Source organism: Bidens hawaiensis, unplaced genomic scaffold (assembly GCF_021521415.1).
Source record: "Bidens hawaiensis isolate Kalapana, Puna unplaced genomic scaffold, B.hawaiensis_p1.1 tig00012786_1, whole genome shotgun sequence".
Taxonomy (NCBI): Eukaryota; Viridiplantae; Streptophyta; class Magnoliopsida; order Asterales; family Asteraceae; genus Bidens; species Bidens hawaiensis.
Window position 1 is genome coordinate 245418 of NW_027492062.1, and position 72089 is coordinate 317506.

Consider the following 72089-nt stretch of genomic DNA (forward strand, 5'->3'; position numbering starts at 1 on the left):
TTCTCCTGTTTAATCTAGCCGTTGTGTTGTCTTATCTTCTGTGCTGTTGACCTAATCTGCTTTATGTCTGAAAAGCCACTTTTGGCGCAGCATGCGCACCAACCCCATTGGTTGGCAGAAAAAGTGACTGACATTATCTTTTGAGATCTGCTTTTTCCATGCTTGACCTGTACCTTTATCTGATCTGCCCATGCCTTTTACTGTTCCCTGACAGCTTTATCTTGCCTCTACAGCTGCCATATCTTTCCATATCTTTTGCTTTTGGATTCTTATGCTTTTTGATATCTTTTGCTTGATCCTGTTAAAGATCTTTTCCCCTTTTCTAGGGATTATGTCTCCTAGGGTTTCTCTATAAATAATAATGTATTTTCCTAACACATCACACACAAAGCACTTAAACTCTCCTGTTCTCTCTTGCTCCTTGCTCTCTCTGCCGTCTTCCTCTCTGCCTCCGTCTTCCTTCCTGTTCTGCCCTGCTTTTCTGGTAATATATATTATATATAATAATTTACTTATTAATTATGCTAACTTATAATCAAGACTTAAAACAAATCATTAAAACGATAATCTTGTTTTTAGGTTAACTTGTGCTTGTTTAAAGTTGGTTCTTGCTTTATCTTACACCGCATCGATTATCAAGTGAGTAATCTCGTACCTAATCCCTTTTTATTTTTAATGTTTTGGGATGTTCATGTGTTCATACAAACTTAGAGTCTTAAACTGTTTATGAACTTTAGTCGCGCAGTATCCCATGTGTTGAGGACGTAGACTTGGCTGTTTATTTGTATGTGTGGATCATTAACCGTCTTGTCGGTCTATTCCGCAGTTCTCATGGTACCATTAGATGAACACGGGAGAACTATCGTTTATGATTTTCTCTTTTGTTTGCACATGCACAGTTTGTCTTGTTTGTGAGCTCAATTGTGAGCACTGGCAGTCTATGAATCTTAGAGTTGGTCCCGATCAGATTACACCCTTGTTGAAAACCAGACATACACATGTTGCGCGCAGATTTATTGTTATCTATGTATTGTATTAAACTTGATTTCTCACCAACACGCAAGTGTTTGACGTTTATTTTAACACATGTTCAGGTTTGCAGTAGCTGTTTTGGAGCTTGTGGACACATAGGAAGTTTCTTTATTTTGGACCTAGATTAAAATGTATCAAGACAAGTTTTTGCTGTTCGAATATTATGATTTATAATATATTGATTTATGATGTTTTATGTTATCTTGTTTACCTTGCGCGTGCGCGAATGAATGTATTTATTAAATATTGACACCCAATAGTGTCACGAGTAATGAAACAATATGTGGCGCCCCGATGTATAATCCACCTTTGGTCAGGGTGTTACAGATTGGTATCAGAGCTCGTTGACTTTAGGATAGGTGGTTAGACGTAACGGCCTAGAATACCTAAGAGTCCCCTCTCGCGCATGAGAGAAATCTCATGTTTGCGCGCTTATTGTTAATTACTCGTTATTTATAAATATGCTTGCGCAGACGCAGTATATGATTTTATGCTTAATTTCGCGATATTTCGATTTTTGTTGAATTTCGATTTTTATTGATTTTTCTTACATATTCGTTTGTTGGATTTGGAAATCCGAAAAGTCATGGTGATACATGAATAGTTGATTTTCAATTTCCATTTACGATTATGTTCTGAGGTTTGAGACTTGAAAAGTCATGGTGATACATGAATTGTCAACCTCCAATACTCATTTTCTTGTATATTTTATATTGAAGATTGAAAAGTCATGGTGATACATGAATCGTCAATCTCCAATACTCGTTTGCTCGTATATTTTAAATTGGGAATTCGGAAAGTCATGGTGATACATGAATTGTCGATTCTTGATTCGAATTTGTTACCTTTATTAAGTCTGCATTTAGGGTCATTTATTTTACTTTTAACTTTTGATAGTATCTAACTCTGCGAAACCAAGCTTTATAAGGTTATACTTTGCGATAAAACCAAGATATTAACTAAAATTAAAACTTTTATAGAATGCCTCCACTATCAGCTCGCCATCTCAAGAAGAAAGAAGCCGCGCGCAGACGTTCGCAGCAACGTTCCCAGGAAATGGCCGCCGCAATAGCCCAAGCCTTAAACCAAAACAATGCTAACACCTCTGGTTACAACATTAAATCCTTCAACGCGGGTAACCCTCCAAAGTTCACAGGTCTTGAAGGAGCCACCGTGATGCTCCAGTGGCTTGAGAAAATAGAAAACACTTTCCTCCACACCCAATGCCCCTCAGACAGACGAACCCTATATGCTTCCAGTGTCCTGGAATCTAGAGCGCTTACATGGTGGAATGGAGTAGCTCATGCGCGTGGCGCAGAAGCTGCTTCCAGCATGCTCTGGGAGGAATTTAAGGATCTCTTGACGCGAGAATTCTGCCCTCCCAACGAAGTTAAGCGCCTGGAGGAAGAATTTTGGAACCTGAAGCAATACATTGGCGAAGCGCACGAGTACGCGACGCGCTTCCACGAGCTAAGCTTACTTGTCCCTCACCTTGTTACCCCTTCCCGCCGAGCCATAGAGAAATTCCTTGGGGGTCTCCCCATGGAAATTCAAGATTCTGTATGGGCCAGAAACCCAGTAACCCTTTCTGACGCCATCGAGTTGGCCGCTGTGCTCAGCGACAACCATGTCAGAGCAGGAACCCTGTTCCTGCGAGGAACAGAGAAGACCAAACCCACCAAAACTGTCTCTGAACCCGCAGAAACCCCCGCCAGCTAAGAAACCTTACACAGGAAACCATCCCTTTTGCCCAACCTGTAGATTTCACCACCCAACCCAAACCCCGTGTCGACTTTGTAACCGATGTGGCCGTACTGGTCACACTGCTGAGAACTGTAGAGTCCTTCCCGCCAATCCAATTGCGCCAACACCCCCAGTCTACCCGCAAAACCCTCAACCAACCTACCAAAACCCACGACCCAGATCGTGCTTTAACTGCGGTGATCCCAGTCATTTCCGGAACGCGTGCCCGAGACTACAAGTGCAAATCACGCAAGCGAATCCGGTGAACCAGATTTCGAACCAGGCGACACGTGGACGAGCTTTTAACATAACCGCGCACCAAGCGCAAGCGAATAATGACGTAGTTAATGGTACATTTTTACTTAACGGAAATTATGCTTCTATACTTTTTGATACTGGCGCCGATCGAAGTTTTATCTCTCGCGCCTTTGAGCAGAAGCTTGCGCGACCGCGCGATAACTTAAAAGAAAATTTTTCAGTTGAATTGGCTAACGGCGAAACTGTTTTAATTAACTCGGTGATTAAGGATTGTACGCTTAACCTTAACGAAAACGATTTTCTGATCGACCTCATCCCCATGCCTCTTGGGAGCTTTGATGTTATTATTGGTATGGACTGGCTCTCGAAGAATCGCGCCGAAGTTATTTGCGCCAAGAAGTTGATTCGCATTCCTCGAGAAAATGGTGATCTTCATATCTACGGCGAGAAACCCTCCCGCGGTCTTAAGCTTATGTCTTGCGCCGAAGCCCAAAGGCTCATGCGGAAAAGGTGTATTGCATTCTTAGCCCATGTGGTTAAACCTGCTGAAGAAAAGAAGCTTCGCGATATCCCTGTTGTGCGTGATTTCCCCGAAGTTTTTCCTGATGATCTTCCTGGTATCCCTCCCGCTCGTGAAGTCGAGTTCCGTATTGATCTTGTCCCTGGTGCTTCCCCCGTAGCTAAATCTCCTTACCGTCTTGCGCCCGCTGAGATGCAAGAATTGGCAAGCCAACTTCAAGAGTTGACAGCTAAAGGATTCATTCGCCCTAGCTCTTCGCCCTGGGGTGCTCCGGTGTTGTTCGTTAAAAAGAAAGATGGATCGTTTCGCATGTGTATTGATTACCGCGAGTTGAACAAACTCACCATTAAAAACTGGTATCCCTTACCGCGTATTGACGACCTCTTTGATCAACTCCAAGGTGCCTCTTGTTTCTCGAAGATTGATCTCCGCTCTGGCTATCACCAGTTGCGCATCCGCGATGAAGATGTTCCGAAGACTGCTTTTCGAACTCGTTATGGCCATTTTGAATTCTTGGTCATGTCCTTCGGTTTAACCAACGCACCCGCCGTTTTCATGGATCTAATGAATCGGGTGTGTAGACCTTTCTTGGATAAATTCGTGATTGTGTTTATCGATGATGTTCTGGTGTATTCTAAGACCAAGGCCGAGCATGAGCAACATCTTCGGTTGGTATTGCAAAAGCTTAGAGCTGAGCAACTCTATGCTAAGCTCTCCAAGTGTGAATTCTGGTCTGATGAAGTACAGTTTCTTGGCCATGTTGTAAACAAGATGGGTATTCATGTCGACCCATCCAAGATTGAAGCAATCAAGAACTGGATTACGCCATCCACTCCTTCTGAAATCCGTTCCTTTCTGGGCTTAGCTGGTTATTACCGACGCTTCATTTCGAACTTCTCGAAGATCGCTTTGCCTTTAACAGCTCTAACGCACAAAGGTAAACCGTATATTTGGGGCTCGAAGCAAGAAGAAGCCTTTCTGACGCTCAAGCGTTTGTTGTGTGAAGCTCCTGTTCTTGCGCTACCTGAGGGTAATGATGATTTTGTCGTGTACTGCGATGCCTCCAACCAAGGTCTCGGTTGTGTTCTTATGCAACGAGGCAAGGTTATCGCTTACGCATCAAGGCAACTTAAGGTTCATGAAAAGAATTATACAACTCACGACCTCGAACTAGGTGCAGTTGTTTTTGCCTTGAAGATCTGGAGACACTACCTTTATGGTACTAAGTGCATCCTCTACACTGACCATAAAAGCCTTCAGCATATTTTTGATCAGAAGGAACTCAACATGAGGCAACGCCGATGGAACGAACTCATCAGCGATTACGATTGTGAGATCCGGTATCATCTTGGTAAGGCTAACGTGGTAGCCGATGCGCTCAGCCGAAAACCCTGCCAGCTTAACTGTATCTTGCCGCGCACGCAGCTTCACTTTGCGCCGATCCAAAGCAACCTTGAATCGCGCATTCGTGACGCGCAGCGCGCTTCCATTAGTAATGGTAACCTTCGCGCCGAGTTAGCGTGTGGCGCGGAAGCGCACTTTGTCCCTAATCTGTGTGGAATTCTCTGCTATCTTAATCGCATCTGGATTCCCTTTGATGAGAATCTTCGCGCTGATATCCTGAGTGAAGCGCACAAATCTCGGTATTCTATTCATCCTGGCGCTGATAAGATGTACAAGGATTTGCGCATTACTTATTGGTGGCCCGGTATGAAAAAGGATATTGCTGTGTTCGTAGCTAAATGTCTGACTTGTTCTAAAGTGAAAGCTGAACACCAACGCCCATCTGGTTTGCTCGAACAACCTGAAATTCCTACGTGGAAATGGGAATGTGTAGCGATGGACTTTATTACCAAGTTACCTTTGACAGCAAGCAAACATGATAGCATTTGGGTAATAGTGGATCGTTTGACTAAGTCTGCTCACTTTCTGCCCATTCGTGAAAACTACCGTGTTGAGCAACTCGCGCAGCTTTATGTCAAGGAAATTGTCTGCCGCCATGGTACTCCTTTGGGCATCATATCCGATCGCGATGGCCGTTTTATATCTCGCTTTTGGAAATCTCTCCAATCTGCGCTAGGAACTCGCTTGGACATGAGTACGGCATATCATCCTCAGACTGACGGTCAGTCTGAGCGAACTATTCAAACTCTTGAGGATATGCTCCGATCTTGTGTTCTTGATTTTGGAGGTAATTGGGATTCACACCTGCCTTTGATTGAGTTCTCTTATAATAACAGCTATCATTCCAGTATCGGTATGGCCCCATTTGAAGCACTTTACGGTCGTAAGTGCCGCTCCCCGATTTGTTGGAGCGAAGTGGGAGAAGCTCAAATCACAGGACCCGAACTTGTTCAAGAGACAACCGATAAAATCGCCAAGATCCGTGATCATCTGCTGACTGCCCGAAGCCGACAGAAGAGTTACGCAGATCGTAGGCGGAAGCCTCTCGAATTTCAAGTTGGTGATCTTGTTCTCCTCAAAGTGTCGCCTTGGAAAGGTGTTGTCCGCTTTGGGAAGAAAGGTAAGCTTGCTCCTCGTTATGTTGGACCATTTAAGATTCTCGCGCGTGTAGGAAAAGTTGCCTACAGACTTGACCTGCCGCCCGCGCTCAGTAATGTGCATCCAACGTTCCATGTATCCAATCTCAAGAAGTGTTTAGCTGACGAGAACCTTCACATTCCACTTGATGAAGTTCAAGTTGATGAATCTATGCATTTCGTTGAGAAGCCTGTTGAGATTGTGGATCGCGAGGTTAAGCAAACCAAGCGCAGTCGTATCCCTATTGTTAAAATTCGCTGGGAGTCCAAGCGCGGAGCCGAGTTTACATGGGAAAGGGAAGATCAAATGAAGATCAAGTACCCGCACCTGTTCTCTGCGCAACCTACTTCGAGATAAATTTCGGGACGAAATTTCTTAAAGTAGGGGAGACTGTGACATCTGACCCGATCCGACCCGACCCAGGTACCCGTTTCTCTGATCCGATCTCTTTCTTTTATGATTTAATATTTATACTTATACTTTACTTTTAATAATAATATATATTTTCCTTCCCGCCTCTTTCTCTTTCTTTCCGCCGTCCCGTCCCTCTTCTTCTCTCTTTCCGCCTCCTTCCCTCTTGTCGCCGTCCCGCCCTTAAGCCTTGTTTCCCTCTTTTTCTTCTAACTCTTTGCTTGTCCTTTGTTCCTTCCCGCCTAAGGTTGTCTGCGCAGCTCCACGCGCCAGACTCCTTACAAGGAAGCCTGCGTGAAGACCACCTGTTACTGCGATACGCGAGACGAACTGTCCCCGCAGCGCGCTAAGGATTTTAGTTCTTCCCGCGGCGCGCTAGGGATACCGTTCTTCCCGCGACGCGCTAAGGAATATAGTTCTTCTCGCGACGCGCTTAGAATTGAAGTTCTTCCCGCGGCGCGCTTAGAAATGTAATTCTTCCCGCGACGCGTTAAGGTTGGTTCTGTCTGCCTTCGCGCTCGCGCACTTTTGCCTTCTCGCGCTAAACTCCTTTGAGTCTTTTCTCCTGTTTAATCTAGCCGTTGTGTTGTCTTATCTTCTGTGCTGTTGACCTAATCTGCTTTATGTCTGAAAAGCCACTTTTGGCGCAGCATGCGCACCAACCCCATTGGTTGGCAGAAAAAGTGACTGACATTATCTTTTGAGATCTGCTTTTTCCATGCTTGACCTGTACCTTTATCTGATCTGCCCATGCCTTTTACTGTTCCCTGACAGCTTTATCTTGCCTCTGCAGCTGCCATATCTTTCCATATCTTTTGCTTTTGGATTCTTATGCTTTTTGATATCTTTTGCTTGATCCTGTTAAAGATCTTTTCCCCTTTTCTAGGGATTATGTCTCCTAGGGTTTCTCTATAAATAATAATGTATTTTCCTAACACATCACACACAAAGCACTTAAACTCTCCTGTTCTCTCTTGCTCCTTGCTCTCTCTGCCGTCTTCCTCTCTGCCTCCGTCTTCCTTCCTGTTCTGCCCTGCTTTTCTGGTAATATATATTATATATAATAATTTACTTATTAATTATGCTAACTTATAATCAAGACTTAAAACAAATCATTAAAACGATAATCTTGTTTTTAGGTTAACTTGTGCTTGTTTAAAGTTGGTTCTTGCTTTATCTTACACCGCATCGATTATCAAGTGAGTAATCTCGTACCTAATCCCTTTTTATTTTTAATGTTTTGGGATGTTCATGTGTTCATACAAACTTAGAGTCTTAAACTGTTTATGAACTTTAGTCGCGCAGTATCCCATGTGTTGAGGACGTAGACTTGGCTGTTTATTTGTATGTGTGGATCATTAACCGTCTTGTCGGTCTATTCCGCAGTTCTCATGGTACCATTAGATGAACACGGGAGAACTATCGTTTATGATTTTCTCTTTTGTTTGCACATGCACAGTTTGTCTTGTTTGTGAGCTCAATTGTGAGCACTGGCAGTCTATGAATCTTAGAGTTGGTCCCGATCAGATTACACCCTTGTTGAAAACCAGACATACACATGTTGCGCGCAGATTTATTGTTATCTATGTATTGTATTAAACTTGATTTCTCACCAACACGCAAGTGTTTGACGTTTATTTTAACACATGTTCAGGTTTGCAGTAGCTGTTTTGGAGCTTGTGGACACATAGGAAGTTTCTTTATTTTGGACCTAGATTAAAATGTATCAAGACAAGTTTTTGCTGTTCGAATATTATGATTTATAATATATTGATTTATGATGTTTTATGTTATCTTGTTTACCTTGCGCGTGCGCGAATGAATGTATTTATTAAATATTGACACCCAATAGTGTCACGAGTAATGAAACAATATGTGGCGCCCCGATGTATAATCCGCCTTTGGTCGGGGTGTTACAAACGTCCACGACAAGGGGAGACTCAGAAAGCAAGGAAGCATGCATAATCGGAGGTGCCATGATGGGATGCTTAGACAACAAAGCGTTCAAAGTATCCTTACCGAAAGGTGCAACCCCTGAAGAGCATAATACCTTGACCGCAGCAGTGAAATGCCCGTCCGCAACTTTTCGCAAACATTGTTTAACATTGGCGCCCAACCCGGCGTTGTCAGACTCGGGTACAAACGCATCACCACCGGGGCATCTCCTAGGGGTTGGTTAAAAAGCGATATAAGGAGCTCAAAGAAACCGTCACGGTCACCCCAAGCGGATAGCGACCGTTGAATAATTCGGCATTGCTCAGACTTTCTATTGCCAGACCTGCGTTGCTGAAGATTATAAGGTCTGAAAACTCGTAAGGTGCAACGTGGTAACAACAACAGTTTCACCCACGCCTCAACAGACTCTGGCATAGCCGCCACCTTACCCAGAGCACCCACTAAGGCTTGGGAAAAAGCCATACGACAACTATGAGGAATGTTTTTAACAGTCGTAATAGGAAGAGTGAAGACACGCTCAAGGAGAGCTACATCCACCTCCACCCTTCCCACCGCGACAACTTCCCTCCCAACATGTGGCTTCGCAATCCCCACTATATATTCCTCCACATCTCCCGTGACACACTTGTACCAGACCGACCCGTCATCATGATGGCACCCCCGACGGAGAGCATGTGACTCCATACACGCTCCACACATCCACCTACGCGAGACCTTTAAAGCCTCACCAACCGAAATAAACAAATCCAAATTTGTCGAGATCGCCTCCCGTAAGGTCTCTTTCTTGTCATCCGATGACAAATGAAGCCGCTTAATATGTGCGGCCAATCGAACCTCCTTGGACCCCGGTAATCCATCCGGGCAACAGTGGAAGCCTCTAAACGGACACGGCCAAACAACCTCCTTAATAGCCCCGGTCATACCACCCCCGACCCACAAAACACCCCGGTAGCCAAGTACCACACCAAGAAAAATAATAATAAAACAAAACTCGAGTTGAGTTTGAGGAATGAACACCCGGACCAAAGAAGAAGGAGGAGAGCAACCACCCGTTGCCCTCCCCTCCTCAAAACACTAAAAACAAAGATTATTTCATTGAGGCGTTTTGTCAAACACCTGGCGGGCAAACTATTTTCTTTAAAATTTTAGTTGATGATGATTCCTTTTTAAATGTACAAAGTGAAAATGGGATTTGGGTTATTTTAGTTGAATAAACTCTTCCTGTTAAAGATTTAACAGTCAAAAGCTCAAGAGCTCTGTATATCATATAACATTTACGCACACAAGTTTCGCATGGATGCGATTGATGATCTAGGGTTCGAATTTGGGGCAAATTCAGGAGAGAAATGATTGGGGGTGAAATGGAGAAGGATGTTGAATCAAAGGCAAATAATATTCAGGATGATGATAACAATAATAATAAAGCTAAGAGCTTCAAATTTAGGGCTCCACAGGAGAATTTTACCATTCAGGATTTGTATTTGATCCAACCGCTTGCCGTTCGTAAACCGATCGTATTCACGAAGCTAAAAACACAGAGTCGTTACACTACACGACAAAACCAACGCATCTAATTGAAGCAATAAGTTCAGTCCGATTGATGAATTAGCGTTCCGAACTCAAACCCTAGGTGAGCAGTTATATTATACCATGTACATAGTATAAGTTATAAACTGAGATTTTGGTATTTCAGTTAGAATAAAATGTATAAATTATTTATGTGCTCTTTAATAGTTGGAAAATTGGATTTTAATAATCCCAACTTTCTGTTATTAACCGATAATAATCTCAACTTTGTTTATTCCTACCAGTGGTCCTAAATTTAAAAAAGTTGGCTCTCAATGGTCCCCGGTTAAAAAAAACCTAACGACGTTAAGTTTTTTCCGAATTTCACATTGATTTTTTGGGGCTTTTGATCGGAAGAAAGATACGAGTCGATTGATGTAAAACTTAGCTTGAAACGATGCTCCAAACAACTTAATTTTGTTAATTTTAAATTCAAACACCCGATTTGAAGCACTAATGAAGCCATTTGAAGCATTATTTCGAGTTAAGTTTTACGCTAATCAACTCGTATCCTCCTTCCGATCAAAAGCCCTAATAAATCAGTTTGAAATTTGGAAAAAAAAACTTAACACCGTTAGGTTTTTTTTAACGGGAGACTATTGAGAGTGAACTTTTTTAAATTAGGAACCACTGGTGGGAATAAACAAATTTGAGATTATTATTGGCCAATAACAGAAAGTTTGGATTATTAAATTCCAATTTGCCTTAATAATTTTATGTTTAAATTTGAGCTTATACCGAGCCACCCGCGTTAGATCGATAAAAATTCAAAATGAGCCGAGCTTTTTCGAGCTCGAGTTCAATGCAAGCTTGGGCCTCATATAGAGTTTGTTTTAGTTATTTGCCGAACTTGAACTTTGTATGGGAAGCTCGTTTGGGCTCGCTGAGCCTCTATATGTTCAAGCTTTTACATATCTTGGACTTCTATATATAATGCATTATTTATGTGATTTTTAATAGTTTTATTTAAAAAACTGAACTTATACCAAGCCGCTCGCGTTAGATAGATAAAAAATTTAAAACAAGCTGATCTTTTTCAAGCTCGAGCTCAAGCCGAGTCTGGCCTTATATAAAGTTCGTCTTAGTTATTAGGCTAAGCTTGAACTTTGTATGAGAAGCTCGTTTGGGCTCGCCGAGCCTTAACGAGCCATCTGTACTTTCAAGTTTTTACATGAGCTTGAGTCAAGCTTTAGCTCATTTAAGGTACTGCACGAGCTCGAGCTGTGCTTAGACTCGTTTAAGGCTTTTATTAAAATATATAAAAGCAATTAAAAGCATGTATAAATTAATTAATAAACAATTGACGATTAGAATCCAAGTTTGAGAAAAACAACTCACGGATCAAACTCGAGCTTTAGAAAAAAAAATATAAAACGAACTTATCTTACGCTTTTATTATTCAAAACGAACTGAGTTCAAGCCTAATAAAACTCGTGCAATCTCGTTTACACCCTACTTATGAGATAATAGTATTCTCACAATCTCACCAATAAACCAGTAAGAATATAAATGATATTTAAATAAAAGTAAATGATTAATTAAAAATAGCAGGTCCAACGGAAAAACAAATAAATAAATAAACAAATATTAATAACAATTTAAAAAATATTTAAATAGAGATAATTAAATAGAAGTGTCTCTCAGTCCATCAGAAAACCTCTCGATAACGTAAACGTTTTCATGCTCACATTAAACTCTCACCTTTCACTGTGTTTGCTAACACGCGCACCATTTTCACGCTCACGTTAACCACTCACCTTTCACTTTGCTAGCATACGCACTGTTTAAACCGTCAACAACCACCACAACCTGTCATGAACCCGACAAGTCCTTGCTAACATGAGCACCATTTTCACGCTCACGTTAACCACTCACCTTTCACTTTGCTAACATGCGCACTGTTTTAACCGTCCACAGCTACCACCACCTGTCATGAATCCAGCCACCGAGCCACCACCGCCACCGGCGGTCCAGCCACCGCGTTCGTCGTTCAGCTGCGACCGCCATCCCGACGAAACCTTCACCGGATTCTGTCCGTCGTGTCTCTGCGAACGTCTCACTGTTTTGGATCATCAATCAGCCAATGCCGCCGTTGCTTCGTCGTCTTCCCGCCGGAACTCCACGTCATCATCCGCCGCCACCGCGGCCGCCGCAATCAGGTCAATTTTCAAAGCTCCGGCCGCCGCGTCGAGAAACTCAAACTCGTTCTTACCGGAGCTACGCCGTACGAAGTCGTTCTCCGCCGGAAAACACGACGGATTCGAGATCTCCGCCGGCGGTTACGAGCCGCAACGGAAGTCATTTGACGTCAGAGGACGTAACACTCTCTCGACGCTGTTTTCAATTCACGACGAGAATATGACGGTCAAACTTTCGGTCAACGGCAGTGGCGTCGTTCTCGAAACGAACAGAGAAGATGAAGAAGATGAGGATGAAGAAGAATGCCACGTGGCACCTCAATTTGATGAAATTAGGGTTTCAGAAGAACCAGAGCTTCAAATTGTGAATGATTTAAATGAAATTAATAATAATAATAATAATAATAATAATAATAATAATAATAAGCTTTCAGATGAATTGAATTTGAAGACAATGAAGGATCATATAGATCTGGATTCACAGTCCAAAAAGTCAACACGGTCAAACTTCTGGTCAGCGGCTTCTGTGTTGACCAAAAAATGGCACAAATTGAGGACAAAGCAGAAGCCTCATGTCACCGGAACTAACGGCGTTATCTTACCGTCAAAGTTACCGGTCGAGAAGCCGATTTCCCGTCAGTTCCGAGAAACGCAGTCGGAAATCGCGGACTACGGTTTCGGCCGGCGGTCGTGCGATACGGACCCGAGGTTTTCGTTAGATGTCGGCCGGGTTTCGTTTGATGGCCCGAGGTATTCGTTTGATGAGCCTCGGGCTTCGTGGGATGGGTACCTGATCGGGAGGACGTTCCCGCGGCTTCCACCGATGGTGGAAGACGTCCCCATTGTCCCGCGGTGCGATTCGCAAATCCCCGTGGAAGATAATAATAATAATAATAATAATAATAATAATAATAATAATAATAATAATAATAATAATAATAATAATATCCCGGGTGGGTCGGTTCAAACCCGAGAATATTATCTGGATTCGTCATCTAAGAGGAGGAGAAGCCTTGACAGATCGAATTCGGTTAAACGAATGGCTGCGGAATTCGATGAAACCAAGGCTGCAAACCCGAACCCAAACCCGAATCCAAACCTGAACCTAGTCGATCCGCCTAGGGTATCGAATTCGTCGTTAAGAGATGATAGTTCGGAAACGTTTGAATTAGGTTTTAAAGATAGGGATAATGTGGTTCCGAGTAGGGGAGACACGAAAGAATCGAAGAAGCCGAGGAAATGGAGATGGAAGATTTGGGGGTTCGGGTTTATTCATCGACGGAGTAAAGACGATGATGAAGATGTTGGAAGATGTTACTCGGAGTCATGGCGAGAGTGCGGCAGCGAGGTTAATAATAATAATAATATTAACGGAGTTAACCCGAAAGTGTTTAGGAGTAATAGCAGTGTAAGCTGGAGGAGTTCTTCAATGAGGAAATCAAACCCTGGTAATAACATGAACAGGAAGAACAGAAGAACAGGTGATGAGTCTGTTCTTGAACGGAACCGAAGTGCACGATACTCGCCTAATCATGTCGATAACGGGCTGTTACGGTTCTATTTAGGCCCGTTGAGTGGTAGTCGAAGGTCGGGAGTCGGGGTTTCGACAACTAAAGCCCGACCAGCGAGTAACGCGCATTCGATTACTCGAAGCATGCTCGGGCTCTATTGATGCAGAAACAGGTTAATCTTTTGTTGCATTTTGTTGTGTAATAATAACTTATGCTTTGTGTTTTGTTATGTTAGCTTGAAATTGGTTATTTGGTTGGTTAATTGGTTTCAAATTTTCAATCTTTTAATCTTTCATATTGTGTGTCATTTGGATTTCATAAAATGGCAGTAAACTGAAGATAATATGATTAAAAAATGATATTGTAAAAGCAAAATGATGAACGATGAAAAAATAGTAAGTGATCTAATCTTGATCACAATAAAGTCAAAAAGTGAGAGTGAAAACACACAAAGAAAAAGAAAAAGGAAAAGGTAAAGTTGAAAGAAAGAAAGAAAGAAAGAGGCACAAAACCCTATGAAGTGTTTTAAGCTTTGCCTTTGTAATTTTCTTGGTCCATTTTTGTCTTATGATTCAAGCTCCTTTGTTGGTCCAAATGTTTTTTATTTTCAGAAACATTTTCTGAACCTTATTCTATTTGCTTTTTTTAGTATTTTTAGATAATATAAAGAACCACCTTCATCTGTGTAAATAGTTGATCATGTTGGGTTGGTGGTTAAGTTCCTATCAATACACAAATGGTCAATTTGGTTTTACTCAGTAATATAGATGAATCAATGAGTTATTTTGTTAAAAAAAAAAACTTGCTAGGTTAAAAAGTGTCAATTTGGCAAGCATCACCCACGTCTTTGTCGCATACATCACCTTCACGCCGACGTCTCATCCAAACTCCGTCACCAAATTAACGAGCTTGTTTTTAAATTTCAATTCTTATATTATAAACTCTACACTTAGGTATTCTTATCCCCATGACATAATAACATTGCAAATAGACAAGTTTAAAATCTCTACACATATTACCTTATTGCTCACCTCCAACTCACATAATTTTTGTTGGTCAAGTCTCGGATCCAAAACCCCCCTTACAAAAATCAACAGATCACAAGATTCAAGTTTAGGTTACCGCTCGATACTCAAATCCCTCTAACTTGTGCTCTCACACTCTAACTTTGAGAACTTCTTATCATAAGAAAATACAAGAAAAACTGAAAAATATTCCGTTTAAAGCTTTCAACAAAACTGTATAATGCTCAAGTTTGAATGAAGGTTCAACCCAAAATGATTGTGGTACTAACTTTTAGCTATATTTTCATAACCGGCCAGAGATCAAAATGGTCGCCTTACTGGTCTGTTGGTCAGATTGGTTGATCCGGATGGCGTCAAAAAAACTAAATTTGAATATACTTAATATTTTATGCTTTTTCAGTCAAAGATTTATTGGATTTTACATAGATACTCTGCACTCCCCAGTCAAAAGGCGAAGGCTTTTCAAGCAATTTGCCTTACTACGATGTGGTATCGATGGATGGTTAGGAACTCTGTGGTGTTCGAGAGGAAGCCTGCTAATTTAGTTGACATAATTGGCGAGATCAAGTCATTAAGCTACTTGTGGGTGAAAAACCGGAGTAAAAGCCCAAACCTAACATGAGAAAGGTGGTGAGGATTTTCGTTTAATATGTAACTGTCGGGTGCGAGGGGGGTCGGTTTCTTTGATATATTTATGCTTGGTGGTTGGTTGTTTGTAATTAGGTGGTCTTGGGTTTTGCTTGTCATCATGAGTTGAAGTAGTTTTGTTGGTCGTTCAAAAAAAAGAATAAACAAAATCCCGTCTAACCAGTCTATAGGTAACCGGCCCGTTCAGTTAAACGGGCCGAACCATGCAAACTATTGGGCTATTTAAGCACTCAGCCCACTAAACAACAATATCTAACTTACACCACATCCAAGCCAACTTACAATTTCCAATCCATGAGGTACAACTAGGTAAAGCCTACAACTTCAGGCAAATAACTTGACAGAAAACAAGATAATGCAGCAGTGATAAGAGGTTCAAAAACCTTCCTCTGTTTCCTACCCAAACAGCAGCAGAGCATCATCAATTCATCATGATTTCATTACAAATCATACAAACACCTTTCACCACCACAAAACATGAATTCTTTCTTCACAAAACTGACTTCTTCACCATCAAGAACTATCATTCAAGATTCTTCATATGCAAATCAAAAGATTCTGACGCAAGCACCCCTTCACCGGATGCATCATCCCCTGATGGTGATGCAAGAAAACAAGAAATCTTGGCAAGAATAGCAATGCTTCAAGCCCAAAAGGTTCGTCTCACGGATTACTTAGACGAACGGTCTGAGTATTTGACCAAGTTCGCAGAAGAAGCCAATGTGGAGTTTGACCAAGTTGGCGAAAACGCACTCAAGGAACTTGAAGAAGCCAGTGCCCGGGTTAGTTTCATCTTTAATACAGCGTAACGGGTTAAATTGCATTTTTAGTATTGAGTCATAACAGGACGGGTCGGGTACGGTTGTGCTGCATCATGGGTCCTGTGCAGAACATAATTCCACATATTAAATGAGCGAACTTTTAGACATTCCACCAACACCTATGATATTTAAACATAAGTCATGACAGTAGATGTAATTTTAATTTGGGGCAAAAAAACTCCTACTTTATGATTTATATTATTCATAGATTATAAGCCGTTTTGCTTGCGGCTCAATTAAAACCTAAAAATTAATATATTTAAGAAAAAATTACAAATTTTGTCCTTTTGAATTACTAAAATTATGGAATGGGTCCTTTTTGAAAATGAGTTTCATCCTTTATCCTTTATTTGCATGTTTGCTGCTGTTTTAGTCCTTTACACTAACGTCCATCCATTATTTCAGTTAAGTATTGGCATGTGCTAGAGGGCATTGCGGTAATTTTACCTCTAAATATTAATTATTAAGAAAGCTAAAATAATAAAGTATAATGGGACCCATCACTAAACCCCATCTTTTTCTTCATTTTAATCAAGTCCTCCCAACCCTAGCCACCACCACTAAAGGGCCGCCGACCACCACCATTAAAGGGTCGTCGGAGACCACCATCAAGAGAAACGCCGACCACCACCCATCGCCACCTTCTCCGGCCACCACCATCTCTCACTGGTCACTACCATCACCACCTTCTCCGGCCGACATCTCTCTCCCTACTCGTTTTCTTCTTCAGCCACACCATCTCGACTCCTCGACGGAATATGGTATGCCAACTCCACCGGTCATCTTCTGCGGTGAAAATCGAGTCCGACATACTCGCCAGAAAATCGGATATAACGTCACCTACCGGCCAACCTCGAACTCGCCGGAAATCCGGCTAGTTTAAACAAGGTGGTTTTGATCTCTGCCGGAAATCGACGTTAGCTCAAACCCATTTTCATCGTTGGTTCAGATCTGCATATAGCGAAGAGAAGTCGGTCTAGATCTATAGAACGAGGTGGCCGAAGATGTCCAAATCTGAAAAACGAACCAACGATGAAGTTAGCGTCAATTTTCGGCGGCGATCTGAACCACCTCATTTAAACAGATCCTAATCCGATGAGTTCTAGGTTGACCGGTATGATGCAGTGGAGGTGGTGATATATAAACCGGTCAGAGCTCCGGCGAGTTCAAGCTAGGTCAGTGTGGTGTAGTAGTGGTGACGGTATGTTCCTGGCGAGGGGTCGAGATGGTGTGTGGCTGAAGAAGAAAACGAGTAGGGAGAGAGATGTCGGCCGGAGATGGTGGTGATGGTAGTGACCAGTGAGAGATGGTGGTGGCCGGAGAAGGTGGCGATGGGTGGTGGTCGGCGTTTCTCTTGATGGTGGTCTCCGACGACCCTTTAATGGTGGTGGCTAGGGTTGGGAGGACTTGATTAAAATGAAGAAAAAGATGGGGTTTAGTGATGGGTCCCATTATACTTTATTATTTTAGCTTTCTTAATAATTAATATTTAGAGGTAAAATTACCGCAATGCCCTCTAGCACATGCCAATACTTAACTGAAATAATGGATGGCCGTTAGTGTAAAGGACTAAAACAGCAGCAAACATGCAAATAAAGGATAAAGGATGAAACTCATTTTCAAAAAGGACCCATTCCATAATTTTAGTAATTCAAAAGGACAAAATTCTATATTTAAATTTTATTATAACCCAAGAGTATAGACCCAAATTTAAATATATGTAAACTATAAGTAGTTTATTAATTATGCATTATGTGCATGTTAAAAACCTTACTTTTATCTATTCATATATAGTAGCATGTGTAAAAAATATAAAAATGAAATTAAAAAAAAAATGAGCCAGCTCAAGCTTTTTACAAGCCTCGCTCAAGCTAACATTTCAGCTCGTTAGAATAAACAAGCCAAACCGTCTCGGATTGTAAATGAATCAAGCACGAGCCCAACATGGCTCAGCTCGGGTCAGTTTGTTAACGAGTCGAGCTCAAGCCTAACATGGGTCGGCTCGTTTACGGCCCTAAATTTAAGTTACGAGAGTACAAATCATTTGAATTTAGTTTTAAGTTGGGGCAGGAAAAAAATTATATTTATAATTATAAACTATTATTCACAGATAATGGGAAACATAGAAAGTCAAATGCAAGCATTTGAAGAATCGGCAGAATCAAGCAAGCAAGAAATAGAAGAGAACCAAAGAAAAATAGACGAGTTTGAAACGCGGTTCGAGAATGAAATAAACGAAGGTCTGTTCTTCAAGAATTTAGGGCAATCAAAGCCCGTTAACATAACAACAGCAAAAGAAGAAGCTCAAAAGAATTTAGGGCAATCAAAGCCCGTCACAGAGTTGACCAAGCAAACAGCAGGAACAGAAACTAGAAGAAATATTTACCTCGCATTGATCGGGCTCGTTAGCATCTCGTTAATTGATTCGTTTATATCCCAGTCTTTTGATTGGAGAAAAGGCGGGATTCTTGGTTTAATTTTGGTTGGTTTGGTTACACAATTGACCTATGAGCAGAATGTGTTAAGTGAAGCACAAAAAAAAAGAAACTGAGAAAAATGAGGATAAGAAAGAGTGAAGTTACTATTTTGTAATTATAGTTGTATGTATTTCAACGAGTATAAAACTATAAATATGAAATATTGCATGATGAATAACCCAGAGTATGATCTTTAGCTCTTTGGGCTGATATATCACGCTACTCTTTTTTGCATCATTATAGTTTTGATGATATGTTTAAAGTCACCAAAATTCACTTGATAAAAATAATGCATATATAAAATGTTACAAACAAAAAAAAACATGCTTTGGTGAAATAAAATAACTTTGATATGTTTTATTTCAAAGGAGTAAAAAAAGACTCACTATAAAAAAAAAAGAAAAAAGCGGTAAAAAGTAGTCCGGTTAGTATTTTTCAGGCTAATAATATGCAGAACTAATTACACAAGTAGTCCCTGTGGTATGCCTTGATTATAGTTTTGATCCTTAAGTTTTATGAAAATACACTCATGCATGAACGAACATAATGGTCCTTGATATGGATTAACGCTAAATTTTCCGTTAAGTAGGTGAGAAAGGACTAAAATATGCCTTAATTTAAAATTAAAAAAAAAAAAGTTAACACCCGTCCATGTCAGAGACCATTTATGTTACGTTTGTGCATAATTTGAGTCCAGTGGTGTAATTTCTCAAACTTGGACCAAAACCATATACATAGCATACCACATAAACTATCTGAAAGAATCTAACAAAAATAACCAAAAAAAATTATTTGGACAACTTAATTCAAAATGTTTTGACTTAATCGAGTCTGTTTTGCCACCTCTACTGAGTATGGTATGAGAGATAATCCAAAGTATGAACTTGCTACTATGGACTATACACGTCATACAACTTCACTTTAGCATCATTATACATCATTGGCAGCGTCTTTCTGACCAACAACCTGCTAAACTCGATGCTTAATTCTGGTTTTAATTCACTAAGTTACAAATTTTTTAATCTCATTTATAAAAATAGATACAACTAAGACAATACTTCATATAAATCAAATAACAATTGTATCACAAAAATGCACATTAATTGAAATTCAAGAACTTACTTCATGTCCAAAGTAAGTCCACAAAGACATCTTGTCTTAACACCATTTATGCATCAAAGCAAGTGATCAACCAGCTGAAAATTAACAAATGGCTTTATGAACATAAAAGATGAAGAAAAAAAAACACAAACCAAATAAGTTAAGCACTTCATTTGTAATGAAACAAAGAAAAGAAAGAAACTTACTTTAAATATATTTGATATCAGCATTATGCATCATAGGCTTTGAACGCAAAACCGCCCTCACAAGTATATTCCAAGTAATTGCAGTTGGCATAATCTCTTTAGCAACCGCATCGTTCAAATAATAAGCAGCCTCTGATATCTTTCTACAAGAACACAACCCTTTAAAAATAATGTTATACGAAATAATATCAGGACGAAACCCACATTTCAAAATCCGACCCCAAATCATCGATGCGTTTAAACAATCTCTAACTTTATAAAACCCTTCCATTAACGTGTTGAGTGTAATAAGATTCGGGGCACATTTGTTTTCACCCATCTTTATATACAACTCCAATGCATATTCAACGTTTCCTATAGAACAAAGCCCGTGAATTATAATATTATACATAATCACATCATGTTTAATACCATTATCAACAACCCCGTCCCACAACTTGAGAGCCATGTCAACCTTTTTGTCTTGACACAAACCACGCATTAACAAGCTATTAGTGATCACATCGGGTTTTAATCCCTTTCCAAGCATTTCTCTCACAAGAACATAAGCTTCATCAAATCTGTGTGACTTGCATAATCCTTCAATTATCGTATTGTAAGTAACAATAGTTGGTGAACAACCTATTGTCGTCATTTTATCCAAGAAGTCAATAGCATCTTTAATCTTGCGAGCTTGAACAAACCCTTTGATTAGTGTGTTACAAACATTTGTGTTTGGATTATATCCATTCTTAACCATGTGATCTAACATACTAACCGCATCATTCAACCTCCCAACATTACAAAATCCATTGATCATTGAAGAAAACGCATAAACATCAAGTTTGCTACCTTTTTCCTCTGCGTCTTTTAACACGGAAAATGCCTTATCTATGTACCCGTTTTGACATAGCCCGTGGATCAAAATACCATAAGTGGTTGAATTTACAAAAGCACAGTTTTCTTGCATTTTGTTCCATAAATCAATCGCCTTTTCCACATTAATATTTTCAAACAACCCTTTAATCAAAATATTGAAACTAATAGCATCCCTGCAAGCGTTCTTTCCCATTAAATCCCATAACTCCAAGCACTTGTTAATCATTCCCGCACGAGCATACCCATTGAGCAAAACATTATATATCGCAGCATCAGGCGACACCTTTTTCGCCATCATTTCCTTAAAAACCGTCATACCGCCTTCAACATTACCCGACTCACAAAACAAATTTATAACCGTGCTATACGTAAACAAATCCATTCCTCTGTCGTTTTCCTTCATCCGGTCCCAAATCTTCAAACTTTCTTCATACTTCCCGCACTTACACAAACCCGCAATCATAACATTATAAGTACTCACATTCGGATACACCAACGAATCACTTAACAACCTCTCCCACACCTCGCCCGCTTTACAATAATCCCCTTCCTTAAAAAACCCATCGATTAACATATTATAACACATCACGTCCGGCGTCACTCCTCTCTCGGACATTTCATCGAACACCTGGCGTGCACGACGCGTCTCACCGTTCTTCACCAACCCATTAATCAAAGTCCCATAACTAAACTTATCCAGTAACATCCCTTTCCGAAACATCCAATCCACCGTCTCCATTGCCGGCACAAACTCCTTCCGTTTACACAAACCCTTAATCATAACATTATACGTTTCCAAATTCGGAACAACACCCATTTTTCTAAAGCTTCTAAACAACAAATCGGCACGATTAAACTGATTGGATTCAATAAAAGCATTGTATAAAGTATTGTAAGATCTTATACCTGGGTCACAGCCAAAAATTTGTTTCATTTGTTGAATTAAGGTTAGGGTTTGATCGATCATGGAGTGTTGGGTATATGTTTTGAGGATGGTTAATGGGATGTGTTCTGGGTATGTGTGGTTAGTGGATTGGATTGAGGTTATTATTTGTGGGATGTGTGGGATGAGTTTAGGGGATTTGGAGATGCGGCGGAGGATGTGGAGGATAGCGGCGGTGGAGGGGTGGTAGTTACGGTGGCGGACGGCGGTGGTGAAGAGGTTGACGGCAGTGAGTAGGTCGGGTTGGGATTTCAGGAGTTTCAGGAGTTCGGCCATGGGAGTGAAGTGAGTTGAAACATGAAACCCGGGTGGGTTTCAAAAGTAAACCCGAATGTTGGTAAAACGATGACTTAATATGGGGAGTTGACGTGAACTCTGACATTATCGGTCACTGAAGAGGTAGGTCACAGCAGAGCCCAGTTGGACCCGCATGACTCACCTTGAAGAGAGACGTCTGCGCAGAAACCAACTGGATCCGCAGGACCCTCCATGCTCAGAGACGTGACGTCCTTACGCGCAGTACGCAAGCTGTTCCCGCAGGAAATGCCTCCCAATGGCGAAGTACTCCGCCTGTTCCCGCAGCTGCGGATACAAGCCATCAGGGAAGGCCACCCGCGCAGCAAGGCTACACGCACAAGGCACTTAGCTCTCAAAATAATTCAGTAGTCACCTGAAGGAATGAGCAAAGCCGGGAACAATCCCGCACAAAGGCGGGAGGGGGAATACTCCCGCCCAAATGAGCCAGTCCGTATGATACTGGAGGATCTTTTGTACTGTACCTGACGAGGTATGGGCAAAAGATCTGACCAGAGATACGACAGCTCATTGACAACAGTATGGCGAGCAGCATGCTCTTGTACTGTATGTCACTATTAGCCGCTGCCTACTCACCAACTCCTGTCATACCACGTGCATAGCCTGCAGTTGGTGGAAAAGGAATAGTACACAGCAGGCCTGGTCACTGTCAGCCGCTGCCTACCCACCAACTACCAGCATGGCACGTGCGTAGGCCACAGTTGGTAGAACAGGAATACTATTCAGCCGGCTATACCCTCTTGGAAACCTACCTTCGGCTATAAATACCCCAAATGGTATGATCATCTCATCTTATCTTGTATCTTACATCTTATACCTGATATCTGCTCTAGCAATCTCTTAATATACACTTATATTCAAGAGCAATCTAGTCTGATTCTCACGCCGGAGGGTGGTCACAAGGAGGTACCCCCCCTTCTCAGTGACGAGCTCACGGTGTCTGTTTTGCAGGTTATCAGAAGAACCATCTTTGCCGGATCTAACCCCTCGTGGGAAACATCTATTTAACCCCCATATTATCCGTAATCTGCCCGGGGTCCATTAGTGTTTCTTCATTGGCGCCATCCGTGCATAAAAGCTAGAACTTCATTTCTTTTCAGTTTTTTCAAACTTCTGGAAAGATGGTTAAAGAAACTCCGGTAACCACAACCCCAGCTACTGAGGGGAATACCGGCGACTACACAGTTTTTATGAACACTACCCCGGTTACCCAAGCCGGGGCAAGTGCAGTAAATTTTACGAACACTACCCCAGTTACCCAAGCTGGGGCAAGTGCAGTAAATAATCGCTCACTGGGATTCACCGATACCCAGTTAGAGAGACAACGAACGAGGCTCCCCCGCCAAACACTCGATGAAGTTAAAGCGTGGGCGGAAGCACGTCAAAAAGAATTCCAAGCTGAGTTGGATGAACGCTTACGTTTACTCCAACAGGCTGATGAATTCGTAGAGTACTTTGACGATGATTCGAAGGAATCCGATAGTGACGCAAACCCTCGTCATAGGGCGAAAGGGAAGCGTAAGGAAACGGACTCCCAACCGAGAAGGCGTTTTGGAGAAACCTTCAAACCAAAAAACGCAGGTGGAAACCCACGTGACTTCTCCAAAACATTTACACCAACTGCTGCAAAGGCGGGAACGTCCAAATTTGCAAGGGACATTGCGGAAGCAATCGTCCCGAAAAGTGCCAAACAGATGTCCAACATCGGCACTTACGATGGTATATCTGATCCAGACGATCATTTGAACAGGTTCATAGCGGGGGCAACCGTCAGTAGTTGGACGGAACCTACGTGGTGTTACATGTTCCAAATGACGCTTGTTGGGGCAGCTAGAGCGTGGTTCGATCGTCTACCGGTCCACCACATCTACGATTGGGAAGACTTCCAGCAGAAATTTAGCCAACACTTCAGCCAACAAAGAAAGTATACCGAAGAGCAATGGACAATCCTCAAATGCATTCGAGAGGAAGATGAATCTTTGCCAGACTTCATCACTCGCTTCAACTCAAAGAAGCTAAGTCTGGGTAATATTAGCGAAGATCTTGTTCGCGCTGCTTTTATCCAGGGCGCGAACGACCCAGAGCTCGTCCGCACCTTAACGGGTAAAGATGGCATGCCATCCACATGGGATGCCATCATGACAGCAGCTAAACGCTTTGCGGAAACGGAGAAGCAACTGGGTAGAGATCTCCCCCAGAGCACAAACCTCTACACCCAGAAAACAAGAGAAGACAACGTCCTTACCGCCCGACTAAACAAAAAGCGGAAGCTAGGCATTTGGCAGTCAAGGGTAAACTTTGACACCTCATCCGGCTTGCAACATCGGTTAGGCGGAAGGGATAACGTAAAGTCGAACCAGAACTCCAGATGGACGCCACTCACCAAAAGCGTCACCGAGATATTCGCCACTGAGGAGCTCCCATGGCCAAAGGCTCCAATAATCCGACATCGTCACAATGCTGATCGGAGCAAATACTGTGACTTTCACAGGACAAAAGGCCACAACACTGAAGAATGCACAGACGTAAAGGACATCGTCGAAGCATTTGTCAGAGATGGGACGCTCGCACACCTCGTGGCGTAACGAACGCTGAGCAGGCTGATGCGTGTAGAACCCCAGTTGGGGAAAACACGAATAAAATTGCAGCTTCAATGTTGGAGACTACATACTGCCTAAACAACGAGATCCCGAACCAGGTGCATATCGGCTCGATGGCACTCCCATCCCAACAACATGGAAGGGAGCTCAATTACACAGTTTGCATGTAGATCAATTCCAAATTTGTAAAGGACCAGAGCCACTTCTAATGGAAATGATTCTCCTTAGAACATCGATGCTGATGATTTTACATTTATACTTATGAACTTTCCAGACGGATATGCCGGTCTTCACCGCATACATAAGTGTGAAAGAAAGCCGTTGCGTGGGGAATGCGGCAAAACCCGCATAAACCCAAAAAACGGCAAACCTTCACGCAGGTCAGTTAAATGTAAAGTTCAGTCATCCCACTAAATGAAAGTGCCGGTCTATCCGCACGAATCATGATAGAGGAAACTGAACACTAACCTATTAACAACCGCGCGTCGAACGGTTAATTTATTCAACACTGATATGCCGGTATTCACCGCATAATTACGTGGAAAGTCGTTGCGTGGGGAAGGCGGCAAAACCCGCATAAACCCAAAAAATGGCAAACCTTCGCGCAGGTCAGGCATAGGTAAACTTTGGTCATCCCACTAAATGAAAGTGTCGGTCCTAACCGCACAAATCATGATAGAGTAAACCGAACTAACCAATTGACAACCGCGCGTCGAACGGTTAACTTATTCAAAATACTTAGAAAATTTCTAACAGAAGGATGAGGAAAACCTCCACGCAGGTCAGATGTAGGCAAAGTTTAGCCATCCTACTAAGTGCAAGTGACGATCTTACCCGCACAATCACGAACGAGGAAGCAAAACTTCAACCTATTATCTACCACGTTCAAATGTTAACTTATTCTAAACACTTAAAAAATTTCAAAGGAAAAGATGAGGAAAACTTCCACGCAGGTCAGATATAGGTAAAGTTTAGCCATCCTACTAAGTGCAAGTGACGGTCTTATCCGCACAATCATGAAAGAGGACGCAAAACTTTAACTTATTATCTACCACGTTGAAAAGTTAACTTATCTAAGTACAAAAGAAATTGCTAAGTTAAATCAGAATATGCGTGAAATAAACAAGGCAAGGGATTGGCAAATAATCTTTATTCCATCGAAATTCATATATTACAAAGATTGCTGGGTACATACCCGCATACAAAAGAAGCTATACAAAAATAAAAATCTACTCTAATGGTGGAAAGGGATCTTCAGGATCAAGATTCAGGACCACTTCCACTTGGACCAGCACCATCAGTAGAGCGTGGCGGTTCAAGGAAAGCTTTAAGGATAGCTAGCCCATCATCAGCAGCAGCAACTTCGTTCACCTTCTCCACCACCGGATGCGGGAAGGCGGCATACTGATTCACTACTTGGTCATATACAGCTTCAGTATCAACATCATATAAAGGGAAGTTGGAAGGCGGGATGCCTTTCTCAACGAACCCTAGACCAAGCAGGAAGCCGGCCTTTTCCCCATCCTCGTGAGAAGCGTTGAGGGCTGCGCTCATGGCATCGTCGTATGATGTGTCCGTGAAGACTCGATGCACAACCTACAAGAAAAAATACAAGTATCAAAACCTTTTCTATTTACAAAGAAAAGCGTGAAGACATTAGGAAGCTAAGCTTACCTGCGACAACTCTTCTCGAAGAAGCCATTCCTTGGTAACCAGAGCCTCCTGGAGGGCAGCTTGAGCTTGGTTACGGGCGCGTTCGGCTTCACTTTTGTTGAGGTTGGCAAGCAACACTTCTTTAGCCGCAGCCTCTTCAACGCCCTTTAGCTTCCGCTCAGTATGGTCAAGCACCCCCCTCTGGTCCAAGATCTCTTGGAGCTTCTTGGCGTCTTCCATCGCCAAGGCATCATGAGCCTGTTGGAGCGCCTCTAGTTTGGCTTTAAGTTCCTCATTCTCGAGGCGTAGAGGCTCAGCAACAGCTTCAGCCTTGGTGGCCCTCTCGGTTGCGTTCCGTGCAGTTTCCTTAGCCAGCCGAAGCTGTTCGTTAACAGCTTGGGCAGCCTTGGAACGGGCCTCGAGCCGGGCCTGAACTTCAACCTCGAGGGCCTTGAAGGCCTTCTCCTTTTCCGCAGCCACTGCGGCAAGCCTCTTGTTCTCCTCCCGGACAGCCCGCGCCTGAGCTACTTCTTGAATACGAGCTGCTTTTAACTTGTCGTTTTCACGACGGAGCAGCTCGACGCGCGGCTGCATCCGGGCCAGGAGAATCCGAAGCTCGTTGGTTAGCCTACCCTCCTGGTAGCTAGCCATTGCTTCCCCCAACGCACCACTGGGAGCTGCGTGACGAGCCCACTCCACGCACTCCACAGGCGTGCGAAGGGTTGTTCCTCGGCGGATGTTCCATCGTGGAACATACACTTCATTGGAATCCGACACTGCAAAAAACAAAAAGCAGTTAGGAAAAGATGATATATAAAAAAAAAATGACCAAAAGAACCCTACGCACCTGTAGGGTCGACAACAGGCCGATAGCCGCCAAACCTATCACCTGAACCCAAGGGGAATCCATCCAAGAGGTCAGGCAGATGGGAAGGAGGCAGAGGTTGGCGAGAAGCCCCAAGCATACCTGAAGGATCGGCTGTAGCTGCCGACGTCGGAGGCATGGAGGCCGCCGCGGTAGAAACCAACGGAGGTGAGCTCACCGGAGGTGAACTCACAACCGTGGTCGCCGCTGCGGAAGTACCCGCAGAAATAGTCACCGCCGGCTCAGTGAAAGATTCAGTAAATATGGCACTGACAGCCGGCGGAGATGTCATCACAGTTGGAACAGTTGGCTCAACTGGGTGAGCAACTGAACCAACAACTTGTGACACCCCGACCGATGGCGGATTATACATCGGGGCGCCACGTATTGTTTCATTACTCGTGACACTATTTGGGTGTCAATATTTAATAAATACATTTTCACTGCGCACGCGCAGAACACGAATCGTAAAGTAACATAAATCATATCATAACTTAAAATATTCAAATAACATAATTTGTCTTGTTACATTTTAATCTAGGTCCAAAAAAAAAAAGAAAACATCCTACGTGTCCTTGAAATTCCCAAAAGCAGCTACAGCAAACCTGAACATGTGTTAAAATAAAACGTCAACACTTGCGTGTCGGTGAGAAATCAAGTTTAATAGATATAAATAGATAATAACAAACACTGCGCGCAACATGTGCTTAACTGGGGTTTAACATAGGGTGTAATCAGATTGTGATCAAGCCTAAATAGATCATAGCTCATAGTTCAATCCGTGCTCCCAATCGAGCACAAAAACAAATAATCATACGTGCATGTGTAAACAAAACAAGAAAACCGTAAACGATAGGTCTCCCGTGTTCATCTAATGGATCCATGAAAACTTCGGAATAGGCCGAACAAAGCGGTTAATGATTCACACATACAAATAAACAGCCAAGTAAACGTCCATAACACATGGGGTTTTGCGCACATAAATTTCATAAACAAGTTTAAGACTCAAGTTGTACGAACACATGAACATCCCAAAACGTTAAAAATAAAAGGGGATTAGGTACGAGATTACTCACCTGAAAAAGGTGTGTTGAAAGATAATGCAAGAACCAACTTTTAAACAAGCACAAGTTAACCTATAAATAAGAGGTTATTGGTTTAACGATTGGTTTTTATGTCTTGAATATATGCAGTAAGTATCGATTTTTGTTAGTTAAACAAACAAAATATATATATTTATTTTTACCGAGATTCTGGGCAGAACAGAAGAGAAGACGGAGGCAAAGAGAGGAGTTGCAGAGGAACTACGACAGAGAGCAAAAGGGAGAGAGATTTGGGGAGTGTTTAAGTGTAGTGTGTGTAGTGTTAATAAACAAGAAATTAGTTTAATTTATAGGAAAACCCAAGGGAACACAATCCCTTGAAAGGGGAAAAGATCTTATCAAATCAAGCAAAAGATATTAAAAAGTACAAGAAACCAAAAGCAAAAGATATCAAAAGATATGCCGGCAGCTGCAGGGGATGGGGAAAAGCAGACAGGTTACAGATCAAAGCATGGTAGGTGTCAGATAAAACACTGTTCAAGACATGCAAAAGAAGATTTCAAAAGATTATGTCAGTCACTTTTTCTGTCAACCAATAGGATTGGTGCGCATGCTGCGCCGAAAGTGGCTTTTCGGACAGATGTCGGAACTGACCTACAGTGCTCAAACAAAAGATAAGATATTCCAAAAGCATACAGGCTGACCTAAACTGAAGAAAAGACTTAAGGTCTAGCGCGAGAAGACTCGAGCGCTGCGCGCGAGGGCGAAGGCAGACAGAGAACAATCCTTAGCGCGCCGCGGGAAGAACTACAATTCTTAGCGCGCCGCGGGAAGAACTACCATTCTTAGCGCGCCGCGGGAAGAACTACAATCCTTTGCGCGTCGCGGGAATAGTTCGCCTCGCGTATCGCAGGAACAGCTGGTCTTCACGCAGGCTTCCTTGTAAGGAGTCTGGCGCGTGGAGCTGCGCAGACATCCTTAGGCGGGAAGAACCAAATGACAAGCAAAGAGTTGAGAGAAAAAGGGGGTTTCAGGCTCAAGGGTTAAGCAAAGGGGCGGGACGGCGACAAGAGAGAAAAGGGGCGGGACGGCGACAAGAGAGAAAAAGGGGCGGGACGGCGGAAAGGAAATCATTATTATTAGTAAGTAATATAAAAATATATATATATATAATTTATTTAATGTTAAATTTACAAAGATTAATAATCAAATTTTAAATCATAAAAAGAATCGGATTCGAAAACGGGTACCTGGGTCGGGTCGGATTGGGCAGTTGTCACACAACTGAAGCAGGCACAGCCGCCTGGGTCATCGCCTCAGGTAGGTTGACCAAGCCTACCGTCATGGGTCCGGAGGTGCTCCTCCCCGCTCCACCCTGGAATTCGGTAGCATCCACGCCTGCACAAAGAAGATATAAGTATAATGGCGGAAAGATATGAAGTTAAAAAGTAAAGTTTGTACTTACGGGTTTTCTTGAGCCTAAAAGTGCGAACAGGCGGGGACGAACCCGATGGAGCCGGCCTCTTCACGCCGCTCACCGTCGTTGTCCTGGGCTGCTCTGAGGTGACGGTCGTCTCAGCCTCAGGAGCAGTGGTCTTATCATCACCAGGGTTCCCCGCCACCTCCTCGCTTTCGGTCTCTGAATCAGACCGATGCACCGGATCGGCAGTGGAGGCAACCTTCGCCTTCCCCTTCCCGCCGGCAGCCTTCTTTTTCCGCACAAACGGAGGACCATCTGCGGATTCCTCATCAGAACACAAGATTAGAGGAATTCCAGCAGAGGTTTCAGCATTGAAAGGTCGAGGATTGAATAACTCCTTACCTGGCCGCCTGGCGCTCAGGATCTCGTGGCCTGGCGGGTAGACCGATCTACGATCTACGATCTACGTGGGGCTCCACGCCCAGAATGAGGCACACCCACTCAAAGTGGAGGATCTTGGCGATCGCCATCGGGTGTACCTCCGTCAGATGCACGCCGTGCCTCTCCAAGACACGGTATACAAACTTCGTCAATAGGAACCTGAGATTCCCATAAACGAAGAATGCAGCGTACACCCCTATCTTGCCCTTGGGGGCATCGTACACCGTCTGGTGTGGCTCCGGAAACTCAGGCTCGAACGACTCGATCATGAACTTCCGGACGACGTACCGATAGAGGTCGGCCGGAAGAGCACACTGGCATTCGCCAGCAGTGCTCTTATCGTCTTTATCAGACGTAGACGTCGGGATCTCGACGTGCACGTCAGATTCTTCGGCAGCAGCTTCAAAATTGTGAGTAGAAGACATGGTTTGGAGGTAAAGAAGAGTGATTTCAGGAGAATGTTTGGCAGAAAGTATTCGCCGGAAATCGTTTACAAGAAGAGAAGAGTGAGTGTGAATTACAAAAGACCCTCTCCCCCTTTATATACTCATCGCAATTAATGCGATGAATTTAATGCGGAAGAGAGAGAAATCGCAGGTGCAATGAAACTATGACACGTGGCAATGAGCAAGCTGGCAACAGCTGTTGAAAGGACGCGTGCCATTAATTTCGCGGCCACGCGCCCGAAAAATCGCGCCCACGCGCCTAAAAAAGCGCCTGGAATGACCATATACTGTCACGTCGTCATAACTTCCTGCACGTCCTGACACTGTCAGAAGAAACCGTCGGACGACGTTTCAACAGTTTGGACTGTTCTTATCCTTTCACCAACTCTTCGAATTTCAAAATTTCAAAAAGATTCAAAAGTAAGAGGGAAAATACCCCTTACCTTGGCAACCAAGTAACTATAAGACAGGTGCGAGTACAGTGTTAAGACAAAACCCTTCACATACTTAGCACCTGCAGGGAATTGAAGCCAAGAATACCTCGGCGACCAAGTAACTATAAGACGGGTGCGGGTACAGTGTTAAGGCAAAACCCTTCACATACTTAGCACCCGCAGGGAATTGACGCCAGGAATACCTTGGAAGTAAAGTAACCGTAAGACGAGTGCGGGTACAGTGTCAAGGCAAAACCCTTCACATACCTAGCGCTCCGCAGGGAATTGAAACCAAGAAGGATCTTCTGGGCCATGCTTGCGGAAACGGGAATAACATCCCCGCATAGCGTAAACGTCGAGAACTATATTGTTTCAAACTCCAAGATGGAATTGGTGGTTTTAACATAATTGATCACTATATTCAAAACTACCAAAACCTCATGGAGAATCCACACAAGTGGGACTCAACGCTCCCGACTTGCGAGGAGGTTACAGACCTACCCGCATCATACCCAAAGATCAAGCAGGAAAGTCGGGAATTTCTGCAAGTGACATTAGGACTTCCGCGGGAAGAATCCCCATGGAAAACCTTAAAACTAAACCCTTTTCAAAAACCCTTTGCTTAAGTCCAAAAGTTCACCTCACTTATTAAACATTCATGAGAAGAACATTGGACTGGGGGGACTTGAAGAGGTAGGTCCCGGCAGAGCCCAGTTGGACCCGCAGGACTCACCTTGAAGAGAGACGTCTGCGCAGAAACCAACTGGATCCGCAGGACCCTCCATGCTCAGAGACGTGAAGTCCTTACGCGCAGTACGCAAGCTGTTCCCGCAGGAAATGCCTCCCAATGGCGAAGTACTCCGCCTGTTCCCGCAGCTGCGGATACAAGCCATCAGGGAAGGCCACCCGCGCAGCAAGGCTACACGCACAAGGCACTTAGCTCTCAAAATAATTCAGTAGTCACCTGAAGGAATGAGCAAAGCCGGGAACAATCCCGCACAAAGGCGGGAGGGGGAATACTCCCGCCCAAATGAGCCAGTCCGTACGATACTGGAGGATCTTTTGTACTGTACCTGACGAGGTATGGGCAAAAGATCTGACCAGAGATACGACAGCTCATTGACAACAGTATGGCGAGCAGCATGCTCTTGTACTGTATGTCACTATTAGCCGCTGCCTACTCACCAACTCCTGTCATACCACGTGCATAGCCTGCAGTTGGTGGAAAAGGAATAGTACACAGCAGGCCTGGTCACTGTCAGCCGCTGCCTACCCACCAACTACCAGCATGGCACGTGCGTAGGCCACAGTTGGTAGAACAGGAATACTATTCAGCCGGCTATACCCTCTTGGAAACCTACCTTCGGCTATAAATACCCCAAATGGTATGATCATCTCATCTTATCTTGTATCTTACATCTTATACCTGATATCTGCTCTAGCAATCTCTTAATATACACTTATATTCAAGAGCAATCTAGTCTGATTCTCACGCCGGAGGGTGGTCACAAGGAGGTACCCCCCCTTCTCAGTGACGAGCTCACGGTGTCTGTTTTGCAGGTTATCAGAAGAACCATCTTTGCCGGATCTAACCCCTCGTGGGAAACATCTATTTAACCCCCAGATTATCCGTAATCTGCCCGGGGTCCATTAGTGTTTCTTCAGTCACGTTTATTACAGTATTGACATTGAGACACTGTTGGTAAACTTGAGTGTTAAAATCCAAAAGATAAATTCATAAAATATTCGACGTTAATTTTGTCGGTAAATCCGGATGGTGGTAATACCAAGTGTTGTCGGTCCCGGGCATTGAGGCGGCAAGTCAACACAAATTTGGTCGGTTTCGGTTACTTTTATTACGGTAACAGAGCTCAATAGGGAAAAACTATAAAAATTGAGGTGTACCAATGGAGTGGCATTGGTAAAATTCGAACGTTGTCGCCCCAAGCGTTGAAGCTGTGAGTTTACGGAAATTCGTTTAGTTTCCGTTATATTTGTTACAATACCAGAACTAAAATTTATGGGATTTGTAACACTATCAACATTGTGTTGGGTGATGGGTCAAGATTGTTGGACATACAAGGATGCGTGTGGTAGACGCGGTGTGAAGAAGATCGTGACTTTTCATGGCTGTAGACATGTGAGAGTTGGTATTCTTATTCAGTTGTTATATCGGGTGTCGGTATTGTTATGGATATGTAAAGAACCGAATCGATATTGGCCAAATGTATGTTGGATAAAGCGGGGCATCCTAACTTACACTATATGGCAACGTAATGAATGATGCTCATAGGTTACACCGTTAGTACCTATTGTAAACTTACTCTAGTGGAAAAGCAATTTTGTGTGGTTTTAATAAATTATTAAGTGACATCGTATCAGTCTCTAAATTCTTACTATTCATCGAAAACTTCATTTCTCAGCTACACATGTATCACGCTTGTAAGAATGCATGACTCATGAACTCTCCTCTTTCTCTCTCTCTCATATTTATTGTTTTTACTGTCATGAGGGATTAAAATGGTGCCACTGTGATCGAATAAAATAAAATAATTTATATTTTAATAATCTAAATTACAACCCATTGACTCATAATAGCTATACGACAATGTAATGAATGGCGTTCCTAAGTTATACCGTTATTGCCTTTTGTGTTTATTCCTATTTCGCAACGAATGTGAAAGTTCAAAATCATGAGTGTCTTTAATCACATTGCCGATTGCAATCGGCCAATTAGTCACAGTTTGTTTGATAATATTCAATTGGTCTAAAAAAACATGTTCTATTTAAGATATAATACATTCGTTTGGGATGTCTTGGCTCCTAGAAACACATCACATTGTTGTTGTATGACTATAAATACTTAGTAAATGATGTATAATTGTAGTTGGTTGAATTATTGCTTTATTCGTTCTTAGCACATGAACTATAGGTTATAAATTAATGCCGATTTCCAAGTGTAGAAGGATCGTAAAAATTACGGTGTTGTATAGGGACAAACTTGTATAAATGAACTGAGAAAGTTGGGTTTTTTTTTCGTTTTGATTTACTTGTAATTTGATGAATTGTAATTGGGTGTTTTGTTATATCTAGTCTAGTCTCTTACTAGTAGTCATAAAAAAATAAAAAATATCTAGCATGCTTCTTAACGTGGGATTAATGTGTTTTGTAATAAAACTATGGAAATCATGCTTGGAATTTTTTTTATTTGACATGCTTAAAGATAAAAAATAGAAGTTGTAACGTAACATAAAGAAGTAAAAACAATATGACTTAGTAATATATGTATAAAATGACGTGACTTAATATGAAGAAATATTTGTAAAGTTGGTGGCTGTTGTGACAGAAGATTTCGTCGTAAGCAATAATGATTACTGGCAGTGTTGTGGTGGCAATGACGACTAGAAGATGATAAAAATAATGACGAGAATTGCGGATCTTCATATGAGCCAAAATTGCAAGCGAGCCCTCTAATTAATGCATGAAGGTCCCCCCCCCCCCCCCCCCCCCTTTTTCCGCTAGGTGTGATGAACTTATGTAGCTAAGAAGCGAAGCCGGCACTACTTGTGCTTTTGATAAGATGAAATGCTGCAAAACAACACTCATATGATTAAACTTACAAAGTAACCACAAACAACAATTGATCAAGTGATTCTAAAGACATTCACATTTCATAACGTGTTGGATCATAGTCATCAGTAAATATCATCAACAAATAAGCTCTCTATGTGTATAGATGAGTTATAATTTATTGTTTGTATGAGTCAAATAATATTGTAGGGGTATGGTACTAAACCCGGTTTTACGACCCTAAATTTATTATGTTTGGCTTATTTTATTATATGGACTAATACAATGTTATTGGGCTGAGGGGGTTTTGTGGAGGTAACCCTAACTGGGCTAGGCCCATTAGGGTACCATGATGGTGGCCATGAGGCTCTCTATATAAGGAGGTCTCCACCTCCTTGTTAGAGGGTCATGCTCAATAAGAGCCACCACCCTATTTTTGTGTCTGTAAACAAGAGATCCTCAGGATTTCTTAGCAGTCACCTCCACACCCCCGAAAAGCCATTGCAGGTCTCAAGCAATCGAAGAAGAAGATCAAGTCGTGGTTCGTTCATCTCGAAATCCGTGGAAACATCGTCATGGATCAGGTCAGATTCATTTCATGCTTCGACATTGGCGCCATCCGTGGGACGGCAACGAACTACCCTTCGATTTTCGTCTCGGCTGTCAGATCTCTCCCAGGAAAAACCCAGATCTGGAAGTTTACAGAAAAAGGCTTCAAGGCTTGTTCTATTAAAGCTCAAAAAGATCCATAGATCTAAAAGAGGCTTCCAGATCTGTGCAAAAAAGAAACTACCTGATTCGGATGATCAAGCCTCCGGATCTGTGATGGTTTTAAATTCTCTCCGCTACGAGCTTCAGATCTAGATCTAGATTACAGACCTGGATTTTAGGTTTAAAATTACAGATCTCTCAAATTGTAGATCCAAAAATTACCAGACTTCCGCCGCCATGCACGCGCGCTCGCGGATTCTCACTCCGCAGCCATGCATGTGCCACCACGGGAACCACCATGTGGGTTTCGCGCAAAAGACCTCCACCATGTGGGTTTTGCGCAGAAGACTGCCACCACGCATGCTCGCCGGCGGGTCACCATTCCGCCGACATGCGTGAGCGCAACTCTCCGCCATGCACGCGCGCCCGTGAGTCACCACCCCGTCACCGTGCATGCGCACATAAGGCCAAGCGCCAAACTTAAAGGTTGGGAATCCTCATAAACCCATAAGGCCAAGCGCCAAACTTAAAGGTTGGGAATCCTCATAAACCCATAAGGCCACGCGCCAAACTTAAAGGTTGGGAATCCTCATAAACCCATAAGGCCACGCGCTAAACTTAAAGGTTGGGAATCCTCATAAACCCATAAGGCCAAGCGCCAAACTTAAAGGTTGGGAATCCTCATAAACCCATAAGGCCAAGCGCCAAGCTTAAAGGTTGGGAATCCTCATAAACCCATAAGGCCACGCGCCAAACTTAAAGGTTGGGAATCCTCATAAACCCATAAGGCCAAGCGCCAAGCTTAAAGGTTGGAAATCCTCATAAACCCATAAGGCCACGCGCCAAGCTTAAAGGTTGGGAATCCTCATAAACCCATAAGGCCAAGCGCCAAGCTTAAAGGTTGGGAATCCTCATAAACCCATAAGGCCACGCGCCAAACTTAAAGGTCGGGAATCCTCATAAACCCATAAGGCCAAGCGCCAAACTTAAAGGTTGGGAATCCTCATAAACCCATAAGGCCAAGCGCCAAACTTAAAGGTTGGGAATCCTCATAAACCCGTAAGGCCACGCGCCAAACTTCAAGGTTGGGAATCCTCATAAACCCATAAGGCCATGCGCCAAACTTAAAGGTTGGGAATCCTCATAAACCCATAAGGCCACGCGCCAAACTTAAAGGTTGGGAATCCTCATAAACCCATAAGGCCACGCGCCAAACTTAAAGGTTGGGAATCCTCATAAACCCATAAGGCCACGCGCCAAACTTAAAGGTTGGGAATCCTCAAACCCATAAGGCCATGCGCCAAACTTAAAGGTTGGGAATCCTCATAAACCCATACGGCTTTGCGCCGAATACAAGACCGAACGCGGCTCCGCTCCGCTCAACACGCCGTCATTAAACCTATTAACACAAGCCCCCGCGGGTCAACCATTCTAGCGCCAAGCCACGTCACACGCGCGCCACCGCGGGTCAACCATTCCGCCATTCTACATGCGCACCGCCATGATGCTTGAGCGCAGTCGCATATCACATGCTCATGCACCACTTATGCTCACGCATCACATATGCTCACGCATATTACATATGCTTACGCATCACATGCTCACGCATATCACATCAGCGCACGCAACATCTGCGCATGGCGCATGACACAGCCTGTGCGCAAGCGCATGAAACATCTGCGCATGACACACAGTCTACGCGCACGAGCATGCAACATCTGCGCGTGGCGCATGACACAAAGCCAAAGCCTATGCTCAAGCGCATCTGCGCATGACACAAAGCCAAAACCTATGCGCAAGCGACACAACAAATGAGAATAGTCTAATCCCAAATCAGGATAAGGACAACTTTATTTGGCAGCAATGAACTAGGGGACTATCGTGGTATACCACCACTACATTATCGCGATGGAAGACATCCGAATCTTAGGGCGGGAGCCTAACAATATCCCAAATGGCCACGCGCTAATTTGATATGTTTTTGCAGGTTCGGCTACGAGTCGCACAAGCACATATGACATTATTATTATCTGGCCGATTGCGCCTCCATTATTATTTTGAAAACAAGCTGGGATAGTCATCCTGCGTAGAAGAGGCCCTTGTGGGCCAGTCATTATCGTCATATTATAGCTCATAAGCCGCAACATGCGCAAGCTTCATTATTTTTATAGCTCGTAAGTCGCCTCGCGCGCAAGCTTCATTATTCTTATAGCTCGTAAGCTACCTCGCGCGCAAACTATTAAGCATCATTATCGAGATGCGCGCTCTATCTTTTATCAGGCCTCGCGCCACTATCATAAGTCGACACTGCGCGCAAGCTTCATTATTTTATAGCTCGTAAGTCGCCTCGCGCGCAAGCTTCATTATTCTTATAGCTCGTAAGCTACCTCGCGCGCAAACTATTAAGCATCATTATCGAGATGCGCGCTCTATCTTTTATCAGGCCTCGCGCCACTATCGTAAGTCGACACTGCGCGCAAGCTTCATTATTTTATAGCTCGTAAGTCACCTCGCGCGCAAGCTTCATTATTCTTATAGCTCGTAAGCTGCCTCGGGCGCAAACTATTAAGCATCATTATCGAGATGCGCGCTCTATCTTTTATCAGGCCTCGCGCCACTATCGTAAGTCGACACTGCGCGCAAGCTTCATTATTTTATAGCTCGTAAGTCGCCTCGCGCGCAAGCTTCATTATTTTATAGCTCGTAAGTCGCCTCGCGCGCAAACTATTAAGCATCATTATCGAGGTGCGCGCTCTATCTTTTATCAGGCATCGCGCCACTATCGTAAGTCGACATTGCGCGCAAGCTTCATTATTTTATAGCTCGTAAGTCGCCTCGCGCGCAAGCTTCATTATTTTTATAGCTCGTAAGTCACCTCGCGCGCAAGCTTCATTATTCTTATAGCTCGTAAGCTGCCTCGGGCGCAAACTATTAAGCATCATTAGCGAGATGCGCGCTCTATCTTTTATCAGGCCTCGCGCCACTATTGTTATGATGCGTGCTATATCTTATTCATGCCAGTGCAGCATCATTATCATAAAGATCACAACATGTCACCATCATGGAGAAAACCTCCCAAAACTCGAAGACAATAAAGACAAGGCCGAAGAAAAGGGAAAAAAAACCGCCTCATGTCCTAACACACCTTATAAAGTCCAGCGCTCCACCTAAACGCTTGCACGCCTAGGAGCAACACTGGACTTGGGGGGCTTGTAGGGGTATGGTACTAAACCCGGTTTTACGACCCTAAATTTATTATGTTTGGCTTATTTTATTATATGGACTAATACAATGTTATTGGGCTGAGTGGGTTTTGTGGAGGTAACCCTAACTGGGCTAGGCCCATTAGGGTACCATGATGGTGGCCATGAGGCTCTCTATATAAGGAGGTCTCCACCTCCTTGTTAGAGGGTCATGCTCAATAAGAGCCACCACCCTATTTTTGTGTCTGTAAACAAGAGATCCTCAGGATTTCTTAGCAGTCACCTCCACACCCCCGAAAAGCCATTGCAGGTCTCAAGCAATCGAAGAAGAAGATCAAGTCGTGGTTCGTTCATCTCGAAATCCGTGGAAACATCGTCATGGATCGGGTCAGATTCATTTCATACTTCGACAAATATCAATAAAAAGGATATACATGAATTATATTGCATCTATATTAAATTTTGAAACAGCCTTGTTTGCGCTGTGCATATAATGTATATATGTGTAGGCCTTCGGGAGGCAAAAATGAAATTTCACTAATTTTGACGTTATTTTACTAATTTCGCAAAAATAACGTTAAAAGTGGCGGGAGGTTAATTAGGCATCACGTGATGGCGTCGATAGCCGAAAGACAAGGGTGCATACTGGTTGAGTGTTATGTGCCTTATGTTCAAGGCTTGATGGAAAACTGCTATCGAGCCAGGGATCTCACCGGAAAAGTCTTTCTATTCCTATTCCTACATGGTAGAGGTAAGGCTGCTTACATCTTATCCTCCTCAGAAGCTCAGACCCTCCCATATCCTTGCTATTGATACGATTTACCAAGTAAGATTATTATGATATATTAAATTTTGTTGTATGATCGTACATTGTCGATACAGAAAGTTAGCATGTGAGTAGTTATTTGTGCACAACATGACTTTTAGAGTTTTAGTTGACATTGATAGGAATAAAGTTGGATATGATGGTTGTTTCAAAGTAACTTAACAACTTTTGATGTGTTAAGTGGCACCAAACAAAATTATCATTATCATATCATTGGTTTTATATTGAATGAAACTCATGTAACTCAATATGCAACAAATCAAGACACATCAAGCAATTGAGCATGGGTCGATCAATCTAGACCCATAGGTAGTATACTAGTATGGTCTCTCCTTCCATATATTAGTAAAAAGTTTGTTTTCCTGATGTAAGGTTAAATAAATGAAGATGAGCTCATAAGATTGATACATAAAACCATAAAAATAGACACCTTAATTCACATCCATTACATTTTCAGTATTTCGAAAATTGGACCTTGATAGTTCAACAAGTCAACTAACTGATTGGGTGGAGAAAATAAGAGAAGGTCGATCGATGGTTTGTCATTCTTTTTTAACAGGTTTTCCACTAGGTTTATCTGGTTTATTCAAAACTAGTTTAGTAATCTAACAAGCAACACCAACTCTTCATAATATAATCGGTGATACTTTTCAAAATGTCTTGGGAAAAGTTTATTTAATAGTAATCAAGTTTTTAAAGTATTTTAATAAAGTTATTGAAAGAAATTTTTTTTAATTTCTGAATGCACTTAACTTTACCAACTTTACCAGATGCTTTAACTTAATGGATTTTTTATAAATGTTTAAAATTTTAAATTAAGTTACTTGAAAAAGAGTTTTAGTTATTATATAGCGTAGTACAAAAAATTCATTAAATAATAACCAAGGTTCATTATTGCTTTATTTAAATCAAAGAGCCAATGATCATTGGCCTATGTGGTTAAGTGTGACACCCAGATACTTCAATTTAAAAATGAGAATGTTTAGGAAGTCTCACATATGACAAAAAAAATAGAATGTTTCAGGTTGGGTGACTTTTTTTTCACAATCTCATTTATAGTGGGTTTCCTTTTGTGGATGAAATGAATATGATTGAGTAGGTCAGTGGTTTGTTACTCTGTTAGGGATCCAAATGACCGTTTTTATAAGTAAAGTGAGAAAAAGGAAACACTAATTAGTTAACTAATATTTATACATGTTCATTTGCTTTTTCTTTTTAATAAAACGGTAAAACAGTTATAAAAAAAATCGTAAGATGTAGTAAATGAAAGTTATATAACTTTAGAATAACATAAAAAATATTAACTGACTTTAGCCGAACATTTAAAAAAACTTTATACAATTATATGAATACCCACTATTTATATTGCGTTAAAGAGAGACCATATAATGTTTATATGTTATGATCATCAAAACTTATTTATTTATTATTGATAGTATACTTCAACATTTTCCTATTTGACAACTAAATGTATTTTATTGGGTTCCATGTCAATTAGTATTTTCAATTTTAATCTAGAAGACTATCAGACATGTGTGAGATTAATTAATTAACTATATTTGTTTAACTTGTACGATATATGAATTAAAAAGATTAGCCAAGTAGGGGCAATTAAAAAAAAGAAAAAAAAAGAAGCTATTAAGCTAATGGTATAAAAGGCAATAATCATTTATTTTCAGTAGGTCTCAAAATCCAATTGAAGTTATTATATCGCTTTGAATTACCAAAAAAATCATAATTTATTTGTAATCATAACAACCTTATAAGCTATAACAAATTCAACTAACTAGTGGCTGCCGTTGATATATATTTGTATAATATAAAAACAATATTTTAATAAACGACAATCAAAATCCAAATGCAAACGAGTGTCATATAGATGTATGTGATTGTGATACCTAATTTTTGTAATTTACATTTATAGAGAGATCATCAAATGAAAAATTTTAAACATTTGCATGTGAAATGCAGGAACGTACTCATATAGTAGGTTGTTTAATGAGCAAGCCGAGTCAAGTTCATCTCAAGCTTGGTTTTGAAGTTAAATGAGTTTAATTTGATGTATTTGAGAGCTTTATAAAAAACTAATATAAACTCGCTTATATTAAATTTAATTCTTTTTCAAATATGTTAGTAAAAACTTTGAGAGTGGTCTTTAGTAGAATTCTAGATCATATTATATGGACCTTTTGTATAAATTGAATTGGATTTTAACTTATAAACATTAAAACTAAGCTTAAGTTAAATGAGCAAGCTATAATTGCTCAGGTCGCTCGAGCTTGTATCATTTACAAATTTAGTCAGCTTATTTTGGTATGTTTATAACGAAGCGATTTCAAACGTGTTTATTAGTGAGCCACGAGCATTTTGAAAAACCCTTATACTATGTCCTTAGAGTTTTTTTTGTTTTTATTTTTTAGTGTTATTTAAATTCAAAATTCATACGTACAATATATTATATAAGAAATATCATTTTGTATTCTTTTTAACTTAATAATATTGTTTGTCCGGTTGATGATAGACTGTCGCTATCTAGTCAAAAACAATTAAAATTCAGTGTCCTAATCACCTAAGCAAGCTAGGGTAAATAGGGTGTCGAACCATAAGGAGTATGTGGTCAGTGTGCAGTGAAAATGATTTCTAACATTATGAAGTGATTCAATTAACGAAGTGCTGATCACACTAGCAAACAGTTTGGTTTTAATATTGATTAAACAAGTAAACAACTTTCGAACAATTAACAAAGACAAGTCACACCCGAGGATTCAAGCTAGTAAGCAAACAGCTATCTCATGCAACTTAACAGATTAACAATTGATGATCAACACAGACTGACTAACTAGATAAACCTTAGGCATTCACGCTCGCTAACACACGGCACTGGTTCTCAAACGGTCCTTACCAGTGTGACTCAACTAAGGGCAAACATATGCTTCATCATATTCAACTAGTCAAAACAATCCTATAAGCAATTATCATAGCAACTGGCACAATAATCGTTCTGATCGAAATAAACCTAAACTGACTAAGTGCACAATAATACTAGACATCAATACTCATAGATTAATCAAAGATGGTTACAAATAATTCGTTCTTAATACATGAGAAAAACTGAAAGATACAATACTCTACATCCCGGGCATGACTCGAAGGATCTAGCCGCGTCTCGGCATCTCTTGGGCTTCGGTTATGATGTGGTAGAACATGTATGATGCCTTGAGATGATTGGAAGTGATGGTGGCCCTCCTTGTTGCTCTGAAAATCGCCTGGAAAGTGAATAATGGCGTCTAGGTCGTTAAAACGAATATAAACTTAAAACTCTAACTTTCACGATTCTGGGGACCATCGCGTAGCGCTAAGCGATGGACCAAAAGTCAACGCAGTGTAAATTACAGGGCATCGCGTAGCGCGATGCCCACCTTCAACACCCATCGCGCTACGCGATGGGTCACTTTAGTCAGCAAGTCCATATAAATGTCTCGATTCGCGTGCTGGACATCCTGGGTCTTCATTCCGTGCTCGTACAGGTCCAAAGTAAGCGCGTTAAGTACCTGTGACCTGAAACACAATAAACACGTATGAAGTACCAAAGTTCCTAAACTAAACGATTAAAACGATTATGTTAACACGTTAATATATGTACAATTAAACCGAACATCATCGATTTAGACGATTTTATATTTTTAACCAAACCATAAACATCCCTAAATTCCATTGTCCATTGTGAGTACATTTATTCACTTAAAACTGTGTATTTAAACTACTATATTTATTGTATTAAAAAAATGAATACTTCTCACTTTAAGTTATCCAAAAAATTGCATTTCAAATATAATATTAAGGATGTACGTCAATCCTTCATGGAAGTTGGTTTTCTTAATTTTGTTATATTACATTAAAAAAAGCTTTATATAATGAAATACTTCATTATCATTAATACAATTGAGTAAAACTCAGCACGTCAAGTTTTATTTTCGTTAATACATAACTTTCCTTGATTTATTTTGTTTATATTAACAAGCATGTGAAACACAATAAACACGTATAAAGTACCAAAGTTCCTAAACTAAACGATTAAAACGATTATGTTAACACGTTAATATATGTACAATTAAACCGAACATCATCGATTTAGACGGTTTTATATTTTAAACCGAACCATAAACATCCCTAAATTCCATTGTGAGTACATTTATTCAACTAAAACTGTGTATTTAAACTACTATATTTATTGTATTAAAAAAATGAATACTTCTCACTTTAAGTTATCCAAAAAATTGCATTTCAAATATAATATTAAGGATGTACGTCAATCCTTCATGGAAGTTGGTTTTCTTAATTTTGTTATATTACATTAAAAAAAGCTTTATATAATGAAATACTTCATTATCATTAATACAATTGAGTAAAACTCAGCACGTCAAGTTTTATTTTCGTTAATACATAACTTTCCTTGATTTATTTTGTTTATATTAACAAGCATGTTAAACACTTAGACCAATATAAATCAAGCTTATTGGATTTTAATAATCTCAACTAAATGTCTTTGATCGATAATAATCTCAACTGAGTTTATTTTCAATGGTGATCCCAAATGTTAAAAAATATAATCCCCTAGGTCCTCAGTCAAAAAGAACTTAACGATTTTAAGTTTTTTTCAAATTTCAAATTGACGTATTAAGACTTTTGATTGGAAAGAGAATATGAGCCAAATTACATAAAACTTAGCTCGAAACGGGGATCCAAACGGTTTGATTTTGTGTTAATTGAATGTTCAAACATCCGAATTGAAGCATTGTTTCGTCGTTTGGATCACTGTTTCGGAGCTAATTTTTACATCAATCGATTCGTATCCTTCTTCCGGTAAAAAACCCTAAAGCGTTTGAAGTTCGGAAAAAACTTAATGCCGTTAAAGTCTTTTTTAGCAGAGGACCAACGAGAGTAGATTTTTTAAACTTCGGGACCACCAGTAAGAATAAACTCAGTTGAGATTAGTATCGACCAATGACTTTTAGTTGTGATATAAAATCTAATAATTCTAAAATCAATCCATTTAATATTATTATGTTTGAGAAATTAATTAAAATTAGCAACCAAAATAATAAATTAATAAAAAATTATGATGATTATGTAAAATGTAAGGAATGAATGAAACAAACACACATTTAAAACTTACTCTAACCAGTCTTTTGCTTTATTTTAAAGAAAGAAAGCGTCCGGTGGCACACACCTAATTAATTAGCAACGATAAAACGACATGACAACCATCACAATTGACTCATTATGACGACTTGTATATAACCTTGTGTTGGCCAATCACATATCCCACATCTTCTTCATTCAATCACTCACACCAACTAAACGCAACTCAACAATCAGCATCAATGGCGACTTGTTTGGCCTTTAATGGCGGTTATGTTCGAGTTTTAATGATGGTCGGGTTCGTGTTCTTGCCACTATTGGTTGATGGAAGCGTTCGTCGCTATAACTTTAATGTTAGTATACTTTTCTTAATGTTTGTGTAGTTCTTAAAACTTATTATAAGTTTTTGTTATTTTTAGAAAGAATCATATGTTACATGTATATATGTTAACATGCATGCAACCCAAATTTGGTATGTTATGATATAGGTTGTAATGAAACAAGAGAATAGATTGTGCTCGTCGAAGCCTATAGTGACGGTTAACGGTCAGTTCCCAGGTCCGACGCTTCATGCTCGTGAAGGCGACACGGTGCTCATAAGAGTCGTCAACAAAGTCAAATATAATGTTTCGATCCATTGGTAAGATTTTTGTTTTTAACATGTTTTCAGAACAGGACTGGAGCGGTCTGTTAGACCAGAAATCAACCACGCATCGATTATGTACTCTTAGTCGAATTCATTTGGGTCCGCCGGTCATTACACCAACTATTGAATTGAAGAACCACATCGGTAGTCCGGCCATAATTTCAGAAAATGTTAAATTTCCTTTTTTTTTTTAAATAAAATCTAATTACTTATTCATTACTTCGGACTTCATATTTTGTGAACGCTGTAAATTCATACGTAAATATAAAATAGTTTCATATTTTGTTTTATATTATTTATTACTTAGTACTTATATATAATATAGTGGTACAATAAGAAGACCAGTTTAATAACCAATACATAAAATGATTGATTCTAAATTTGTTTACGACTAACCATAAAGGTTTGCGTGTGTTTGGTAGGCATGGAATACGTCAACTAAGAACCGGATGGGCAGACGGGCCCGCATACATAACACAATGCCCGATCCAGCCAGGACATAACTACGTCTATAACTTCACCATCACTGGCCAACGGGGCACTCTCTTCTGGCACGCCCATGTCCTATGGCTTCGGGCAACCGTTCATGGCGCACTCGTAATCTTACCTAAACTTGGAGTCCCGTATCCTTTCCCAAAACCGGATGTTGAACAAGTCGTCATATTAGGTGCGTTATACACACCAAAATCCCGTCATTAAAAACATTACAAATCAGACGACTTTATTCACTTATAACCCTAAACGCTAAATTTAATACATGTTTATGACAGGGGAATGGTGGAAATCGGACACCGAGAAAGTCATTAACGAAGCGTTGAAATCGGGTTTAGCCCCGAATGTATCCGATGCACATACTATAAATGGTCATCCGGGACCCATCACTAGTTGTCAATCACAAGGTATATTCAATAACTAAGTAATAAATACTAACTAATATTTCACCGTATGTCTTTTGTTTGGTTTCTAGCGTCTTGCTAAATAAATTTAATCTGCTATGCAATATGCATGCAGGAGGATTTCAACTAAGTGTAGAAAATGGTAAATCATACATGCTACGGATAATCAACGCTGCACTCAACGAAGAACTCTTCTTCAAAATCGCCGGTCACAAACTGATGGTGGTCGAAGTCGACGCTACCTACGTAAAACCATTCACCATCGACACCATCATCATAGCACCGGGCCAAACCACCAACGTCGTCATCACCGCCACCAAAACCTCAGGCAAGTTCATGATGGCTGCCTCGCCTTTCATGGACGCACCGATCGCGGTAGACAACAAAACCGCCACCCGCCACCCTCCACTACACCGGCACCCTAAGCACCACTACCACCACCCTAACCATCCCGCCGCCACAAAACTCCACAGCCACTGCTAACAAATTCATCGACTCTCTTCGGAGCTTGAACTCTAAAAAGTACCCTGCCAATGTCCCGTTGAAAATCGACCATTCTTTGTATTTCACGGTCGGGCTCGGGATTAACAAGTGCCCGAGTTGTAAAGAGGGCAACGGGTCTCGGGTTGTAGCCGGTATTAACAATGTTACATTTGTTATGCCCACCACAGCTCTTTTACAAGCACATTACTTCAAGAAAAATGGGGTTTTCACTACGGATTTCCCGGGTAACCCGCCCGTTTCTTTTAACTATACCGGGTCCCCGACCGCCAATTTGGCTACAAGCACCGGAACTAAGGTTTATCAGCTAAAATACAACTCGACGGTTCAACTAGTGTTACAAGATACAAGTATTATTGCTCCCGAAAACCACCCGATTCATTTGCATGGGTTTAATTTCTTCGCAATAGGTAAGGGGTTAGGCAATTATAACCCGAAAGTGGATCCGAAAAACTTTAACTTGGTAGACCCGGTGGAAAGGAATACTATAGGGGTACCTTCGGGTGGTTGGGTAGCTATTCGATTCAGAGCTGATAATCCCGGTACAATATCTAAATTTCAACACTAAAATTATTGAAGTTTTTTATAGTTATTATGTAAAACGACTAATTACCCTTGATTACAGGTGTTTGGTTTATGCATTGCCATCTCGAAGTGCATACAACTTGGGGGCTAAAAATGGCATTTTTAGTCGACAATGGAAACGGGCCGAACGAGTCGATATTGCCACCCCCTAAAGATCTTCCAAAATGTTAAAAGAGAATGAAATAATGAGCATGATTTGGGAGTTTAGAATATATATTTGTTTCTTGAGCAAATAAATAATTTGCTCAAGTAAATTTACAATAAACATTCATGTATTTTTGTTACAATATTAAATGAAATTATGTTGGCTATAAATAGTTGAATACTTTGTTATTAGTTGTCACACATCTATTGATCATTATCTTATGATATAATCCATTAAGTATATTATCCCAACATACCCAATGGGCCGGGCCGGGCCCGTCTGGGTCGGGCCATCATACAAATATATAATAATTAATAATTTAATGCAATCATTAACAGTTAACTACATCATTAAATCACAAATCACTTGCCACCAACTTCCTATGTGTTGGAGTTAACAGTTTCACCATCCATTGCAATGGTTTCAGTAACTGTGCTCTTTTCTTCCTCCAAAACCATATAGCCGCGTTATACTGTTGGTTACGGATAACCTTCGTGGCTGCCCGCCAATCGAACTTCTCCATTTCAGCCCGGGCAGCCTGCCCGATATGTTCCCGTAACTTGGCATCGTGTAAGAGCGGGACCAGTTTGTTTAAGCAGTCATCAAGGTCTCCGGGAGTGTAGAGATAACCGGTTTTGCCCTCTTGTTCTGCGGGGATAATATCAGGTATGCCGCCGGCTCGGGCAGCTACTACAGGCAGGCCGGATGACATGGCTTCTAATACTACAAACCCGAGTGTTTCGGATTCTGATGGCATTACGAAAACGTCACCACTCGCGTATGCTTGTGATAACTCTTCGCCTTGTAGCATTCCTGTGAATACAACTGGCAGGCCTACAAATAGTTTCTCTAAATCCTCCCTGCAAAAAAAAAAAATATATATATTTAATAAACCTGGCAAAACAGGCCCGGAGGGTAAAATGGTCATTTAAAAGTTACCTGTATGGACCGTCGCCAATGAAAGCTATCCTAGCTTCGGGGATCTTTTCCATGACACTACATGATTCAAAACCGAAAATTGACAACCAATTAACACTTGATGGAGAATGCAAAGGGGAGCTAAATAGGTCGTGTTCACGGGTTGGCAGATCCAACCCGACACGAAACCAGACACGACATGAATGCTAGTGGGTAAACACGAGCCCAACCCGTTTAACCCGATATTTTTTCGCATATTAGTAAAGTTATAATTTTACAACAAAATGTATAAATGTATACAAAACAAATACATATTAGAGTTAGAATTTGTCAGTTTCTTAATCAAGTTTTAAAATTTGGCATAATATAACCAATCAAATTAATTTAAGACATAAAACACATGTTAAAAATATAAAATATAAAATATAAAATTATAATAAATGGGTTAAATGGGTCAACTCACAAATCACTAGATTGACACGAGCATGGCCCATTTAGCTAAATGGTTCGCTGGTTCAACAAGAAACTTCCCCGAACTCGTTTATACCAAACCCAAACCCGCGAATATCGTGTTAGGTTCGTGTCGTGTCTGTTAATGTTTATGAAACAATATAATAAGATATAATAAAAGATTACCTTTTAAGGAAATCTAAGCTCTTCTCGACACCAATACGACCAACATGCACTATCAACCGTCGGTCGGGTTCACCATTCCTGTTTATTAGAACCAAATTATTTTTAAAACTGATTATTTTGGTTAATTAGAGAAAGTAAAGTAATAAATTCATACGTTAATCTAACTCGCATTTCATGAGAGCGGAATCTGGGATGGAAACTTTCTGAATCAACCCCCTTGTTCCACAGACGGATTTTATTAGCTGAAAAGACAAAAATACCCTTTAAAATTTGTTCATATAACTGAAAGATCAATTACAAAAACTTGGAAAATCCAATAAACAGTCATTTCGTGTGAGTGTGTGTGTGTGTGTGTGTATAATTAAATAGAAAATCAAGAATTACCAGCTGTCACTCTTGCTTGTCGAAGATCCTTTGCAATTGCAGCTGATGGCACTAACGTGAGATCAGCTGCCCTATGAAGAAACTCTGGGAGGATCGAGTAACATGTCAAAATGAGTCATTTTATGCGGCTCAAAACGGGCCGGGTCGCCCAATGCTCTTACCAAGTCTAGATTTTTGTGAACAATTAGTTTGCCAAATATGATTAAAAAAATAATTTTAATTCAATGATAATCTATTTTTTATGAATCAAATTTTGATCCGTTTGAGATATCACATGGCCCGAATTGACCCGTTCATACATGGATTGACATTAAGGATAGATTATCACATACTTATAACTAACCACATAGGTTTAACTAGCCAGCTAAACGTGTATCTTGGTATGTAACTGCATGAAAAATAGAAATATACTTGAGTCAGATAACTAAAACGAGTATTCTTTAATAGTCAAATCACTATTTATAAGTTTGCTTACACGGGCACGTGTGTATGATATGACATCACAATAGGAACACATAACATTTTAGCAATAGCAAGTGCACCAAAAACCTAATATTTCACAACAAAAAAATGTTATTAACATAACACAAGATACATGTTTAATGGAATGGTAAGATACAAGTATAAATTTACCATAATACCCGGAGATGATGCGTGGATGATGTCAGGCTTAAATTGTTTAACCTCATTGATTATTCTAGGACTCAATGCAAGTGAAAGTGGCACCTTTTGGTACCACGGGCAAGGGAAACTAAACAAAACACAATATCAAGAAAATGTTGAAGGACATTTTAGGCATTTAAAGAAGTGAAATTTAAAAAGAAACTAACCTTAGCGAGCCGATGCATTTTGCTCCGTGAAATTCTTGAGGCACCCCTTCATGAGTTGTTACAACCATCACCTACAAAAGTGAAAAAGAAACTCTTGATGCTTAAAATTTGTTTATTTCATTATATTTTACTCAAAAAACAGATGGTTAAAAACTTACCTCGTCTCCCATTTCACGTAAATATTTAATGAAGTTTTGGAACCGATTCTTGTACCCTGAAACATACCTGTAAACAATCCAACAGCATAAATTTGGTTACAAAATAACGATAATTAAATGATAAAAATCAGTTCATTATCCATGAATTACACATAATGAAATATGCTTATGTGGAACATTATTATCATGCTATAATAAGTGACGAGAGCAGCAACATTTTATTATTTTCATTACAGGACGACGATTGAGAAAATAAAAACAAACATGCAAAATTGAAGTTGAATAAATACAAAAGACAGTTATCAAAGGGCAATTTGTGGCCTATGCTTCCAAAGTTTAGGCTGTAAAAGAAGACACATACTGCCATTAAAAAAATGTTTCGTATAGCTAGTAATTATCGTTTTATTTCAAAGTAAACGAAGAAAAACATAAACAACAGATTATTGAGCTAGCAAATTCATCCGATAAACCATACAATGTATAACAATTTACATTAAAGATTTCTAATATGCCAACTCATAATCACATCAAATAGGGAATCACTTTGTTACTTTAGCAAGTAACAAATTACTAAACTTTTATATGTAAAATCAATTAGCAAGTTGTCTGATTATCTCAAAACTACTAATCAAAGAGACAGTTTAACAACTAATAAAACTTTATGTTATATCACAACCTATAAAACGAGTGATCATCGACTTGAACTCCAAGCAACCTGAATAGGAATGCAAACGAGCCGAGCCGCTCACGAACTACTCGAGGTCGGTTTGATAAAAAGCTCAAAACAACCTGAGCCTTAATGATCCAAAGCCTCAAATAAAGCTCTTTTAGTTATCGAGCCTGAGCTCGAGCCTTGTCTAGCAAAATCGTTTAGGCTCGTCGAGCACTCGAGCCTTAAAGAAGCTAGTGTATTTTAAGTTTTAACTATTTTGGACTACTATGTATTAATTTAACCCTCCACGGCCGAGCTCGAGCTTTGGCTTGTTTAATGTACTACACACAGCCTCGTTTAAGGTCTTTCTCAAAATAATATAAAAATAATAAAAAATGCATATAAATTAATTAACAAATAACAAACGAGCCAAGCTCGAGCTTTGGCTTGTTTAAGGTACCACACATAGGCTCGTTTAAGGTTTTTCTCAAAATAATAAAAAATGCATATAAACTAATTAGCAAATAACAAACGAGCCAAGCTCGAGCTTTGGCTTGTTTACGGTACCACACACAGGCTCGTTTAAGGTTTTTCTCAAAATAATATAAAATAATAAAAAATGCAATAAATTAATTAACAAATAACAAATGAGCCAAGCTCGAGCTTTGGCTTGTTTAAGGTACCACACATATGCTCGTTTAAGGTTTTTCTCAAAATAATATAAAATAATAAAAAATGCATATAAACTAATTAGCAAATAACAAACGAGCCAAGCTCGAGCTTTGGCTTGTTTAAGGTACCACACACAGGCTCGTTTAAGGTTTTTCTCAAAATAATATAAAATAATAAAAAATGCAATAAATTAATTAACAAATGAGCCAAGCTCGAGCTTTGGCTTGTTTAAGGTACCACACACAGGCTTGTTTAAGGTTTTTCTCAAAATAACATAAAAATAATAAAAAATGCATATAAATTAATTAACAAATAGCAAATGAGCCAAGCTCGAGCTTTGGCTTGTTTAAGGTACTACACACAGGCTCGTTTAAGGTTTTTCCCAAAATAATATAAAAATAATAAAAAATGCATATAAATTAATTAACAAATAACAAACGAGCCAAGCTCGACTTTGGCTTGTTTAAGGTACTACACACAGGCTCGTTTAAGGTTTTTCTCAAAATAATATAAAATAATAAAAAATGCATATAAACTAATTAGCAAATAACAAACGAGCCAAGCTCGAGCTTTGGCTTGTTTAAGGTACCACACACAGGCTCGTTTAAGGTTTTTCTCAAAATAATATAAAAATAATAAAAAATGCATATCAATTAATTAACAAATAGCAAATGAACCAAGCTCGAGCTTTGGCTTGTTTAAGGCACCACACACAGGCTCGTTTAAGGTTTTTCTCAAAATAATATAAAAATAATAAAAAATGCATATAAATTAATTAACAAATAGCAAATGAGCCAAGCTCGAGCTTTGGCTTGTTTAAGGTACTACACACAGGCTCGTTTAAGGTTTTTCCCAAAATTATATAAAAATAATAAAAAAATGCATATAAATTAATTAGCAAATAACAAACAAGCCAAGCTCGAGCTTTGGCTTGTTTAAGGTACTACACATAGGCTCGTTTAAGGTCTTTCTCAAAATAATAAAAAATGCATATAAATTAATTAACAAATAACAAACAAGACAAGCTCGAGTTTATGAAAAAGACTCACAAGCTCTTGTAAGTCAAACGAGCCAAGCTTGAGCCTCGTCGAGCCGAAACCTAAACACCTCTAGATACAAATTCACAAACCAAATTTTATCACATCCTATATTCATTACTAATCAATTAACTTCACATAATAAAATCCCACTAAACCCATAACACAAGCTCTTAAATTTCAAGAAAATCATAAACAAATAACCAATGCATCAATTAATCCAATTTAAACAACAATTTTGAGAGACTCACGCAAAGGGTGATGGCTCAACAAAGAGAACAATACGTCTAGGCTTCGTATTGACTTCGGATTCAACCTGCAAAGGCGGGCTCTCCGATTCATCTTCTTTCGTCAATTCCAAGTCTTTAATTGAAGAATTAGTAATGGGTGTTCGTGTTTTTGGCTTGAAGTTGAAAGATTGAGAGGTGAGGCAAATGGGTTTTGCTGGAAAAGAGTGGAAGCATGGGATTCTTGAAGTAATTGTTGCTGCAATTGAAGAATTAAAAGATGAAGAAGATGGTATTGAGTATAGTGAATGGTTTAAAGAAATTGATGATGTTGTTGTCATGATGATATAATTTGGGAATTGAAAGGTGAATGAATATATATGTATGTGAAGTGGATCAAAGAGGGGATATTCGATCAAGATATTATTCAATTTCAGAGCATATGCTTTGGGCCTTTAAACAACTACTGAACCCAATTATTACGGCAGCAAGTCGAAGCAATTTGGTCGGTATCGGTTATGTTGGTAGAATCCGGGTGTTGATAAAACCTGAGTGTTGTTAGTGTTACGGCAATGAGTTGATGTGAAATCATTCGGTATTGGTTACGTGCGTTACATCGGTAAAACGCAGGTGACAGTAAAACCCGAGCATTACAGTGACGTGTCGACGCAAATTTGGTAGGTATCGATTGCATTCGGTACTATATAAACAACAATAAGAAAAAATACACATTTAAAAGAAAAAACTAATTCGACGAATTACTTGCCGTCAAGTAGATCAATAGAAACCTTGCGGCATTAACTTTGGTATTTATCTCATATATAATAGAGAAAATTACTGTTTGCGTCCCTGTGGTTTTAGGACGGAGGCACAATGAGTCCCCAAAATTTTTTTTTAACTGATTGAGTCCCCGTGGTTTCAAAAACATACCATTTGAGTCCCTGCCTTTACTTAATTGTGTTAGTTCTAGAGGTAGATTTGAAATTTTAATATATATATATATACATTGTCACTCTGAGTCTTTGGACTTTCATAATTGGTCACGTTTAGTCCTCTTCCCCTTTTAACAAAAATAAATGAACTAGACTAATTTTTGTAACAAAAGTAAATAAACCGAACCACTTTTTCACCAAAAATTAACGAACGAAGTACTTTCAAACAAAAAAAAACGAAAACTAATTTTTTTTATCAAACTAAACGAACCGAATCACTTTTTTTAACAAGTAGTTCATTTCCTTTAACAAAAATAAACAAATCGAACTACTTTTTTAACAAAAATAAATGAACCGAACGCATTTTTTTAACAAAAATAAACGAATCAAACTACATTTCTAACAAAAATAAACAAACCAAGCTTATCTTTTAACAAAAATATACGAATTAAACTACTTTTTTTACTAAACGAACTGAACCACTTTTTTTACAAGCAGTTTATTTCATTCCGTTTAACAAAATTAAACGAATCCAACTACTCTTTAACCAAAAAAGAAATGAAAAAAAATTATTTTTTAACAAAAATAAACAAATCGAACAACTTTTTAAAAAAAAAAATAAACCGAACAACTTTTTTGACAAAATAAACTAACCGGACTACTTTTTTAACAAAAATAAAATACCGAAATACTTTTCTTTAATAATAAATAAACCCGAACAACTTTTTTTAACTAAATTAAACGAACTGAACAATTCACTTTAACAAAAACAAGTGTATCGAACTACTTTTAAAAAAAACAAATACGCGAACCAAACTTATTTTTAACAACAAAAAATGAACCAAACTAATTTTTTTTAACAAAAATAAATGAACCAAATTTGTTTTAAACAAAAAATAAGCTAACCGAACTTGTTTTTAACAAAAATATCGTCGTAGCTTGCACTAAGGTGGAGTTCGATTATATTACTTATTTTAGAAGTAGTTACGTTCGTTTAGATTAGTAAAAAAGTAGTTTGGTCCATTTATTTTTATTAAAAAGGTAGTTCGGTTCGTTTATTTTTGTTAAAAAAGTGGTCCGGTTCGTTTATTTTTGTTAAATAGTAGTTTGGTTCGTTTATTTTTGTTAAAAATAGTTTGGTTTGTGTTTTTTTTGTTAAAAAAGTTCGGTTCGTTTATTTATGTTAAAAAAATTAGTTCGGTTTGTTTATTTTTGTTAATAAAAAGTTCGGATCTTTTATTTTTGTTAAAAAAAAATTCAGTTCATTTATTTTTGGTTGATTATGGTTTGATTGGTTGATTATGGCTTGATTAGTTATAGTTTGGTGGTTAATTCTTTAATTTTGAGGAAATTTTTAAAAAGATACTAAAACTGAACAATCACTTGACCACAAGGATTCATACGAATCATAAAAAGAGTAAACTAGTAATTTCACATAGACAGTGACTCAAATTGTTTGTTTTTGAAATCACAGGGACTCAGCCAATTCAAAAAATGTTTTAGAGACTCATTGTGTCTCCGCCTTAAAACCATAGGGACGCAAACCATAATTTTCTCTATATAATAACACTATTATTTAACCATATTATTTTTTTATAAATAACAATTTAATCTGCTTTTAATAATGCTGCATCGATGTCATTATAGGACTAGTGACACGCAAAACTTTCGATTTTGTTGCTAATATAACCCATGGAGAAATAACTTTTTGTTCAGCTCAGTGTTATTTATATTGGAATAATTTGAAACTTAGGTACTATCTGTAGAGTAATCCATGTTTCATAATAGTTACAACAATCTGATTGGAATAAAAACAAGCAAAGTTACTTCTTCGTTATATATAGATTGTTCTTAATGACGAATGTGAAAGTTAGGATCACATTGTCAGGAATGAATTTGATGCAGTTTTGACTAGCAATTAAATGACTCAATAACACAATGATTTAATTCAAACGATTTGAACCGAATGATTGGGTTAATAAAGCTTAAAAACTTGCAAATTCTTTACTAAAATCAATCAACTAACTAAACTAAAAACCTAAAAAATCCTATTTATAAATAAAAATAAACATTTAAGCTGGACCGAGTTAACGGGCCAGATGCTCCTGTATCAGAATTGTTATTAGACAACGATACATAATTTGGATTATGATATTTTATATAGATGAATAAAAAATCAGTTATTTTTTGTTTTAATTAACTTTTCTATCTATCAAAAACTGATTATTCTTATTTTTTTTCTTTCTTTTCTTTTCGTTTTTTTTTCTGTTTTTGTGTCACAAAATCTTGTAACCGAGTCAACACATGGAGCAACATACACATATTGACTATAAGTACCTCAAATAAATAAAGTTAGGCGTGTTATATTTATGACAAAGATAATGATATTTTTGTTAAATTTCTAGCTACATGTAAAAGTATTTGTCATTGTCATGTATTTCTTTATCATTGTGTTTAGATATTAAAACATCACTCTCATTTAATATAAGAAAAATTCATCCAGTAATTAAAAACTGTTACGTGTAGTAAGATTATTAGATGTAATATAAAGGTTACATCTTATAAATGAAATAGTGTTACAATTTAGCTACAACTCGCTACTAAAGATGAAATCTTGTTTCGGCTTTATTAAAGAGCATTTGGCCCAATGACATTTGGTGGTGTAATAGATGCTTCCTACCATTAAAGGTCGAAAGTTTAGATCCTGCAGTAGAGGGTTAGGCGGATTTTGAAGAAAATAAAGGCTAAGAATATAAATAACCATAAATAACAAACAAAATAAATTCGTAATTTTTTTTGAAAGACCAAATGCAATAAAGAAAAAAATAAGCAACCTACAAGCCGCATGAAGTCCAAAGAGTATAAAAGAAAACAAAGACAAAACAAACAAGAACACCGGCTAGCAACCAAATTACAAATAAAAATTAACAAAATTGAACCTATACTAAGCTTGCCAGTCAAGGTTCGTTTATTTTTTTCCTTCTATGCTTCACCCAAAGAAACGATGTAGACTTTATCTCGCTGACCACCTTACTTACCCACCGAAATGGGAATAATTTAAAATAATTTATCATTCCTGACTTTCCATATCAACCAATAAATTACGAGTGAAATTGCTTGGATTATTCGTAAACCCAGCGCGTTACAAATTAGTATGCAACAAATCACAACTAGGTCGATCTTTCAAAGCCTGTTAAGTACACCCAACTAGTCCAACCAAATTTGAAGGCCATGGCCCAATAAGTATTTTCTCTTTTCTTTCTCATTTATGTACAAGATTAAATGATTTAAATCCATAATGAGTACTCACAAAAGATAAAAAGTTTATTTCAGTCTCAATCAAGGATATGGCTATTTACAACTTTCTTACCTAAAATCATCATAGCTGTGGAAAATTGATTAAGCTAACGGGGTTTTGGTCCATTTGGGATTGTAACCATGATTGGGGATGTGATATATCGCTTAAAATCAACTGCCGATATATTGGGTTAAGTAGAATGCTTTACGCTATACACACGTCGTGTTCACGGAAGTTTTTTTATGAATGAATCTATCATCTATATGAAACAGGTTCCATTGTTAGATTGAAAGGTTATACATCTTGAAAAAAAAGCAACCCAGTCTTTTAGAATCCATTGAAAAACACAAGGAACCAACCACGTGAAAGTTAGAGGATGAGAAAATAAAATGTCATCACACATTAATTTCTGTATTGAGGTTTCAAGGACGGAATCTTAAACCAATATTTTTAAATTTTGGACAATAATGTCATAAAATATGAACACTTGTAAAGTGTAACGTAATTATTATTATTCTACTTGTAATTTTATTGTAACATGGATTAACTACAATATTGTCACCACGCTCCTTTTTTTTTCTTGACTTCATATGCACGATTGGTATGTTAACTCAAGGGGTACAAGAAATGGTAAAATGGCCAATTTGGTAATTAAAATTTTTACATTTCATTTGAGCCTTCACTTCTAACATAAAAGTTGGTCAAAAATAAACGTACGTATACCATTATTGCTGCATAATGCAATAATAAATTTTGGTCATGTTTATATTTATATCCATGTGTTTTCTAAACGAGACTTTCAAACCCGTCCACTTTTTTCAAACTTGTATAGAAATTTGATAAAAAAATTTAGTAAGGATTGAAGTTATATTTTATTTTTAACATATCATAATCATGAGCTTAATAAATATTATAAGTTATAACCCCCAAGGAAGTTAAATACCAAATTTGACAAGGCGCCGAAGTTCTGAAGTTTTTTTATTGTTTGCGGCAATATTCTTTTTATTTTTCTAACGGTAACAAACAAAGAATTAACTAGGTATTTTGTATGGGTGACCTGATGGTAAAAGGCTACCGTCGGCTGACCCAACCAAGTCGGACGGAGCCTTTAAGAGCCTCCAAGTTACCTCCAGTTCCTGGAAAAAACCTACCCGCTCAAAGACCAACTGATGATAAAACCCGAATACCTTTAGGATTGAACTGGAGATCACAAAGATTCCTATTTCTTTCATTAAGCCATTCATGCATTCTCGAAAGTGTTTTCTATGGACTAGACATGGATCTCTATTAAACTCCTAACACTACACCATGTTGAAAATGACATATTCTATTTATTAGTTTGGTTTTCCAATATTTTAATCGTTGTTTTTATTTTGACTGATTTAAGTACTATATTTTCTAGGGTTTTAAATAATGTTGCTGATGTTATAAGTCTTTTTTCCTTGCAAAACTAAATATGTGAATGATGTTCAACAATTTGTTGTTTTATTTTTACATAATTAATTATTTATTTCATGATTTAGAAATAAGATTAGAGAGCGTATAATTAAATTTGTCGTTCTTAAAAAACATGAAGTATTCTAAAATCCTTTTTAATAATAATAATAACAACAACAATAAAAATAATATCATTAACAATTAATAATAATAGTTTTGATGATAGGATGATAGTTATAAGAATAATGTAACAAGTATTAGAAAATGACAAGGTAGGTGCCAAATTGTTGACAGGAAATAATTTTGTATTTAAAAGAGTACAAGTGTGATATTTTCAATAATTAAAACATTTAGCATAAGGTGCCTTTGTCAAATACCCAAGATGTCCACTTGCAATATGTAGTTTGGCCAAATGATTCATAGTTATAGAAATATAATATACATTATACTAATAAAGTATATTATGTATTCATGTTAAGATCAATTAAAAATCATTTGCTTTTGTTTAAGGTTTTAATTATGGTTTTAAACATGCTTATCTAGTCTAGATAATCAAATATCATTTTGGTTGTATGTTAAAAGCTATTTTTTTAATGTCATATGTTAAAATCTATTTTTTCAATAGATATCATGAATACAACACCAAGATTTGAGATTACATTGGAATTGATAATAGGCATTTTTAAATATATTTATGCCTAAAAATAATGAGATGACCCTTGACAACAACAATTATGACTTTTTAGACACAAAGAACGTTGTTGCTACGGCAAAATTACTATTTATGGTTTTATTTTTTTGGGAAAATCACATAAATGACCATTTTAATCCGGTTTTTGTCACATATACCTATTTGGACTAACCTTTTTAAAATCACAAGTTAACCAAAAAGCATAAACAATCTTTTTTAGAAAGAACGTCAATTGTTTTTAGTCACCGCACTCTACAATTTAGAAAATATGTTGCATCTCTAGCCAGATTATGTTGTCTTGACCGAACCCACGCTGGCTTCAGACTTTGGCTTGGCCGTTCCCCCGAGAAACCATACTCGGCTGTCACTTGATAGTCGTTATGGCGTCACAAGGGCTGACTCTATGACATAAGAGATGAAAACCCGGGTGGGCTCGGAATCCGAACTGGCAACTTCGTAAGGCCTAGCTTAAATCTCTTGTAACATTTTGGATTTTTCTAAACCCGTATTCGTTTACGAACGAAACATTTTAGATCTTTATTATTATTAAAAATCAAATAACTATGAATATTTAAGGTTCTAATAACGGATTTTCTAGGGACACCGCCCAATTGCTAAAACACCGGCCTATACGCCGCGTATAGAACTATACGCGGCGTATAGGCCGGTGTTCCTAGAAAATCCAACCAATTTTGTCTTATTATGTTTTTTTTTTGTTTTTTTTCTTTGTTATTTTGTTATTATTATTATTATTATTATCATTATATATTAATTAATTAATTATTTATTATTTAATATCCTTTCGGTGAAAAACAGTTAACACATATATATACCAAAAATCATTGTTAAATCTGTACAAATAAAAGAAAATACGACAACTAAAACATAAAATCTACGTATAGGCCCATGTCGTCGTCGTGGCCCACGAGCCCCCCGAACGCGTCGGCGTCGTCCTCTCCCCTGCGCCTCGGCCCCGAACCGTTCGGGGCATCCACGTCGTCGCCCCGTCCGCATCTCACGCCAGACGTGCTCGCCTCGTGGTCAAAACTGGGGGGTGGTGGCGGTGGCACGGTGTACTGCTGACCAGACAGCTCCGCTACCTGACTGGCAACAAGCCAGTCGATCTGGCGCGACATCTGGCTCATCCGCCAGTCCGTCTGGCGCGACATCCGCCTCATCTCCAACTCTAGGGCCTCCAACCTAGCGTCAGTGGCGGACCCAGACGCACCGCGTGATATGTGCGTGGAATATGCTGCGTCGGCCCCTAACAACAAAACCACAGAAATACGTTTAATACGAAGTCGAATTAAAAGAAACGATAAAACGATAATATATTAAAACGTACCTGAGATGCGCCCGGATCCTCACGTCCGGCACCACCGTCGTCAGGATCCCCGCCGGCCCCCTCCCCCACGTCGACAGGCTCATGTACAAGCTCCACCTCCGGTGCCGCGATCGGGGGAGGCTCGACTAAAGGCACCGGGACGTAAGGCGCACGTGCCCCCGCCTCGGCCACCAGTCGGTCCCGTGGGCCGTGGGGCCCGGGGAACGAACGCACAATGTGCATGACACCGCAACGCTGGCGGTCCAGCGGGCAGCGACGGGTCGGAGTGATACGCAGGCCGTCCACCAGGTCTCCATGGCCCAGAGATATCGCAAGCTGGGTGACGTACCCGCCACCCATCAAGGACTCTCGTCCCTGCCTGAACTAGTAGGCGACAAAATAGTCTGCAAACCCCCTAGCGAGGTTGCAGTGCCTGTGAGTCAGCAGACATCTAAAAAAAAATAGGTCGCGTAGGATGCAGTGATCCGCGCCCTGATTGCGATCCGCAATGGACATCGCAATCAACCTGTGAAGGTACCTGTGTAATATAAGATAATATAATTTATTAACAATAATAATAATTATATTATATTATATTATATTATATTATATTATATTATATTTATATTATATTATATTATTATTATATATATTATATTATATTATATTATATTATATGTTATACTAAACAATAGAATACATTTTAAAAACGTACCTGTGCAGCGGGTCCCTAATAACCTTGGAACTGGTGCCCAAGGTCCTATCCCCAAAGTCGTGATCGCTGATGGCCCGCCACCATACCCGCAGCTCGTCCTCCAGCATCTGCTGGATGCTCTCCGTGTATATCGGGCTGCGTACCTCCTGCGCGGTGTATAAGCCCAGAGCAACCGCGAACTCCTCCATCGAGAGATGGACGTCATGCCCAAACATGCGGAAGTAAACCTCCGACTGTGTTGTATCGGCGCCTGGCACCCTCATCTGAATCTCTGGCGTACCAGGCGCGCGGGGCCTATAATAATATAATATAATATAATATAATATAATATAATATAATATAATATAATATAATATAATATAATATAATATAATATAATATAATATAATATAATATAATATAATATAATATAATATAATATAACAATGTGGAGTAAACTTACGTAACGCGTATCGTGGAGTAAACCTCCAGTGTCAGCTCCCGGTTAGCTGATAGTGGCATACTGAAGCATCGGCTCCAGGGCGTATCATGTCCAATATACTCAGCCGCCCGCTGGTGCGCGTCACAGGACTCTAAAAACGACCAGGAAATAATCGTGCTGGGAAACGGGTGCATCTGGCGTAGGCGAATGTATCGTGTGTGGGCGTCCGAACCCTCAGCAAACTGCACATGAGGATAGGTGAGCAACACGTTGTTGCCCTCGGGGGGTCCGCAGCCCCACCCCTGGCCCTGGGCCACCCGCCCCTCGCCCTGCCCGAGCTGCTCTAGCTCGTGCTCAATCTCGTCGTCCACAAACTATAATAATAAAAAATAATAATAATAATTAAAACAATAACAATTACAATAATAACAATAAATAGTAATAATAAATATTAATAATAATATTTACAACAACAAATAATAATAATAATTATAATAAAAATATAATTAATAACAATAAATATTATTAATATTTATAACAAATAATAATAATAATTATAATAAAAATATTAATAATAACAATAAATACTAATAATAAATATTATTAATAATATTTATAACAAATAATAATAATAATTATAATAAAAATATTAATAACAATAAATACTAGTAATAAATATTGATAATAAAATTTATAATAATATTGATATTAAAATTTATAATAATATTAATATTAATATTATTATTATTATTAAAAATAAACAGAAAAAAAAATTATATCAGACGCGACGTATAGAGCTATACGCCGCGTCTGATAGTCCAGGCAAACCGACGGCCGGACTCCGGCCGACAGTTTTATCCATCCAAACAACATAATCAACATTATCACATCATCAACAACACATATTAATCATCATGTTAACCTAATCATCATCACTAATATAATATTAAAAATTTACCTCCATATCGTGTCGGTGTCGGTGTCGGGTGAAATCTCGTCAGCTCGTTTGGTATTCCGCTCGCCGTCCGATATAGGCTCGTGTGTGGATGCTCGGTCGTTCGCAGCGAGAGTTTTAAAATTTGAAAGTGGGCGTCTGAGCAGGCGTCTGCTGATAATATGGGGTCCTACACGCCACGTATAGGCCTATACGTGGCATCTTAGGCCTAAGTCTGGTAGCTGAGCAGACGTCTGCTGATATAAAGGGTCCTAGACGCCACGTATAGCCCTATACGTGGCGTCTTAGGCCTTTTATTTTTATTTAATTATCATTATTTATTATTTATTATTTATTAATATTAATATTAATTTGTTATTTAGTTATTATTTATTATTATTATTATTATTATTTTAATTATTTTTTTATATTATTTACTTTTTAATATTAATATTAGTTTGTTATTTATTATTATTAAAATTATTGTTATTTATTATTTATTATTTAATATTTATTATTATTATTATAGACTTTTTTGTCCATTGATATTATGTCTTCTATAAACTGTCTAGATCTACGTTAGAGGATTCCCTTCGCCAACCCTGGCGTATGTCTTCGTACTCCTTCAAACGTTGTCCGAACCGTGTTTTCCATTCGAGCGCCGCCGGTACGGCGCTTTTTTCCCAATTAGGGTTTGGCCTAGGCATTAGGAAATCCCCTACCAGGTTTATATATATCTAGTGATCAAATCCTTAGTTAGCGATACCTATAACATGTGGATCCGGAACCAAGTCATGATCGATTCTCAATGGGAAGTAAGATTCGGTCTGATTGCCAACTAGGTTGACTAACACACACATGTATGTCTGAGCAGCCACGTGCCCGTGACCTGTAACATCCTAAAATTTTAATGATGAATAAAGGAAGTTATGTTTAGTGATTTCGCGTAATTAATTAATATCGGGTAAGGAGCGGGTCTTGGACTTGGATTAATTGAGATGGGTTAAATGAGAATGAGATTTCAGGGATATAAATACCCCCAAAATCCCAAAATATCTTCATTTTTACCATACTCTCTAACACTTCCAAAACACACACACCACACACCTCAACCGCCGGCGGCCGGAAGAGAGAGGCGAGATCCGAGAGTGTGAGAGAGAGAGACTAGTTGTGATTAAGCAAATAAACAAGACCCAAACAAGCTCAAAAATGTATGATTCTTGATCTTTAAAGTTTAAAGATCCGAGCTTTTAGTGTATAAACGACCGAAAATGGTCGGGAAGCGTAGTGGGTGATGTTGAACCGTAACAAGGGTGTTAAAATCGCTCGAAATGTTGGACAGAAACCGAAACTGCGGTTATCTGGGCAACTTCGCCTTCATCTGGGCAACTTCGCCTTCAAAGCGATGAACTTCGCCTGCAAGCCAAGTTCGCCTGATGAACTTCGCCTGCAAGCTAAGTTCGCCTGATGGCAACTTCGCCTAAAGCTAAGTTCGCCTGATGGCAACTTCGCCTAAAGCTAAGTTCGCCTGATGGCAACTTCGCCTAAAGCTAAGTTCGCCTAATTGATAACTTCGCTTACGGCCAAGTTCGCCTAACTGATAACTTCGCCTAAAGCTAAGTTCGCTTAAGGTTTAACTTCGCTTAAAGCTAAGTTCGCCTAAGGTTTAACTTCGCTTAAAGTCAAGTTCGATTAGGAAATAAATTAAAAACCTAATGAAAAATGTGTTAAGACAGTTAATGGAAATAAAATTTTTCCAAGCTGACCGGGCAGCTCGACCCCAGCCAGGGGCTCTGCCCCTTGGACCCTGCTAGGGGCTGCCGCCCCTAGACCCCCCTGCCAGGGGCGCTGCCCCCGGACCCCCGTTCGTTGTGGGTCATATAAAGATAGAAATGCAATATGAGAAGTGATAGTTAATTGATACGTATACTTGTTATACAGTCAGCCGTGCACAACTGAAGAAAGGGATTACGATTAACGGTGAACGTAACCGTGTTCAGGTGAGTTTCTAGCCCCATTCCTTGTTATGTTTTCGGGGCTGTGTGCATACTCGATGTGTTGTTAATACATTTATCCTAAGTGATAAGTGTATGCCATATGTGATATATGTGATATGTATGAATGATTGCTTGATGGTACGTGAACGATCTTCGGATATTGTACGTACCGTCAGGTTGTAACGCTATGTATAAGGTAAGTATGATATGTATGCTTATGTGTATGAATGTAATAAAATTAATAAAAGAAGGAAAAGACGGTTGTATGGTTGTATGGTTACGAAAAGGGTACCGAGCCCTAATAATACTCGAGGTATGATGTATGGTTGTATGGTAACGAAGAGGGAATCGAACCCTACTAATATTCGAGAACTAGGGACCAGACCCTTATAATATCTGTGATGTTAGGGACCAGACCCTTATAATATCTGTGATGTTAGGGACCAGACCCTTATAATATCTGTGATGTTAGGGACCAGACCCTTATAATATCTGTGAGGTTATAGGGCGAAAGGCTCTTTAAAACGTATGATTATGTATGTAAAGAAAGTACGAAGGTAAGAATGAAAGTATATGCACTTAGGTGTGTACGAAAGAAAGTTAAGAGGTTAAGTATGAAATGTAAGAATGTATTGTATGATTATGTGATTAACTAGAACTCACTCAGCGTAGCTGACTTTTAGTATGCACGCAGGTGAGTAGGATGAGGCAGCTCGCTTGAGGAGACACGTGGCACCGAATAAGAGGCTGACATCGAAAGACTCAAGACGTTTAAGTTTAATGTTTCGTTTATTTTGAAAGACAAAATGATGTTTTAAGACAAGACGTGTTTTGTTATGAAATGTTTTATGAAAGTTTTTAAATTCCGCGAATGTTTTAATTAACTCTGATATTTAGAACTGCGTTTATGAGTAAATCCAACACGAAAGTAGGGTTACCGGTGACGAGGCCTTACAGTTATCAGGTAATTGGGTATGTTGCCAATCCCAAACCCGTCCCAAACCCATTAAAAATTTCAAAACTAATCCCAAACCCGTCCCAAACCCTAATGGGTCATGTATTACCCGTCCCAATTATATCGGCTTTCCGGTTTTCCTATCGGGTTCGGGATTTATTGTCATCCCTAGTTTTGGATAGGTAGGCAAACCAATAGAGACATTACATATTACAATTAAAAGGTAACTAAAATACACACACACACACAGATATATATATATATATATATATATATATATATATATATATATATATATATATATATATATATATATATATATATATATATATATATGAAGAGTGTCAAGAGAAAACTTACCTTAGAGAGAAAACTTAAAAACCCTAAAGAATTATTTTTAATTAAAAATAAAAAAATATTTTCAAATTTCTGTTTTTGTCATTCTTCTTATATTTTGTTACGCTTCACTCGAAAAAATTAAAAAAACGATGTAATGCACATACGTATTACTGCGCGATACTGTTGTATTACACATGTGTATTACTATGTTTTTTTTATGTTAAACAGTGTGTAATTGCATATATTCAATATTTGTGTATTATATATGTGAAGTAGTGTTGTATCATATGCAAAAAATAAAAAATAAAAGTCGATGTAATGTACATGTGCGCTAATGTTGTATTACACATACGTACTAATGTGTATTCGATGTGCGTATTAGTCTTATATTGCATATATACAAATAGTGTGTATTAAATATGTGCAATAGCGTTGTATTCTGTGCAACACAACACTTTTGCATATATGTAATGCACACTATTACACATATACACTACACCGACGAGGTTACCGAAAAAGTTTTTTTTTTTTGGAACAATAACAACATATAAGTATAATGGAAAAAAAAAAAGTAAACTACAAAAAAGTTTTTTTAAAAAAGTTAAAAATAATTCTTTAGGAGTTTTTAAGTTTTCTCTTTAAGAGGAGTTTTCATTTGATCCTACCCCTATACACACACACACACATATAGGGTTAGGTTATAATAAAAACCCACTTGAGTTGTGAAAAACTCTATAAACTCATTCTCAACAACATGTTTTTAATTAAAGATTAAATCTTGTGGTCCATAATTAAAGTTAATAAAAAATGTAAAAGTTAATTTACACTTTCTCTCTCCTAAAAACATATATAAAAATTTGTAAAAAACTAACAAAACATTTTTTTTAAGTTTCGATGTTTTGTATTAAATATTACAACATATATTACATGTAACAAAAAAAAAACGATGTTACATAGGGTTTTCACAACTCAAATGGGTTTTCGTTCTATACTTTGCCTATATATATATATACACATACACACACACACACATATATATATATATATGTATATGTTTATGTATATGTATATAGGGTTAGGTTAAAATAAAAACCCACTTGAGTTGTGAAAACTCTAGAAACCAATTCTAAACCAAATATTTTTAATTAAAATTTGTATTGTGTGGTCCACAATTAAAGTTACTTAATAATATAAACATAAATATAACTTTTTTTTATCTTTCATGGAAACAAATATAAAAATTAGTAAAAAAAATGTTAAAAAATAGCAAAAACAATTTTTTTTAATTTTTCGATGTTTTGTATTAATGTAACAACATATATTATATGTGCAAAAAAAACGATGTTTCATGGGTTTTCACAACTCAAATGGGTTTTCATTCTATACGTCCTTTATATATTTATATGTGTGTGTGTATCTATAATATATATAAACGAAACCCCAAAAATCTTACGTGTCGCGATGTGGTCGCTTCCCCCTTTTATGGAAGTCACCAGATTGCTTAATTTTTAAATGGAGGCCTCTCATTGATTTAACCTAAATTCATAGGTATGGGTCTTACCAAAACCAGATAACTCTTAAACGAGTTATAACATCTCATTAAATTAAAAATTAATTTTACCAATTATTTGATATGAAAATCCTATAAAATTGGGATATACTAAAATTTAATATCCAATTTAAAAGAAAACGATATTATTTATAAATAATAAACAATTTTATAGTAAAAAACATAAGCTGATCATGGGTCACCAAATCTAAATAACTTTTAAACGGGTTATAACATATCATTTATTTATGAAACATTTTCATCATCAAACCCTAAGTATATTATTAACACTTTTTTTACAATAAAGAAAATTAAAATCCAAAAAATAAATATTAAAAACGAAAAATGTAAAACAACCATTCTCTCAAGCCATCATATTGCTTTATTTGTAAATGAAGGCTTCTCACGCATTTAACCCGAATTCACGAGTAAATGTCTCACCAAACCCAGATAGCTCTTAAACGGGTTATAACATCTCATTATATTAAAAATTAATCTAATCAAATATTTGATATGAAAATCCTATAAAATATGGATATACTAAAAATTAATATCCTGTTTTATTTAAAAAATATATATTATTTAAAATTAAGCAACAATTTTTATAATAAAAAAAATAAACGGGTAATGGGTATCACCAAACCCAGATAACTTTTAAACCGGATTATAACATATCATTTATTTGTGAAACCATTTCATCATCAAACCTCAAGTATATTAATTGTTAACTTTTTTACAATAAATAAAATTAAAATCTAAATATACATATATAAATATTAAAAACGAATAATGTAAAACAACCCCCGTAATATGGAGGATAAAATCTATTATATATATATAGGGAGAGCATAAAGAGAAAACTTATCTTTAGAGAGAAAACTTAAAACTCCTAAAGAATTATTTTTAATAAAAACAATTTTTTTTCAAATTTCTGCTTTTGCCATTATTCTTATATTTTCTTACCCTTTGCTCGAAAAATAATAAAAAAAACAAAAATAAATAAAAAAAACCCGCTGTAATGCACATACGTATTACTATGCGATACCGTTGTATTACACATGTGTATTACTATGTATTTTTGAGTTTAATAGTGTTTAATTGCATATATTCAATATTTGTGTATTGTATATGTGTAGTAGTGTTGTATTATATGGAAAAAAATAATATAAAATAAAAGTCGATGTGGTGCACATGTGCGTTAATGTTGTATTACACATGCGTACTAATGTGTATTCGATGTGTGTATTAGTCTTATATTGGATATATACAATAGTGTGTATCAAATATATGTAATAGCGTTGTATTCTATGCAATACAAACACTTTTACATATACGCAATGCGTACTATTACACATGCGCACTATACCGACGAGGTTACCAACAAGGTTTTTATTATAACCAATAACAATATATAAGAATAATGGAAAAAAAAAGAAACTTCAAAAAAAAATTTTAAAAAAAGTTAAAAATTGGTTTTTTAGGAGTTTTTAAGTTTTCTATTTAAGAGGAATTTTCACTAGATCCTACCCATATATATATATATATATATATATATATATAAAACCCCTAAAATCCTACGTGTCGTGAAGTGGTCGCTCCCGCGTTTAATGGAAGCCACCAGATTGCTTGATTTTTAAATGGAGGCCTCTCATTAATTTAACCCAAATTCATGGGTATAGGTATTACCAAAACCATATAGCTCTTAAACGGGTTATAACATCTCATTAAATTAAAAATTAATTTTACTAAATATTGGATATGAAATCCTATAATATAGGAATATACTAAAAATTAATATCCAATTTTTAAAAAAAGATATTATTTATAATTAAGAAACAATTTTATAGTAAAAAAATAAACAAGCCATGGGTCACCAAATCCAGATAACTTTTAAACGGGGTTATAACGTATCATTTATTTGTGAAACCCTTTCATTATCAAACCATAAGTATATATTAACTTTTTACAATAAAGAAAATTAAAATCCAAAAAATAAATATTAAAAAAAAATTGTAAAACAACCCCCGTAATACGGGGGATAAAACCTACTATATATATCTATAATATATCTAAACGAAGACCGTAAAATCCTACGTGTCACGATGTGGTCGCTCCCCCCTTTTATGGAAGCCACCAGATTGCTTGATTTTTAAATTGAGGCTTTTCATTGATTTAACTCAAATTCATGGGTATGGGTCTTACCAAAAGCAGATAGCTCTTAAACGGGTTATAACATCTCATTAAATTAAAAATTAATCTTACCAATTATTTGATAGGAAAATCCTATAAAATAGGGATATACTAAAATTTAATATCCGAGAGAGAGTGAGCGATTAGTTGTGATTAAACAAGTTAAACGAGATCCAAACAAGCACAAAAAGGTATGATTCTTGATCTTTGAAGTTTAAAGATTCAAGCTTTATAGTGTTTATACGACCGAAAACGGTTGGGGAGCGTAGTGGGTGATGTCGAACCATAACAAGGGTGTTAAAATCGCCAAAAATGCTTGATAGAAACCAAACAGCGGCTGAACTGGGCAACTTCGCCTTCAAAGCGATAACTTCGCCTTCAAAGCGATAACTTCGCCTGAGGCCAAGTTCGCCTAATTGATAACTTCGCTTACGGCCAAGTTCGCCTAACTGGTAACTTCGCCTGAGGCCAAGTTCGCCTAATTGATAACTTCGCTTACGGCCAAGTTCGCCTAACTGGTAACTTCGCCTGAGGCCAAGTTCGCCTAATTGATAACTTCGCTTACGGCCAAGTTCGCCTAACTGATAACTTCGCCTAAAGCTAAGTTCGCTTAAGGTTTAACTTCGCTTAAAGCTAAGTTCGCCTAAGGTTTAACTTCGCTTAAAGTCAAGTTCGATTAGGAAATAAATTAAAAACCTAATGAAAAATGTGTTAAGACAGTTAATGGAAATAAAATTTTTCCAAGCTGACCGGGCAGCTCGACCCCAGCCAGGGGCTCTGCCCCTTGGACCCTGCTAGGGGCTGCCGCCCCTAGACCCCGCTGCCAGGGGCGCTGCCCCCGGACCCCCGTTCGTTGTGGGTCATATAAAGATAGAAATACATTATGAGAAGTGATAGTTAATTGATACGTATACTTGTTATACAGTCAGCCGTGCACAACTGAAGAAAGGGATTACGATTAACGGTGAACGTAACCGTGTTCAGGTGAGTTTCTAGCCCCATTTATGTGTTATGTTTTCGGGGCTGTGTGCATACTCAATATGTTTGTTAATACGCTTATCCTAAGAGATAAGTGTATGCTTATGTGGATAATGTGAAATGTATGAATGATTGCTTGATGATACGTGAACGATCTTCGGATATTGCACGTACTGTCAGGTTGTAACGTTATGTATAAGGTAAATATGTTATGTATGTTTATGTGTATGAACGTGATAAAGATAATAAAAGAAAGAAATGATAATGTATGGTTGTATGGTTACGGAAAGGGTACCGAGCCCTAATAATACTCGAGGTATGATGTATGGTTGTATGGTAACGAAGAGGGAATCGAACCCTACTAATATTCGAGAACTAGGGAACCGAACCCTACTAATATTCGAGGAAAAAGGGTACCGAGCCCTAATAATACTCGAGGAAGGAGGGTACCGAGCCCTATAATACTCGAGGAAAGAGGGTACCGAGCCCTAATAATACTTGAGGAAAGAGGGTACCAAGCCCTAATAATACTCGAGGAATGTAGGGCGTAATGCTCTTTATAACGTAAGATATGAAGGTAAGTTAATACAAAAGAAAGTAAGAAAGTAAGAAAGTATGAAAGTAAGAAAGTAAGAAAGTATGAAAGTATGAATGAAAGAATATAATGTTATGTGAATGGTATGATTATGTGATTATCTAGAACTCACTCAGCGTAGCTGACTTTTAGTATGCACGCAGGTGAGTAGGATGAGGCAGCTCGCTTGAGGAGACACATGGCACTGAACAAGAGTCTGTCATCTGAAGACTTATGATGTTTTAATTTTAATGTTTTAATGTGAAAGACAAAGGATGTTTTGAGACAAGTTATGAAATATTGTAATGTTTTATGAAAGTTTTATATTCCGCGTAATGTTTTAATTAACTCTGATATTTAGAACTGTGTTTATCAGTAAATCCAACACGAAGGTAGGGTTACCGGTAACGGGGCCTTACATGACCGGGTAAGCTGAACCAAAGACTCGGCGACACCAGTTTGACCGTGTTGTAGTACGGAATGCTAGAATGAACCCAGCCGTACAATCTGTCATCCTCTTTATTGAACATCGCCCTCCATCACCCTTCGTTCGTTTCCAGCTCGTTCTGCATCGCCCGCCTAATATCCGGCTAAACTTTCTCATGTATCCCCAAACCCACTGCAATTGATCGAAAACCGCAGTTACCGTCTGGGCGTACGTTTTTGATGTCTGCGACAAACGGCTGGGCCCAGCTTGGAATGACGCTCCTAAACATTTCTATCGCCGGTACTTGCGCAGGCGAAACCATCAAAGGAAACCCGAGGTGAGCTCCCATAGGTCGTCCACGAGGAGTTTTAAACCGCGACGCTGACTGGGACAACGAACGATTCAGCGAGGATGGGGTGGGGTTTTCTTGGCTGGGCCCCTCTGACGAGGATAGGTTGTAGGAGCTGTGTCTGGGGAGATCTGGAGCGGGGGTGTATGCGCTGTGCCTTGGGGGATCTGGTTTTTTGGGACGCCCCCGAGGATCCTCTCTTTTTTCTAACTCCTTCTTTTTAGATCTCCCTGGAATAGCAGACAATAGCCTGGCGAAAAAACTTTTC

At 38.9% G+C, this 72089-nt stretch overlaps 5 protein-coding genes and 1 pseudogene across 6 annotated transcripts in view; 3 read left to right on the top strand and 3 right to left on the bottom strand.

Annotated features, from left to right (window-relative positions):
• Positions 1–11959: 11959 nt before the first annotated feature.
• On the top strand, positions 11960–13905 carry LOC143542185 (protein OCTOPUS-like). Its single transcript, XM_077034833.1, has one exon. The coding sequence runs from the start codon at positions 11960–11962 to the stop codon at positions 13835–13837; it is 1878 nt and encodes a 625-aa protein (XP_076890948.1). The 3' UTR covers positions 13838–13905.
• A 1713-nt stretch (positions 13906–15618) lies between these two features.
• On the top strand, positions 15619–18832 carry LOC143542202 (uncharacterized). The gene is made up of 2 exons (XM_077034846.1): positions 15619–16131; positions 18281–18832. Exons 1-2 carry the CDS (start codon positions 15781–15783, stop codon positions 18719–18721), a joined length of 792 nt encoding a protein of 263 aa, XP_076890961.1. The 5' UTR covers positions 15619–15780; the 3' UTR covers positions 18722–18832.
• Positions 18833–19828: 996 nt separating this feature from the next.
• LOC143542159 (uncharacterized) lies at positions 19829–22031 on the bottom strand. Its single transcript, XM_077034818.1, has 2 exons — positions 19955–22031; positions 19829–19843 (listed from the first exon to the last, which is right to left on the bottom strand). The coding sequence occupies exon 1, from the start codon at positions 22029–22031 to the stop codon at positions 19956–19958; it is 2076 nt and encodes a 691-aa protein (XP_076890933.1). The 3' UTR covers positions 19829–19843; position 19955.
• A 22616-nt stretch (positions 22032–44647) lies between these two features.
• Positions 44648–47241, top strand: LOC143542203 (laccase-4-like; annotated as a pseudogene). Its single transcript, XR_013136866.1, has 6 exons — positions 44648–44777; positions 44913–45064; positions 45493–45737; positions 45841–45969; positions 46082–47009; positions 47093–47241. The product of XR_013136866.1 is annotated as a laccase-4-like (transcript).
• A 270-nt stretch (positions 47242–47511) lies between these two features.
• LOC143542187 (sulfoquinovosyl transferase SQD2-like) lies at positions 47512–52906 on the bottom strand. The gene is made up of 11 exons (XM_077034834.1): positions 52736–52906; positions 50124–50190; positions 49966–50036; positions 49769–49886; positions 49611–49684; positions 49468–49523; positions 49136–49219; positions 48906–48993; positions 48752–48829; positions 48137–48193; positions 47512–48057 (listed from the first exon to the last, which is right to left on the bottom strand). The coding sequence occupies exons 2-11, from the start codon at positions 50133–50135 to the stop codon at positions 47553–47555; spliced, it is 1143 nt and encodes a 380-aa protein (XP_076890949.1). The 5' UTR covers positions 50136–50190; positions 52736–52906; the 3' UTR covers positions 47512–47552.
• An 18729-nt stretch (positions 52907–71635) lies between these two features.
• Positions 71636–72089, bottom strand: part of LOC143542160 (PKS-NRPS hybrid synthetase cheA-like) — a 1947-nt gene continuing 1493 nt past the window's right edge. The window contains exon 3 of the mRNA XM_077034819.1: positions 71636–72089. This exon is cut by the window's right edge and continues 592 nt beyond it. Coding sequence (XP_076890934.1) covers positions 71636–72089 — 454 coding nt within the window.

Excerpts from the sequence above, each read along its gene's own strand:
- LOC143542185 (XM_077034833.1), top strand. The coding sequence starts at position 11,960 with ATGAATCCAGCCACCGAGCCACCACCGCCACCGGCGGTCCAGCCACCG.
- LOC143542202 (XM_077034846.1), top strand. The coding sequence starts at position 15,781 with ATGATTTCATTACAAATCATACAAACACCTTTCACCACCACAAAACAT. Across the intron at positions 16,132-18,280 it reads TTGAAGAAGCCAGTGCCCGG|ATAATGGGAAACATAGAAAG; the intron begins GTTAGTTTCATC and ends TATTATTCACAG.
- LOC143542159 (XM_077034818.1), bottom strand. The coding sequence starts at position 22,031 with ATGGCCGAACTCCTGAAACTCCTGAAATCCCAACCCGACCTACTCACT.
- LOC143542187 (XM_077034834.1), bottom strand. Across the intron at positions 48,994-49,135 it reads ACAAGCAAGAGTGACAGCTG|CTAATAAAATCCGTCTGTGG; the intron begins GTAATTCTTGAT and ends TTGTCTTTTCAG. Across the intron at positions 48,830-48,905 it reads GAAATGCGAGTTAGATTAAC|GAATGGTGAACCCGACCGAC; the intron begins GTATGAATTTAT and ends TCTAATAAACAG.